The 67,558-nt window shown below is 30.1% G+C and overlaps 3 protein-coding genes and 1 pseudogene across 4 annotated transcripts in view; 3 read left to right on the forward strand and 1 right to left on the reverse strand.

The window, feature by feature from the left end:
* LOC129981551 (BTB/POZ domain-containing protein 2-like) overlaps window positions 1-22,040 on the forward strand; it is a 22,957-nt gene extending 917 nt beyond the window's left edge. The window contains exons 1-6 of one of the 2 annotated variants that reach the window (XM_056092425.1): window positions 10,778-10,920; window positions 12,343-13,184; window positions 14,914-15,231; window positions 17,901-17,988; window positions 18,123-18,269; window positions 19,941-22,040. In XM_056092425.1, coding sequence (XP_055948400.1) covers window positions 12,400-13,184; window positions 14,914-15,231; window positions 17,901-17,988; window positions 18,123-18,269; window positions 19,941-20,099 — 1,497 coding nt within the window. In that variant the 5' untranslated portion in view covers window positions 10,778-10,920; window positions 12,343-12,399 and the 3' untranslated portion in view covers window positions 20,100-22,040. Of the gene's footprint in view, window positions 1-10,777; window positions 10,921-12,342; window positions 13,185-14,913; window positions 15,232-17,900; window positions 17,989-18,122; window positions 18,270-19,940 lie in introns of those variants that run through there. The other variant, XM_056092426.1, reaches the window with a different exon arrangement.
* Window positions 6,193-6,309, forward strand: LOC129982002 (U2 spliceosomal RNA; annotated as a pseudogene).
* Window positions 22,041-26,965: 4,925 nt separating the features above from the next.
* LOC129981006 (cytosolic Fe-S cluster assembly factor NUBP2 homolog) lies at window positions 26,966-47,045 on the reverse strand. Its single transcript, XM_056091595.1, has 8 exons — window positions 46,716-47,045; window positions 33,713-33,813; window positions 31,940-32,028; window positions 31,113-31,222; window positions 29,433-29,587; window positions 29,193-29,303; window positions 27,558-27,627; window positions 26,966-27,122 (listed from the first exon to the last, which is right to left on the reverse strand). The coding sequence occupies exons 1-8, from the start codon at window positions 46,726-46,728 to the stop codon at window positions 26,986-26,988; spliced, it is 786 nt and encodes a 261-aa protein (XP_055947570.1). The 5' UTR covers window positions 46,729-47,045; the 3' UTR covers window positions 26,966-26,985.
* A 165-nt stretch (window positions 47,046-47,210) lies between these two features.
* LOC129981007 (methylmalonyl-CoA epimerase, mitochondrial-like) lies at window positions 47,211-52,400 on the forward strand. The gene is made up of 3 exons (XM_056091596.1): window positions 47,211-47,568; window positions 49,884-50,083; window positions 50,653-52,400. The coding sequence occupies exons 2-3, from the start codon at window positions 49,895-49,897 to the stop codon at window positions 50,965-50,967; spliced, it is 504 nt and encodes a 167-aa protein (XP_055947571.1). The 5' UTR covers window positions 47,211-47,568; window positions 49,884-49,894; the 3' UTR covers window positions 50,968-52,400.
* Window positions 52,401-67,558: the final 15,158 nt, after the last annotated feature.

Raw genomic sequence — 67,558 nt, forward strand, 5'->3', positions numbered from 1 at the left:
GCAAAGAATGTGGATGCAAGTGAAAACGAAATACCAGAGGAAAATAAGCAACCCTTTGGTCCACTGGGAATATTGGAAACATTTGAAAATATTATCAGTAAATATAGGATTGAAGGTAACGCGGCTGAAGAATTGAGAGACTTATTTTTGAAAGTTTTGTCAAATTCTTCAGCAACCAAAATGAATTCAACAGATGATAATCATGGACCAACAATCGCAAATGTGGTGAAAAATCTTAACAGTGATGGTATAGCGGGGGAAAAAATTCCATTAAAACCAGGTTTAACGTTTATTAGAAGGATCCAAGCGTCTAAAAAGCTGTTGGGGGAAGAAAGGAATCAAATTCAACAAAAAATAATTAACGCGAATGAAAACGATAATAAAACAACACCATTGCTAAGACCTAAAGCAAACCTGCCTACACTGGTGGTTAGACCAATTACAGAATCAATAGACTCATCGATTAAAATGAGAAAGACATTAGAAGCGAATATCAGCCCAAAGGGGATGGAAATTAAAATTATGGGTTTGAAGCCAGCAATGGGAAATGGAGTTCTGATTCAAGTTGAAACACCGGAAATGGTAACAAAGTTAAAAGATGCTATTAACAGTCATACAAATTTGCAAAATGTATGCAAGGCTACTACTCCACAGATAAGAATGCCTCAAATCATTATTTATGATGTGGAAAAGAGTGAGAGACCCAGGGAGGAGGAGGAATTGGATTTTCTCAATCAAATCAAGCTAAGCAATGACATAGTAGGGAATATGCGGGTTCTATTTAGGAAAAAAGGAAGAGGCAGCTCGTCTCACTGGGTTATAAGTTTGGACCCCAAAGCCTTCCGAATAATTAAAGATAAAGCAAGATTACAGTGTGGTTTCGGATCGTATAGATTTAGAGAATTTGTGGAACCCCTTAGATGTTTCAAATGTCTCAAATTTGGGCATGTTCGATCTAAATGTATGCAAAAAGAAGATAGCTGCTCCAAGTGCTTGGAAATGCATAACTATAAAAATTGCACAAAGCAAAATCCAGAATGCAGAAACTGTAAAGAATATCGCAAAAGAACAAAAATTATGATTCGAACGGATCATATTGCAACATCGGAGCATTGCCCTGTATTTATCAGGGAGAGAGCTCAGTTGATTAAACAGACGAACTATGTATAATAAGCCTTTCAATGATTACTCTTGGCGTGTTATTCAACATAATATAGGTCGGGGTAAATATGCAACAAAGGAACTCCCAAATTTGTTTGGGGACAATATTCCAGATGTTTACTTGTTACAAGAACCATATACAATGAAAGGAAAAATAATAGGACTTCCCCTAGGATGGAGAATAATTTCTCACCCTTACGGGAAGGCGATTATAGCAGTAAGAAACCAAGATATTTCTGTTTTGACAAGATTTACTAGCGAAAACATAGTAGCAGCCAATTTATCAGTGGGAAATAGTGAAATTACTATGGTATCGGCATACTTCCCACCGACTCACAATAAAGAAGAAATCTGCAGAGAACTTGGAAATCTGTTTGAACAGTTGGGGACATCATCCATACTTATTGGAGGAGATTTCAATCTCCATAGTCGACTGTGGGGAAATGAAATTCCCGATCATAGACCACAAGATGAAGCCGGCTCGTTTATAGAATTCATTTTTAAGAAGAACCTTGTTATTTGGAATGATCCAAACTCATTACCAACGTTTCAATCTGCACGTGGAAGAAGCTGGATTGATGTCACCTTATCAACTAAAGACCTGCATGACAAAGTAATGGGCTGGAAGGTAATCCAAAGTACTTTGAGTGACCATGGCTTTTTGGATTTTCAAATTAATATGGGTGGCAAAGTTGTTTCAGCAGAAAGATTTAAATTAAGCAAGTGGAAAATTCGAAAAATTAGTTTTCAAGTGGATGAAAAATATGCTGATATAAGAGAAACAATGCAAAGGATAAAGACTAAAAAAGATTTAGAAGTATGGGTAGAAGAATTTACAGAATTCATTCAAGGAATTAGCCAAAGATCGAACAGTAAAGAGACAAATCATCTCAGGGTCCCCTGGTGGGACACTGAACTGGAGAAACAAAGAAAACTGACAAGAGCCTTGCGGCATAGATACCAACGATGTAAAAACACTGAAGAGAGAATGAAGAGAAGACAAATTTATAAAAAGAACGAATCAATTTACAGAGGGATGTTAAGAAAGAAAAGTATTGATTGCTTTGAAAAAGTTATGTAGCGAAATAACGAGAATGAACCCTTTTGAGCTACCTTATAAATTAGCGGCAGATAAAATGAAAAGGAAAACAGTTTTGCACGGTGTCAAAAAACAGGATGGTACAAAAACCAAAAATACAAAAGAAACTATAGAAACTATTGTGAGATGCCTTTTCAAAGAGGAACAATCCCAACAAGAAAGTAAAAAGCAGAAGAAAATGAGGAAAAGTATTGAGTTATATAAAACAAAAGAAAAAGATAAAATATTTACAATAAATGAAATAAGAACAACGATTAATAAAATGGCCAAAAAGAAAGCACCTGGATTAGACAACATCCCAATGGAGATGCTTGCTGAAATTAACAGAAAGAATCCATTCATACTTTTAGAGTTATACAACAAGTGCCTAGAATTAGGTGCGTTCCCTAATCAGTGGAAGGTTGCAAAACTGATTTTAATTCCTAAAACTAATAGAAACTTAGAGGATCCTAAATCCTATAGACCAATTTGTTTGCTAACGACAGCAAGTAAAATCTTGGATAAACTGATAACTCAAAGAGTACAGCACTTATTAACGGCACAAAATAGACTGCATCATGATCAACATGGTTTTAGATATAACCACTCTTGTGAAACAGCCCAAAATGCACTATGGAGTAAAATAAAAGGTGCGATGAATCAAAAACTAAAAACAACAGTTATATCTTTGGATGTAGCTGGAGCATTTGATTCCATATGGAGGAAAAGCATTTTATATGCCCTTATAAAAATTAATTGCCCGAGCAATCTTTTTGAATTGATTAAAGATTACTTAAATGAAAGGAAATGTATTTACCAAGATGGAGAGTATAATTGGGAATTTATAATTGATAGAGGAGTGCCACAGGGCTCGTGCAGCGGACCGTTATTCTGGAACTTGGTTATGAATTCTGCATTTAAAATCAATCTTCCAGTGAACTGCTTTATGCAGGCGTATGCCGATGATGTGCTACTAATAATCTCGGGAAGAACAAAAGATGAACTGGAAATTAAAGGAAAACAAATAATTCATAGGCTAGTAAAATGGGGCAAAATTCATAAACTTGAGTTTAATGAAAGGAAAACAATTCAAATGCCTATTACATTTGGAGAACGTTTAAAATTAACAGATCCGCCTAACATAAAAATAGGCAATAACAATATAAATGTGTCAAATCAAATTAAGTACTTGGGAGTTACATGGGACAGTAAATTAACATTTACGTCACATTTTAATAAGGTCAAGAAAAAAGTGGATGTATTAACATATAAACTAGTGACAATTGCGGATAAATTTTATGGAAAAAGGAAATACCATCTAAGAAGAATCTACACTGGGGCCATTGAGCCATTTGTTCTTTTCGGGCACGGAGCATGGGGACATAGGCTAAATCTAAAGAAAATCAGAGAAACATTAAATTCAATCCAACGGCGCCCTCTCATCATTATGTCTGGGGCTTATAGAACCATTTCTACAGAAGCCCTTCAAGTGATAACGGGAATTTTGCCAATGGACCTCAGAGCAACGGAAATTTTCACTAAATTTCAAATAAGAACTTCTAGTAATAAAGTTAAAATAGGAAACAAATGCTTCAGCAAAAAAGATTATGAGATGTATTTTGACAAATTCGAACAACATCCTGCAGAATGGTTTATTCACGGTTTTCAAATTAAAATCCCAGATATGGATGGAATAGAAATTTTTACAGATGGCTCAAAAGATGAAAATAAAGTAGGAGCTGCAATAGTAGTATACTACTATGGGAAAGAGATCGATAAAAGTCTTGTGAAATTATCGAACCATGCCACAAGTTTTCAGGCAGAAGTGCAAGCTTTAAAAATGGCCATTGAATATTGTGAAAGGGTGGAGGACGGACAGAAGTGCTCAATTTTTTCAGATTCTCTCTCAGTCCTACAAGCCATACAATCTTCTCACAATTTTAATAAAGAAATATGGACGATACAAGAAAAGATAAAAAGTGTAAAAACTAACCAGTGGATAGAGTTGAATTGGGTTAAGGCCCATATTGGGATATATGGTAATGAAAAGGCGGATCAATATGCAAAGTTGGCGGCACAGAAAGAAGGTGTTGATATGGCTGTCCCCAAATCAAATGGTGTCTTAAAATGGGAATTAAGAGAAGAAATAAAGCTGCAATGGTTTGACAGATGGTAAATGTCCAAAAACGGAAGAGTAACTTTCGATTTTATTCCTAATCCAGAAATAAAAATAAGAAGATACCATCCACTGATAATTCAAATTATATCAGGACATGGGAGATTTCCTGCATATTTCCAAAGATTTGGAAGAATGCAGGACAATAAATGCATTTGTGGAGGAATCGGTACTGTTTTCCACTATTTAAAGGAATGTATTGAAATCTCGGAGTTAAGAAAAAATCTGAAAATTATAAATAATGACTTAAGTACAGTACTGATGGTACCAGGTAATCTTAAAACTCTGAAGGACATGATGTCAAAAATTGTCAGTTTTTTTACCAACTATTTGAGAGTTTGTAGATAAGGAAGAAGGACAATAATTGACCACTTTGTGGCCAATTACCTAGCGGAGAATGTCAGTTTGACAAATCGGTCAATGCAAGGATGGACAATACTCAAGATAGCAGTCGGCCACAACAAATCCTGTCGATACTGCTACGTTCAGTGGTGGCGGGGTGGTCGGCTGTACGCAACAAGAAGAAGTACACAGACTACAAATATTTACAGCAGAGACGAACACAGGACAGCACACAGTAGCACACTACAGCAGACAGTAGCCCGCAAGTAATAATCGACCACAGCACACGAAGCGGCCAGACAGAATTCAGCAGGAGAGGGAATCCTCGGTGTTTCGCTCTACGGTCTCTCCAACGGCTTAACTTCTTCACTGTCTGTTTAGCACACTCTCGCTTTAGCTGCCGACTCACTACTGCTACTACACAAAAGATACTGCTTCCACAGTAGACAACAGAATTCGGCACACAGCAGTTCAGCACTCGCTCCACGCAACGTCGGTACTCCGCTGTTTCTTCTCTATCCTCTCGAAAACTTGTTAATTGTCGGCGACTTCGACTAAAATTTACGACGACCATTCTCGACGACACACACGACAGCTAAAACTTGTACTTCTTGAGGAGAGCCCGCTTTAGCCAGAAGCTATCTCTTGTAGTGGCGGTAGTTAGATGTAAATTGAACTTGGCATTTTTGAATGACGGGACTTTTGGGTTTCTTGATAGTTGGCAGATGTTCTGGCCCTGCTCTGAGTAGAAGAGCAGTCCCCTGGTGGAGAGGGAGAGGAAGGTGGAACGCCGTCCAATAGGAACTCAGCTGCAGTGGGGAGGATGCGTTGGGTTGCAGTGCGGATCGGAGAGTGTAGGCGGCTAGGAATTAGTAGTACTGTTAAGGATAATTTATTGTTCGTTCAGAGCCAATCAGCATGCGTTTACAAGGGATGGAAGTGCGTTTGGTTGGTCATGACAGCTAGGAAGAGGGTAATGGTTTGATTTTAGAGTAACAACATGTTTCTTAGTCTATTGATATGGGGTTCAGGATTATATTTTTCAATTGTTTTTATAGCCTCGTTTGCATGGTTATACAGTTTATTGTAGAAGGTGGCTGTTATTTTCTTAATCGCTTGCTTAAAGGTGAGATACATTAGGGCTTTATATATTTCGGTACTGAGCATGGCCCATGTAGCACCATAAATTTTTCGAATTATCATGTTTTGCTGCCTCTCTAATATTTTAAGATTCGTTTGGGCTGTATGTCCCCAAACTTGGCATGCGTAAGTCAATATCGGACGCAAATAGGCTGTGTAAATAAGCATTTTAGTATCCCTGTCCATTTTAGAATTCCGAGAAATTAGGGGAAGTACTTGCGCGATTGAACTCGGAATTTGTCATTAACGTAGTGAAAGTGTGATCTCCAATTTAATTTTCTGTCCATTATTATTAATCGCTTCTCAGCCTTTTGGCTAATATCAAAGTGTAGCATCTGTTCTTATCAGCACACACGACAGCTTGAGAGGGAAGTCCTTTTATAGTTCCCGGGAGGCGGGGCTAGAACCTTTTAGATCAATCAGGCGTATCTCGGTTCCTAATGGACGAATCGACAAAATTCTCGAAGTTTCCATTTTGTCGCCAAATCCATCGGTAAGTCGCCAAATGGTCGTTAAGTTTGTTGCCATGCTCTGAAATCACTGGCTCGGCATCCGGCAGCATCCAATACGGATAACTGTAAATCAGTCTTTCTTATGATGACACTATTCTTGCTGAGAAGCAAAATTACACGTTTGTGACAATATTACTATTTTTGTCAACTATTGAAGAAATATCTTAGGATAGTTAAGTTACAGATGTTATCAACTCTTTAAACATTTAATTTGATCTATTTTACTTTTTTTTTTACTTTGAGGTACATTAATGTGCATAATAAATATAAAAAACTTTCCAAACAAAAATAATTTTAAAAATAAATTTTCTAGTTCGTGTTTTTATGAATTTAAAAGAAATTATTTTTATTAACTTCATTAAGGAAATTTCAAAAAATCGCCTCATTAAAAAGATGGAAACACATGTCCATATATTTGCACGTATGCTCAAAAATTAGAAAATTTCTTTTTATCTACGTAATATTAAACTAAATAACTATTATAAACTTTAAGAATGAATTTAAATCTGAAACCAGAAGAAATATAGCAATATATATATCTATATATTCCTTGAAATTTACACTGTTTTGATTTTTTTTAATTGCATCAACTCATTTTGTGCGAAAGAATTTGTTGGCGGAGATCAAAGTAAAAAATACGGATTAGTATCATAAAAATAGTTGATCTAAGAAACAAAAAGCGCCGATTAAAGAAATATGTTTAATTGCATATAAATAGTAGTTTGTCACCCTTCCGAGTTTCTAGTGCTTTAATGCGATTTTTAATCACAAGACAGCGTAAAATTCCATTTTGAATAAAAACTCAATGGAATTTAATAACAACATCTCAATTAAACCAGTTATTTCAAAAAAATACTACTCTTAGCAAAATACAATTTTATTCTAAGTCAATATAAAGCCATTACGTCCTACGTGGGTAAGAAAAACAACCTATACTCCCCTTTTCAAAGAAAGACCCCTCAACGTGAGTGTCATCACAATGCCCCATGCCTAAAGGAATCCGCGGGACGACGGATTCTATGACATCTATAAATGACCGTAAAACCGTTTTTTTTTTTTTTTTTTGAATTCATTGTATTGATTTATTGTATCAATCTATCAAAATATCAAACCTTGCATGGGGAAAGAAACACATTAAAATACATCTGAAGCCTTCTTCGAGATGTATACGACCTACGTAATAATTCGTGCAAACCCAACTTTCTTCGTCACTGATCACACTTTGAAATCCGTGCACAACGATCTTGAAGATAGCCAGACAATACGTCGAAATACGAGTACGCTTAGAGGTTTAAGAAATAGAAAAGGTCTATTATCCTCCATAACTGATACTGCAGCTCTCCTCGAAATTTTTGCTGCAATACTTCTGCAATTGCTATTCTAGGATTTATTCAGAAGAAAAAACAAATAAGAGAAAGAATGTAGAGTTAATAACGCGATATTATTCCTTCGATTTTTTTTTTTTCACTAGTTTTAAGCTTTATTGAAATAACTTCCTCTGAAGAGTTAACAAAATTCGTTTTCTTTATTGTGCTTAGATAATCTAATACTAAGAGTATCTAACCGGCAAAATATGGTCGAATTTTATCCCTATTATAAAATAGTTTTCTGAATATTTCATATTATATACTTTGGTTTGTATTTTAGTCTTTTCTTTATTATATCATCGATGATAAAGATAAACCGATAGTTTAATTGGATGGTTTAAAGATAGATTTTTAGTTTTGCACATTGTTGCGTCGATAACTTATAAATCTGTATCACAGCTAAGTCGTTACTCTTAATATTCAGAAAAATACCCAATTATGTCGACTGTAAATGTATTAACTCATGTTCTCTTTAACGGACATTCACTTTAGAGTCCCCAATACAGAATGGTCGTTCCAAAACAGATCATTTTTTAATACACAAGGAATAGGAACACCCATATAAACAGGGTCTTCTAAGAGTCCTTAGGCAATACAAGTTTTGGACATCCCATTTCTCCTCTTTAATTTCCTAAGTCAGTTATTTATTGCTCTTAACACATTAAGGACCGCAAAGGAATCTGTAAGACATACACCTGAAACCGCACGTTTCTGGGCAAACTTATACGTTCTAAAATCTTCATAACTTTGTTATTTATGAAGAATAACAGACGGATCACGAAAAAACTCATGAGCAGTCCGTAACAAATTGGGCCCTAAACACAAGAAAAATTGTGGGTGGTCCTGAATGTATTACTGGAGCTTTACAAATAGATTCCTGATAAACTGACAAAACATTTGATTACGTGTTTCTGTCAAGAGAGTTGATTTCAGTGTTTCGCACTTTTAATAAAAACTTAAGATTTCAATTTTAAAACCATCTTAAAAGAAGTAATAATAAAAATTTTGAAAGCAATGAAAATAATATTAATTATGGAATCATATTTTTTAATAATAAATTAATAATTTTTAATTTTTAAATATTAAAACTTGTAAAAGATAATTAAGAATATTAGAACTTAGAAGAACTTAAAGAATATTATATTAGAATATTTAAATGTTATTTGATTTCAATCTGAATCTCCTTCTTGAATTGCACGATCTTTGTAAACTAAATGAAAGCATAAAATTAATATGCTCAGAAAATAACAGATGAAAAATTATCAGACATATCCATTTAGGACTCCTTAATATTGCGGGACAGATAAGCAATTACCTAATTTGATATTTGATGATCCGGCTCTGTGCACAAACGAAAGATACAAAATTTTCAATAGTTTCTCCTTAGACCAATAGCAGGACCTGTAATCGCTAACCTATAATGTTGATAGACCAATAAGTAGCTACCTATTTTGCATATTTGTTAACCCGGCACTATAAACAAACGAAAAATACAAAATTTGCAATAGATTCTCTTTTGACCAATCACAGGAATCAAGTATTCTATTTCCGTTGTAATGAAGAGGAGATTGAATTTTCTGAAGTGGAGAATTACATACCTTTGGCCAGCATCATTAAACGTCCATGCATGCTGGAAATTGAAATTAGGAATGTCTGTCTCAAAATTGTATGTTAATCAAGAAATATTTATACATAAAATAAGCAATTGAAAGAGACAACACTTGTATTTCAATGAATTAAGAGCTATGCAGAATTAAAAGAAAATAGCCTTCTGCAAAATAAAATTTGTATGCTATATGAAAATAAAATCAAGCTTTTTTTTTAATGGATATTAATATTATTAAGTGTATTGAATAGTATATATTTGCTATATCCTTTTTAGAACTAAGACGAATGCACTTTGATAAAACCGCAAGCTGTTTCGAAGTGGAAAAATGTCAACAAAATAAAAATCGAACTCGAGATTTTGAAGAATATCTAAGTTTCAAACCTCCCCGAGTTTTGAAAAACGCATTTTTAGAATAATGTCTATCTGTTTATCTGCTAACAAAATAACTCAAAAATTATTTGAGTTGGATAGGTGAAATTTATTTTAAGGATTCTAGACCAAATTTTATCGAATTTTGAACGAAATCTTCATTTTCATTCATTGTAGACATAAGAATCAGGGATTTATATTAATCTGGAGAAATTTACCCATATTATAGAAATCTTATAACTTTTAAATCACATGAATTGGCCCCATTAAATTTAGGAATCATATTGGGAATTAATCTGTCTGAAACAGGCAACTTGTTTTGCATAATATTGGAAACTATATGTATAAAGTATTGGGACATATAATTAAAGCAATATAATAAAAGTTTTACAATTTATGTTGTCTATGCTGTAAAGCAATATTTCCCAAAAATGTCCTTCCCCTCCCCCAATTTTAAAATTTTTACAATTAGTATATGAAATTGTGTACTAATTTCATGCAATTAGTGTGTGAAATTAGTGTATCCTTTCATTCAATTAGTGTATGAAAGGATTGGAGGGTCTGTTCTTGGAAATTAAATCGGCAAAAACTCTATTTTTTTTTTTTTTGTATTGAAAAAGAATTTTTCATGAATATCAATCGATCGATCGAATTTGTATTCTTTGCCAAAAGGATTCTTGCTTCAAAATTTGTAATCAAGAAAAATGTGAAAGTCAGTAATGGAACTACAGTCCTCTTACAGTATAATTCATCTCACTATTTATTTTTTATATTATACACAAAATAAAAGTTCATAAAATATTCATCTTTAAATTTCTTTCCCTATGTTTTTAATATAAATCGTCAAACCTGTATCTGTAGATATTTCGAAAAAAAGATGAATTCTCTATTAATACAAAATATTGTTCTATATTCTGAATGCAGTATGATATCACAAACACATTATTATGATATTGTTGACCATTTTGGACTATTAGTGATGTAACAATATTTAATACATAATTCAAAATGAACTTCGAAGAGTAACGAAACTAAAACGTTCTTTCTCTGTAACTGTCGCATATTTGCTGTCGTCTGTATTGCATTTTGCATTTAAATTTCTTCTGTCAAAAACAATCTTAGACTGTCATATTTTTCTGTTTGCAAATTAGAATTGTATTAATAAGGTTTGCAGAAATATAATGTTTTATTATTATTTTTTTATTTTTCTAAAAAAATTTCACTTCTCGAAAATAATAGCGTGAGAGATATTTACATTGTATTCCCGTTAACATTATTTGCGTTGTTTTATATATGTTTCCATTTGAATTCTAAAATTTGCATGAGAGTTAGTTATTTTACAGTTTTCTTATGTTTTCAAGGAAATTTTATGCTATATTTTTTTCCTTGAATTAGATTTGAATCTTCCTTATGCAAACTGTTGCGTTTCCTATTTAGGAAGTTGTTTCATTTCTTATTAAATATGTTCACACTTGGCGAAACCTTAAACTTTTTTAATTTAGCATGCTGTATTTCAAAAAGTACCTCGCATTATTCATAAAGAAATATCTGTAAAAAAAAATCATAAATTTGCCGAAAGGAAACTAAGAAAAAATTGTCATTGTAATCAGTTTTATCTTTTTCTTGTAAAATTTCAAAATTATTTTTTTTACCCATTGGAATATCGATAATTATTTTCAAAGTAATAATCATGTAGTACACCAGCTGTTTTTAAAATTTCTTATATTAATCAGTTTGGCGAATTTTGATAGCCTTGGATAGAATTTTTTTTTTCGCTTTAGTATGAATTTGTTTCCCGATTGTTCTGCTTTACCTTTTATTCATATAAAAACGTAGAGTATTAATACTTTTTTTAAACTTTTAAATTAATAATAATGAAATTCGTTATAACTTTTAATAAAAGTTCTGTTATGCATTACATGAATTATTATTGCAAGTAAAAATGTTAATGCATTATTCATGTTTAAATTTTGTTCTATCTTGGAAGAGTATTTTGAATCGGGATTCATCAGTAACTTGAATATTTTTTCTAATATCTTGAATTTTTACTTCAAACTTTATTATTATTATTATTTCTAAATTGTTGTTTGTTAAATGTCGCACCCTATGACTACTGTATCTATTTTATTTTATTCTACACATAATCAGAAAAACTGATAAAATAATTTATTTTAAAAATTATTGAATGCACACACACAGAAATTATATAATGTGTGAATTGCACTGTTTATTTTATAATATTTACTATGCATTTACTGCATTTAAAGTGCTATGTATTGTTTATTTATAAACTATTACCTACTTATTTTATTAAATTAATTCCAGAATCATTACATTTTTAAAATTTTTAATTATCATTCAAATTATTGAAATTGCTTATTGAACTCTTAGATATTTAAAATGAATCTTAATTGACTTTCCATAACTTAAGAAATGTTTTCTCTTTCTGTGATAATTTAAAACCTTATTTTCCTTCTTTTTTTTCTATTGCTATCCCCTTAGCTTCAATGTAATCAAATTCTCTATTAAGCTTTAAAGAAATTTTTTAATACATTAGATTTTTCTGCATAAAATTCTGTTTATTTCAGATGTTTAAAGTTTAATTGTGCTGGATCTAGAACAACGTATAAGAGAAAGAACACAAAATGTCTTCTGGTATTCCTAAAGCTTTACCTAGTAATGGATCACACATGTGTTCAACAGAGATACAAGAATTACCAGTTAATATTCCTGGTAATCAACGTGATAGAGAAAGTGCTAATGGTCGGCGTCCAACAGAAGAAGCATCAGTAAGTTCTCAAAGTGCCACAGGAAATAATGCCACAGGTTACTCAGGTCAAGTCTTGTTTAATTGGCAAGCTTCCAAAGTTACTGTAAAAGACAGGCTTGCATTCATTTTTAACAGAGAAATTCTTAGTGATGTTCATTTCATAGTTGGAAAAGGAGCACAACAACAAAGAATTCCTGCCCATAAATTTGTTTTATCTGTTGGAAGTGCAGTCTTTGATGCTATGTTTAATGGGGCAATGGCAACAACTTCTGATGAAATTGAGCTTCCAGATGTGGAACCAGCTGCTTTTTTGGCCCTTCTAAGGTTTTTGTACTCAGATGAAGTGCAAATTGGGCCTGAAACTGTGATGATGACTTTGTATACAGCTAAGAAATATGCTGTTCCTGCACTAGAAAAAGCTTGCGTTGATTTTTTAAAGTCTAATTTGAGCAGTGATAATGCATTTATGCTTTTGACTCAAGCTCGTTTGTTCGATGAACCCCAATTAGCTGCTTTGTGTCTGGAAACAATCGATAAGTATACGTCAGAAGCTTTAGCAGCTGAAGGCTTTACAGATATTGATCATGAAACTTTATGTGCTGTTCTGGAAAGAGATACATTAAGGATTAGAGAAGCAAAATTATTCAATGCTGTTGTTAGGTATGTTATATTTCATTTATTTCTTTTAACTATTTTTTTATAATATTTGTTACATCATGCAATATATATATATATATATTATCAAATAGTGAATTATTTGATTGCTACTCTATAATTATATTAGAGAGATGGAGTAATTATGCATTATTTATTCACTAAATTATGATGCCCAGTTATCAAAAAATCATGAAGTAGTGAGAAGTAGTAGTGCTTAGTGAAGTAGTTTAACTTAGCTAATGTTTAAGGTAGGAGTTATTTTTCTAATTATTTGTGTAGACAATATGTGTGAAGCTTGATACTTATCTTTATACTCTATTAATAAGTTCTCAATGTAATCTAATTTCAACAGAAAAGAATTTATTTCAAGCATTCATAATTATTATTTTGTTTAATTAAACTTTGTTTAAAATAGGAATTGTTTCATCTCGTATAACTCTTTTTATAGCTTTTACAGACTCTGGTAGCTTTGTAAACATTGTCAAATTAAACTGTCAGTGTCTGTTGGAAGTATATCTGCTCTTAAATGAAAATAAATATATATCTTTAATTATTTATAATTTACCTTTTATAAAATACTTAGTGGCATAAAAGTTTTTAAAAATCTTGTATCTTTTCAATTTTTTGTAGGATTTTAAGAACCGACAGCTATTTAATATATTTTATATTGATTTTTTTTAATCTAAATTTTAAATTCTTCCATTAATTTAACTATGCTTAATCAAATTAAAATATGAAAAAAAATCTTAATTATGTTTAAAAAATTAAGTTTTTATATGAATTTTATAAAACCCTTCATTTTTAATATGCAATTTTTACTTTCTATTTCTATAAAGCTTAGTGACTTAAACAGTTTCAAGGAGAAAGCTTGCTATTATTGAATGACAGTTGTATCAAAAGATTATACCACAATGGTCTTTACTTCATAATCGTATGCTGAAGAACATAGCCTTTTGGAGCTTTTAATTTACAGTTGGATATATCTGGTTTATATTTTTGCAAGATTTTTATTAATGATAAGCTGATAGTTCATAGCTGATATTCATTTCTGAAGATTGTTTTGTGAATTTTTGATGGTTGTTTTATGGTTATGGCTAATGGCTGAAGTGGAAGATTCTAGTTTCTGTTTTCCATACCATGACTGCAATACATCTAATGGGAATTGATTACAACTGTTTGTTAATGTTGAAATTCAACAAATACTACATCAAACAGTGCTACTTATTTGAGTTCTAGTTATATTAAAATCCTCTTTTGCAGTTATATAATGGTAATTTTGTGATGAATTTCTTATTTTAAAATTGTGGTTTGACGGTATTGGCAACCCTGAATATTCAAACTTTGCACTGTACAATTTTGCATTTTTCTTGATTTTTTATCTTTTAAAAGGAAGTGTCCCTTTAAATTTCTGTATATTTTGCTCTCTTAAGTTTTGATTAAATACTAAATCGCTTTTATTAACCATATATGTCAATAGCTTATGAAATTAATTTGAAATATGTTTCTACGTTAATATTGAAAGTATTGCTTTATATAGCGTTATAATGTCCAGTGAATATATTGATTAAATGTTCTCCCATATTTTTAAAATAAATCAGATGAGAGGAAAAGTAGAGAGTATTGTTTGATTTATTTTTCATAATTTCTGAAATTTAATAATTTTTTTCTGAAATTCTTTATTGGATTAATTAGTAAATCCACACTTGATTATTTTTTGTTTGTTTCATTTCAGATGGGCTGAACAGGAGAGTATTCGTCAAAATTTGACTGTAAATGCAGAAAATCTTCGACTGTTATTAGGACGAGCACTTCATTTAATAAGATTTCCAATTATGACTGTAGAGGAATTTGCAGTGGGACCAGCTCAAGCAAATATTTTAACAGATAAAGAAATAGTTTCTTTATTCCTTTATTTCACTGTTAATCCTAAACCTCCTATTAATTTCCCAGATGTACCCCGATGCTGCATTACTGGTAAAGAGCAAACTGTTTGTCGATTCCAACAATCAGAAAGTAGATGGGGTTATAGTGGAACTAGTGACAGAATTAGGTAAATTGCTTTATTTTTCAGAAAAAATCTTTCATTAACTCATCTTGCATACTAGTATTATGTAATTATTGCAGATATTGTCCTTTGATTGACAATAGTGAATTATTATGGCTTTATTGCACTATTGCTATATTAGTTATATTTTCTTATCAATTTTTACAGCAAATGACAACTGAAGTTGGCTGTGTAGAAACCTTAAAGGGACATCATAAGTGATGGATTATATTATGCTTATATATTAAAATTTCCAAAAAGAAGTGAAATCATTTCTTTCACTTTAGAGTTAAATTAACATAACAAAAGACCATCATTAGTGTTTAAATTCTATGATGATGTATTGATTCTTTTAATTATATTAGAATGACTTTCAAGACTATTTACCTAAATATATGATACATTATAAAGTTTTCTCTATACTGCCAATTTGAGTTATATTATTTTCAGACTTATGTGACATGCATTTTGATATCAAAGCATTAAGGGCTATTATGTAAAAATACTTTTGAAGAGATTATAAAATACTTTAAAGTAATTTAATTTCTTTTTCCATTTAAATAAAATAGTATGGTGCTTATCCATCTCATTCTCCTTCCTGAGCTTTGTAACAGTTTTTTTTTTCTGGTGGGGACACAAAAATCTAGCACCTTCATGAACTGCTGTCAGATTTTTTCAAAAAAAAATTATGCTAATATTTATTTAATTTTCATTTTTTTTAAAGGAACATTGAAGTTAATTCATATTACTCTGAAATGAAATGTAAATTTATATGCCAGAATAAAAAAGGCATTATAAGATATGACATTTTTTTTTTTTTTTTTTTTTTTAGCTTTTTAAAATTACAGTTGAATCTTTCATTCATACTGACAATTTAGATTTGTTTATTCCTAAGAAATTGTAGACTTCATAATAATTTTTTTTAAAAATCCTCCTGGAAATTTGTCCATTTAAAAAAAGTTTTGCACCCCATGCATAACAATGCATGAATTAGCTAAACTTTTCATTTATATCATTAGAAATGAAATTTAAAAAAAATAAAGCATTTACTGGAATGGAAGCTCAGTTCTGCCAGGCATACATGCAGATATTGGTAACTTATTATATGAGGGAGAAGTTATAGCTCATGAATTGTAGCTGCTCAAGCATGCATGATATCAATCAAAATTTTTTATATTCTCGATTTAGTTTCTGTAACCTCTGTTGCTGTAAAAAGATTGAAAAGGAAACATCCACCTTCAGAATTTTTTTCTGATAATTTTACTGATAAATTAAATTTGTTGCTGATTCATTAAATACCTAAGTATACTTTTTTTTATAGAACAAGACCTACTTGGATGAATAGATTTTAAATTATATAGAAAATAAGAATTACAAGGTGTCTCCTATTCTACATTATTTTAATAAAGCTACTTAAGTTTAGCATACTATTTTGATAAGCAATTAATTTAGAATAATAGCACAAGTTACCTAATGTTGTAATATTACATATCATATTTTTATCAGAATATTTCCAATGAAAACTAATTATGAAGACAAAATGATTTTAAGTTAAAGATGAAAATCTATCTATTAAATCTCAATAACCATCTTCAATTACAGCTATCATAGGATTTTGAATGTATTATATTCTTTTTTGATTCTACAACATGATACATGTTTGATAATAAAGTCTACAAACAACTGAAACAATAAATCTGATTTATAGAAAGAAAAAAAAATAGAATTTACACATTTTGAGAATGATTTCAATAAAAAAAAAAAAAATGGAATATAATTGTTTGGCAGCAGCTTATTTTATCAGATGTAAAATATTGTCTACTACTTTTATATTTATTTTATCAAAATATCACATGCAAACAAGGTTGTCAATTAAAGGATATTTTTTGCATTTTCTGAAAAGAAATATTTTTATTTCAGAAGCATTATGAAATGTATAGTATTAAAATGTTTCAGTGCAAAATAAGTAACATTATTAATCAGAAACAGGAAAATCATCAATAATCACTTCTGCATAGAAAGAAGCATCTGAATAAATGCCCAAAAATTATATATATTTTTTCAAATATTTCTAAAATGAAATTCTTGTAAAAAATAATTGGTAAAGAAATCTGTCAATATATTTATCAGTTGCAAAGTCTTTAAATATATACATCTGTAACAAAAATAAATAAAACAATAAACTGATATTTACAACTTTAAAAAAACAAAAAAACAATGTTTAGCAACTTTTGCTGAGGCATATGGCTCAATGCTGAGCAATTTGCTGCTTTGTATGAAAACTAGTTAACAAGAAAGAGATAAATGGAAATGCATTGTGATGAAGCATGGATTTACCTAAATGACTATAACAAAGCTAGATCCATTGACTGTAAAAAACACAGAGAAAAAAATATACAAATCTGATTTTGTAAATGCAAAGAAAGTTTCAATAAGGGATTTATGCTATTTTGAAATCCTTTTTGTAATGAATAGACTTATTTCATCAAAACATTTCTGAATGTTTTTCCTTTAAGATTTAGTGCATTTTTGTAATAGATTTTACAATAACATTTAATAATATTCATTAAATAAGCTAATTCAAAATACTGATGAACTTTAAATACATATTATGCTATTAATAATAGTTACGAAGTGCAGTATGATGCAGTGAAATTATTAACATTTTCTTTTAGATTCATGGTTGACAGAAAAATTTATGTTGTTGGTTTTGGTCTTTATGGATCTATTCATGGCCCTTCTGATTATACAGTTAATATACAGGTAATCAACTGTTTTATTTGCTTTCAGTTTCATCAAATTTCTAGTAATTTTTGTAAAAGTTTATTTTGAAAAGAAGAAAAAAAAAACAGTGATTCTTCCCATATTTTTAAAATTCCTTCCTTCTTGTTGCTTAGATTATTCATACCGGAACCGGAAAACTCTTGGGTACAAATGATACAAGCTTTAGCTGTGATGGTTCATCCTCCACATTCCGAGTAATGTTCAAAACACCTGTAGAAATCATACCAGGAAATAATTATACTGCATGTGCAACATTAAAGGTAATATTTTATGTATTTTTCCGTGGTGAAAAGAATGTTGTTGATAAGAGAATTTGTTAATCTAAAATGTGCGTACAATTTTTCTGTTGAACCAGAGAATATTTATTTGTTGTAATTTGGAGTACAAGTACCATTAGCCATGCATGTTTCTTACTAAACTTTCTTAAATAATTATAATAATAAGCACAAAGTGCATCATTTTGTGTTTGTAAAAACGTATACAATATGTATTTTAAGTTTCTTTGTAATCACAAGTTGAATCCAATTTGATACGATGATTTTGGTGTGAACACCATATATTAAAATTTATCTGTCAAGTTTGATGGTTTTTTTTTTTTTTTTTTTTTGTTCTAGCCATGTTTCTTATATCATTCACATATACATTTATAAGTACTTTCATTCATTTTGTATAAAGTATCCTTTTATAAGACTTTGGAAAATAATTTAAGCTAATTTAACTTTTTATATATCTCGTAATATTCTTACATTAAATATATATATAATTTCAAAAACTCTAAACACATCATGGTAAAAATACTTTGAAATTGATTTATCTCTGCTTTTCTAAAAAGACTTTGTGCTTGTATTTTTGCTGTTAAACTGTCAATCACATTAAATTAAAACAACTGTTAGCACTTATTTTTAGAATAATTTATTATATCGCCTGAAAAACAGTAAATTTTAAACTTTCCAGCTTAATATAACTATGTTTTATCTTCATTCTTTAGATTGTATCATGTTGTGCTGCTTAATTTCAACTTAAGGCTGTACTAAAAATAAAGAAGTTGTCTCCTTTTGATAGTTTGATAATTTTTGATGGAGATGTAATGTTCTTAGAATGCTTTTGTTAAAATTTCTGTAACTTAATCATTTATCTTGTAGGTTTATAGTTCATTCATCTAATGCTATCTTAATTTTTTAAAATTTAATTGTTATTTTTTACAAATATGAAACTGGCTGTTAGCTAATTAATTGTATCATTAGCTAATTAATTTTAAGTATATCATCAAGTTAATTAATTAAATTGTTTCTAAAATTTGAGTCCTGTGTCATATAAATTTATCAGATGCATGAAAAATTCATAAATCTTTTGTATGTAATGGAAATATAAAATTTCAGGTAGACTTTTTCTAAATTTATTTGCATATTTTCTAAAATATGTATAAGGAATTTTCTAGTGAAATTTCATAGCAATTTCATTTAAAAGCTCATTTTTATTTATTGAAAACGTTAGTTCTGTCATTCTTGTTGAATAAAAATATTATTTAAAATAAAATCATTTCATATAGATCCAAGTTGCTGATTGCAATGTTTTGTAATTTTTAAAAAAATTGGAAAAATTAGCTGGAAAGCATTTTTGGAAAAATTAACTGTTGATTTTTTTAAAAATCATTTGTTACACATTGTAACTCTTTAAACTGAGTTTTTTTTAAAAAAAATTGCAATTGATATTTTTATTTTGATTACATATGACATTGTAGGTAACATTGATATTACATAATATTGTAGACAATAAGAGAATCTAGTTGCATTATAATGCATATTTTATATGAAAGCAATGCATTGAAAGTTATGTATTGATTTTTAAAAAATGGATAAGAAAATATTTTCATCTCTATAAAATTAGCTGTAGCACAGCAGCTAATTTTATATAATTTTTTAACTTTTCAGGGTCCAGATTCTCATTATGGTACTAAAGGACTAAGGAAAATAACACTGGATTGTCCTAGTGGTGGAAAGGTTACATTTTTATACACTTATGCTGCAGGAAATAATAATGGAACATCTGTTGAAGATGGTCAAATTCCAGAGATTATATTCTATACATAAAACATTACAATTAAAATATGAATGAAATTAGTATTAAAAGGTAAATTTGTTCTGTCTACTTAACATTGTAAGAAAAACAATCAAAAATAGTGTGCCAATGCAAATATGCAACACTGTTGAAATATTTGTATTTCAAAGTTACTCTGCTATTAATAGGAGAATAGATTGCACAATTTTTTTAATGTTGGTATGAGGCCATGTTTTATTATATGTAGTAAATATGAATTTATTTGTTGGCTGGAATAAATATATTATTTAGCATTTAGAATTTATATATTCATTTTATGTAAGTATTTAAAATACTAAAATTTATTATAATATTTCACTGCTTTCATTTCTTTACATTTTTATTGTACAGAATATATATATATGCAATTCAAATTATTGCACTTTTAGTTTATACATATCTCACTAAACAAAAAAGGCCAGTGTGGGGTGTGTGCACGGATGTACGAAAAAATCCTCTTATTTGTTTTATGTACCTATTTTATACGACATGAATAATCCATTGTATAAATTACTAACATTTCCTCATCATCATTATGCTCTAAAAGAATACTGATGTTGCATTTCTGGTGCTAGTGCGCAATAATGTGATGATTTTGATGTTTCATCTTAAAATATTTTGTTTTGGATCTGAAATAAAAAAAAAGTTATATATCAAATATTTTTATGTTCTTGTTGATAATTTCTATCAGAATTGTATAGCTATATTCATTGAATTGCATTATATTAAATGCCTTTGAGTATTCTTACATTATAGGTAATGTTATTAGATACATTGTTATTCACTGGATACAAAAGCTGATTTTGTTTTGAGAAATTAAAGAATAAAATAAATCAATTGCTCTTTCTGAAAATTTAATCTGTAATTTTGTATAGTTTTGTAAGTGTTATTATTTGTAATTATTAAAATCGGGTATTAAAAGGTTGCACTATCTAGAATTGTATCTGAGAAGAGAAATACAAATGTTAAAGCATTGAGATTGTATTGTACTTATTGATTTTTAATACTTCCTGGAGATATTTAAAAAATTTACTTCTCCTTAAGGAGATAGCAGCCATGTTTATATGGATGGTTTTGATTCTATAATAATAATAATAAAATGATATATTTCTATGATTTAGAATAATTTGTTATATTGTTTTAAAGTTTTCGTTATACTCCAGGATGCATAATGGCTTGTGGATATTTTGTCAGCATTTAAATATTTAAATCCTAAGTATGTGAATGTTTCTGTTTCAATGCTGATAGACTGTGACAAGTCATAATGCATCTAACTTCATTATTTATAATAAGGATTGTCTCAATTCAAATGGTGAATACCAGCCATTAAATTCACTCGTGATTTTAAAAAAGGCAATGGAATAATCCAATTTTAGAGATGAATATTTTTACTTTGAGCACTTTACAATCTTGAAATATTAACAATCTTCTAAATATGCATCAAATTTTTCATAATTTAAATAAAAAAATAAGATTCTAAAATATTTCACCACTTCTCAGATTGCATTAAAGAAAGTTGCAAATCTGTATATTTTCTATTTATTTAACAAGGATTTATGCAAGCATGTCACTGAATTTTTGGGGAGTTCATATTCTATTTTAGAGTAGAGTCAAGAAAATTCACTTATTTGCTTATGAAGTAATTACTTTGAAGTACCTTGTAAAAATCTACAAAAATTACATTTGAAATTCTATAATTTAAATTTCACACTTTTACAATGTTTTATGCAACATGTTTATCTCTACTACAAAGGACAATGCATGTGTGTGCACTGGCTTGTAAGATACACCATTTGATGTAGAATTACTCAATTTGACACAGATATATAATTTAGAAAATGCAAATGAGCAAATCAAAGTGGCTTTAATTAAAATTAAATATTAAATGAGATTTTTACTTTTGCTGCAATATTGAATAAAACTGATTTTTTTTCGGCATTTAAAAAGTTGTCTTTCTTGTGATTTAGTTACTATACAATTAATTTCTTAATTATATATATATTGCCTAATCAATGATAGATTTTATTACTATTGAAAAATGTAAACTGTTTTCATTGTTCAATAAAATATTTTACTGAATTTTCTTCCATTGTTCTAAACTAAAGAAAGTTTCTATCTATTATCTACTAGTCACCTCAGGTGACCAGCTAGTTTGTCAGGAATATTAATCTTATTTGATTTTAAATAACTCATGCCCATGATTCTGCTCAACTGCCTCATATTAAAGTTGCATTATTTTAATTGCCTTAGTTCTTGTGTACATGAACCTTTCCAATGGAAACACTACCGTAACATCATAACAAAAATATCTGGTTAATTTATCTTCAAAATTTCACAATATTATAATTTTTTTTTTTTTTTTTGTCTTTAAAACTACACTGAAATTAAACAGAATTCTTCTTTAGTTTTAAACATTTGGAAAAAAAAAATCATGCAGTTAAATATTTAATGAAACATTAATGTAATCTGTTCTTAGAAATCAAGCACAAAAAAATGCTACAATTGAGCAAAAATCTGCACAACTATTAAATTAGAATCATTAGATAAGCATTTTATTTATTTAATTAATTTTTCAACCATGTAAAATTCATTATCGTGCAATAATATTTTGTAATGTTATCCCAGAAAAACGTTAAAATTCAGCACGATTTTTCATTAATTGAAATGTTTTAAAAATCGCTCCATTTCCACCCTCCAAGGTATATATGTACTGAATTTCGTAGCTATAGGTCAAACAGTCTGGTCTTGGTGTCCTTATAGATACAGCACACAAAAATTCATATTTATTGTTAATTGTGATGCAGTTTACTTGAGGAATTAGTGATATTACATAACCACAAAATACATGTATCTGAATAATCTACTCCAAATTGCACCATAAATTTTTAACAACACTTTAATATGCACCTTCCCAATGGGATTTAATCCCATTAGGAAGGTCTTTGTACAAAAAAAGTAATCCATGTAAATATATATATATATATATATATATATATACAAAAGTATTAGAATCAAATTAATAGGAAAAACAAAAAATCAAATAAAAATTAAACCAAAAAAATTATAAAAAATATAAAGAATCCGGCCTGAAGACTTTTTCAAGGGTCACCCTCAGACAGGGATTCAAAGAAAGGGATTTTTTCTGTGAGGAAATACACATTGTCTAATAATGATTCCTCGTGACCCGAAACTCCCCTGAAATTATGCTCAAGAGATATACCATTTTAACAGAAAGGAAATATAAAACAACAAATTAGAAGAAATTAACCACAACAAAGTAAAAATACAATAACAATAAAAACAAAAAATAGCACTAAAATTAAAAATTAAAAACGAAAAGGCCAGTACATACCATCAACAGTCAAGGAAACTTTAAACTATCGATTGTGATTCCCTGTTTTTAAAAAAGTAACGGTAAATTATGTAAACAGATGTAGGCTCCCAGCGCCATCTATTGAGTGATCCAATATGCAAGGAAAGTTCTATTTTTATTAAAGCCAAAGGATTAATCCCAAACCATACCTTGTTTGATTAAAAAATTGACATTACAGTAATTTCTAGGAAAATCATTTTTAATTAAATTTTTAAGTAGGATATTTGATGCTTCAATATAAGAATTTTTATTATTGCAAACCCTTTTGATCCTGTTAACTTGTGAGAAAATTAGATTTTTGAAAATTTTAGAGTTTAGATTGGAATGGTAGTTACATAGTTTTGTTATTTTAAAGTTGAAATCATCCCTTTTATCGTATATACCAACTATTGTTTTATCATTAGCAATTTCGATTTTTAAATCCAGAAAGGTAGCCTCAAGTTGATTTTTATTTGTATCTTTTAGAATTAAATCTTTTGGATAGCAATTAGTAATAATATTAGTATTGTCGAAGTTAATCAAAAGTAGGTCATCAATATATCTCCACCCGTTTATTAAATTATATTTAATTCTTTTTTTCTCATAGTAATGCAGGAAAATATTAGCTAAAGCACTTGAGAAAGCTGTTCCCATTGGAATGCCCTTGACTTGTTTATAAAAATTAATACCATTAAACACGTAATTTTCAGTAATATTAAAATTACATAACTCAAGCCAGTTATTTTTAGGAATGATATTTTCATTTAAATATTCGTCATATATAAAAGTGCAGACCTTTATTAATTTTTCATGAGGTAGATTAGTGTATAAATTTTCGAAATCAAAAGTATTAAGTTTATTAATGTTGTTATCTTTAAGAAAATCCAATACTTCTTTGTTACTAGAAATAATAAAGTTGTCTTCATTTTTTATTTTGTCCAGGATAATTTTTAAGTATTTAAAGAAATGTTTACCCGTATAGTAATTATAACTGCCAGTGCTACAGGTTACGAATCTGAATTTTAATGGATTTTTATGAAATTTAACTGTTGGAAATAAATAAGGATAGTTAAGAGAGCAAGTCTTAGTTTTGGTTTTTTTTTTTTTTTTTTTCTGCGAAAGCTAGCATTCTTTTATCTAATTCCTTTTTCCCGGTGTTCTTTAACATATAAGTTGCATTAGAGTTATATTCATTAATTAAAAGTTCTTTATAATAATATTTACAAATTAAACAAATTATTTGCTGATTTATCTATTACTGTAATAACAAATTTGTCTTTTAAATTTTTTTATCTCGTTTTTTAATGTTTTACTAAAATAAATCCCACGTTCTTTAGATCTGTCAAAATCAGTATTCATTTTTAGTTTAATTTCCTTTAAAATTCTCACTTTCCATTCCCCGAAACCTTCCTCAGGCCAATGGTATTTTCTAGATAATTTGGCAATAAAAACATCCAAATCATTACCAATAGAAATCAAAATTTTGTTATGTTTTATTTTTTCTCTTAATCTAAATTTTGTTCCTCTTCCCATCAAATCTCTTAAAGAGTTGGATTCAATAATTTTTAAATTACCTGTAATAATATGACCTTTATCAATATCTATAAAATCTTTATATTTTTCTTTGTTACAGTAACAATCTGTTTTATTTATTTTATCTAAATTTTTGCTATAGTAATTATAATTACAAATTTTTTTCTTTAAAGTTGAAGTGTAACTAAACGCTATTGATACAGTTGTTTTATCTGCAAGAGGAAAAAATATATTATTATTATGTATAATTTTGGGTAATTTTAGATATTCGAAGTAAATATCCAAGAATTTAATCACACAGTATTCTTTGTAAACATTATTTTTATTATTAAAAAGTAAATCGTTTTTTCCAATGTTAAGTTTACATTTAATAAGATCTAGAATAATACATTTAGTGTACGAATTTTCAAACTCTAATTCCCCGAATTTATTATTTAAAAACCATTTCATTTTATTATTTCTAAGACCAAAAATGTATTTCCTAATTTTGTGAATGTTTTCACTATTGTGTTCCAGATTACAGTAATTTTGAAATTCCTCAAATATAATTTGAAAATTGCCTCCTTTCCCTTTACCTCTTTTAAATCTTTTAGAAAAGTTATCTTTATTTAGAAAATTTTTAAATATGTTAAATTTGTTATAAATGCAATTATTGTTTATATATATATATATATATTCAAGCATTAATTTCTGGAGCTTCTGCATTTTTTTAATCATACATTTAATTTTCTTATCTTTTGCTAAGCTGTTTTGCATTTGTTAGGCCCTTTTTACTGCTTTTCTAAAGTTTCATAATACCTTGTATACTGTAGCAAATTTCTAGAGATTGGGATATTTTCATAAAAGATTATGGCATCTAACACAGTTTTTAGTTCAAATAAAGAATTTTCTTTCAGAGTTTCAACAAGCATATTTAAATCCACTTTCCACAATAATTTTTATGACAATCCCAAAATTATTTTTATATCGTCCAAAAATAAGGAAATTCTTTGACCCTCAAACCAATAGAATCAAAACTGTCTAAACGAATCTCATTAAATGAATTAATCTGCTCTTTATGTTCACTTATTAGATTTTTCTTTACATGCAATAAAAATTTGTGCTTTGGAATAAAGCAATTGGCACAAATCAACTATCCACTTTTCACATAACACTTCACTACTTTTCAATAAATATAAATTTAAGCAAGATACAGCTTTTAAAATAGCAAAGTTTTTGGACATGCATTCAAATATATATATATATAGTATACTGTTCACACATATAAAACATTCTGCTAAAATGTATTTTTTCAGTTTTAACAGCTCCTCCAGTATAGTAGAAATAACAGTATCAGTATTCCAATGTGAGTATTTTTCCTGTCTTGGAAATTGGATTGATCCATGCAGAAGAAAGGGGAGTGAGTAGGAAAAGGGATGTGCTTCTGCAATATAATAGTCTCAAAAGTGTTTTTTAGAGCTGTGTGAATCATCTTTTTATTCCTGCAATGTTTAAAGATATTGACATTTTTTAAATAAAAAAAAAAAACACCAGACATTTAAAGTTCCTTACACTTGTCAATTTTTAAAGAAAATTTCAAAATTCTTTGCATTCTTCCTGTTTTATAGATCCTGCTTTTTAAATTCTCTTAGCTTTTCCAATATTTCTGGTGTCGTAACAACCCTGCTGAAAATACTTTGTTGAAAAAATTCATGAATATCAAGTTATGCATAAAAGATTTAAATAAATTGAATTAAGATTCTGAACCGGGTGGTCAGTATGAAATGAAATGGTAATTTTTGTTATAAAAATAGTATTTTGAAATGTATTAATGCATGATTTAATAATATTTTTAAGAGTATGCAAATAATAATAATAATTGCATGCTCGCTATGCAGTGTGCTTGTAGTCTTGTTTATTATTAGTGGATTTTCATTATACATGGTTTAAGTAAAGCAAATAAAATAAAAACTCAAGAGTTACCATAAGAATATATAAGTATGAATAAAGAATTTTTAATTTATTTTCATTTGAATTACAATTTTTTCTGCTATGGAATGAAATTTTTTCAGACTTTCAACTTCTCCAATTTCTTCATTCAGGCACCGTTTTTGTATACTAGCAGCAAAAAGTGGATCTATAGGAATTGTCCCTATAAAAATAAAGAAAATTTAAAAGGCTTTATTTATTTATAATCTTTTCCATAATTTTTTTAATTTAAATACACAAAATTAAAAGTTTCTTGAATGTTTTGACATATTTTATTTCAGAAACGTTTATTAATCATTGCAAAAATAGGAAAATAAACAAGATAAGTTAAACCTTAGTTCATAATAATTAAAAGAAAATTCATATAAATGATTTGATAAATCATTGAAACAGTCTTCAGATATTGAAAAATATAAAACAAGATAAAATTATAATTTTTGCACTTACCCTTGGAAACAAATCCCAAAATTTAAGATGCTTTGTGCTAAATCAAACATATATATCATTTCATTCTCTTAATTTTGTTTTAAATTTATTCAAATATATAATTTGTTAACAAATAACCTGGGAAAATGGAAATATTAAAATATCTATTTACCTAAAAAAGGTAAATTAGTATTTTTTGCTAGCATTTCTCCACCTCCTTGGGAAAACACTGCTGAACATTCCTAAAGGAAAAAATAATTATATTCTAAGCATGTCACTTCCTTTAATAAATTAATAAAAACATTTCAAATAAAATGTTTCAGTATTTTAGTTTCTTTCATTAATTTGGAAGAGTGGTATTAAATGGAACAAATACACTAGAAATACGACAATTTGTAATCATTTTATCATAATTTAATGTGTTTTTCGAATTTAACAGTAGTATTTATTTGTTTTAATATGACAATTTCAAAACAATCCTTACACTAAAAACTGTAACTATAAACAATATCATATTTAATTTCTTCTTTGGAAATTCCAAATTAAATACTAATTAATATATTTAATTTGGCAATAAATTATTAACATTTAATTATATGATCACTACTTCAAGTAAATCCCTTTTAAAGAACTTTGAAATGTTTTCATAAGCATGAAAAAACACTAAGCACAGTCTGTATAAAACTAAATTTGGTTTGAATCTAAAAATATAGAGGTTTTGCTATTATTGTTCTTGTATAAAAGACTGCCCATTCTTATAAGTATTTCTTTGTTCCTTTGTCTTCTGGATGTATTACAGTGACATAAAAAAACTATCTAAAACATTTATTGAAACACATATAGCACTCTTTCAACTATATGTTAATAACCACTAGAATTGAAACATATTTCATATAATGGCAACAATTTCTCTATATCCACCCATATTGAAAAAAATTTGCCAATAAAAGACTGAGCCAGCATGTTGTTATCACTAAGAAAATATTGTCCTTTCAGAAACCACCTTTACAAATAGATGATAATAGCAAGGAACAATATTGGTCTATAGGTGGAAGGGACTAGCACCTCCTAGTAGAATATTTACAACATCACATAAGAGCCAGTATTGTTATGGAGCAATATAATCTCTGCACAATGTATCTTTACTATCAGTTCCAATATCTGAAAGAATTCTTGTTTGGACAGCATTTCCCCAATGACAGCAACATATCAGCAATTTTCAAACATTTACTCTGTTCTCAGGTGACAGATTTCTTTGACAGCCGCATACAGAAATTAACTTCATGATAATAGGCATAATTCAGTTTTGGGGGCTCTTAAGTGAGAGGTAACAAAAAAAAAAAAAAAATATGAATAAATGTTTTCAGATAATTTTATTTTGTATCTCCTTAAAGCTTAAGGAAATTTAATTTATAGATGAACCAAATATATTAGTTTAAATCACAAATTTTGTCAATTTAATTACTTTAAATACACAAGAAATATTTCTTACAAATAATTAAACTTATAAAAGAAATTCCTAAAAAGTGTTTTGAAAAAGATTTATTATTTTATATATTAAAAATTTTATTCATAATTAATACTTCTTTTCACTCATAGAACCTTAAATAATAGAATAATAATAGGTAGTTTTTTACTAAAAAGATTATAAACTTCTCTATTTATCTCAACATTGGAATACAATGGCTTTCAAGATATAAATCACCTTCAAAATTATTTAAAAAAAAAAAAAAGATTAATTTCTAAAAACACACATTTATCTACACACAAGAAGAAATTATAAATATAACACATTTCCTTTAATTACCTTACAGTTTGGACAAACATAACCACTCATATTCTCTATAATTCCTATAACAGGTAAAGAGGCTTTTTTGCAGAAAGTAATTTCTCGTAATACATCACCAACTGCCACAAGCTGTATTTGGGAAGAAAAAAAAAAGATTTACTAAATTAGAGAAAACTTGAAATTTTAAAAACAACTTGAAAATATTGTACACAATCCAAACTAATTGATCAGATAAAGTATCTTAATATAATCATGCACCTGAGGAGTTGTGACTAGAACAGCACCAATACTAGTTTGATTTTTAATATTTTCAGCAAGTGTTATATGCTCATCAGTTGTACCAGGAGGCATATCTACAATCAAATAATCTAGAGACTGCCAATTGACATCTGTCAAGAATTGTTTTATCATAGCTGAAAAAGAATAAAAATCAGGATGTTATAACAATACCTTTTTTAATATGCTAATATTTTTTAAGAAATATTGTTATATAGAAATAAACTAATAACAGATTTTCATTATACGGTTATATTTAATAAAGTAACTAAAGTAATCAAAAGCAGTTGTGATAGAAGAAAAAAAGCATGAATCAATTAATTAGAATAATGAAGAATCTTATAACTAAAGGAATAATAAAAAAGAAAAAGAATTTGATATTTTAAAAACACATTTTTATTTGTGTTCTGAAGATTTTATATTTAATATACTTAAAAACATAATTTTATTAGTTTTCTGAAAATTCAATATTTTATATTATTTCTTCATTTTCACTAGAAATAATCAATATAGAAATATGTTGTTCTGGACTTTATAGAATTTTAGAATCAATTTTTTACCTCAAATTCATTACCAAGTTTTTGTCATTTACACAGAATATATTTTTAATTAAATTAATTCATTAACTGGTTAAATAAATTCTGAAAATATCAAAACAGTGTATTGTCATCAAAAATACATAAGTATATAAAATCTCAAAACTCTAGCCCATCAGGAAGCGAATGAAAAATCAATTATAAAAATTCCAACCTCCAAAGCAGAAGACAAGTTAAAAAGAAATATGCAATAAAACAATAATAAATTGAAAAGTCTAATGTGTGTGTGTGTGTGTGTGTGTGTGTGTGTGTGTGTGTGTGTGTGTGTGTGTGTGTGTGTGTGTGTGTAATGATATCTCTTATTCTAATTTAAATTCTAATTAATTTCCTAATTTTTCTCTTAAATTAAATCCATGTTAATTTCATTCTAAAATGTTCTCTTATTTCCTGATCCAATTTCTTCTATTTTATTTAATTAATTCTACATGCCTTCTAGAAAGCTGATGACTTTTGCATTTGCCATGCTCAGAGCAAAAGGATAAAAATTCCTAATGCTTACAACATTTTTTTAACCCTTTCTAGGGCCGTGGGAAGTATGCTTCCCACCAAATTTATCAATCTTTGTATGAAATTATGTAGGTTGGCATAAGTTCTGACAAATTTTTTTAGAAAGATAGAAACTTAGTTGCTTCAGTTCTTTATCTTACACAAAATGATGTGTCTTGATTTGTTACTTAATTATTAATTAACCAAATTAATTAATTAATCAAATTAAATTTATCTAATAAGCTAAATGAATTCCTTTTCTTATTCTAATTTCAAGCCTAAAAATATTTTAACATAATATGACTAGAAAAAATGGCTCTTTAAAGGGTGTAAGAAACATAAGATTACTTTGCCTAAATCGACATATGGCAAAGAAATCCCTATCAGAATCTCATAGTTAAATCACTGAAGGGACTCCTGAGTTGTCATGTAGACTGACGCATTGCTAATCAATTGTTTCTCTGTGCATAATACGACTCCGTCGTAAAATAAATCAAAGTTAAAATATTGAAAATTTCTTCTTTTCGACCAAGCATCTGCTAATATATATATATATACAAAAAAAATTAAACAATTGTACCATTTTTCTTTGGACCTCTCCATATTACAGCATCATTTCTATCACTAAGCAAAAATCCTATTGACATAACTGCAAAATTTTGATTACTGTCACTAAAAACTGGCATCCACCTGAAAAGAAAGATATCAATATTATTTTTTAGAATAAACAAAAATACCAAGAAACAAGTTTAATTTATAAAAAAGTCAAGGATGAACATAAATGAGAACTTAAAGCATTTACTTTATTTATTAGAAGTATAGTTTCAATTAACTGCATTGCAGATAAGTACTATCTATTCATTTTTAATTTTGTAACATTAAAAAATTATATATAAGGAAGAATAATGGCGTTTTCTTCTAAATTACAATTACTCATAAATTTTCATTTTTAAATGATGTAAAATTTCTCTTCATATACATCTAATTCTTATATCATTTTTAATAAGAAGAATCATAATCCATGTCGATAACAGACTGACAAAGCAAAAAAATATTTCTAATAGAAATCTGAGAAGTAATATTTATACTGCTCATTTTTATTTTAAAATTTGTGTCACAACTTTACATTTAACCACAAAGACAAAAAATACTTCTCAAATATAGTATAATGTTCTTGATAAATAATCAGTTTAGCAGCCAGATTCAGTATGATAACCTCACACCAGGTTGTAAGGTTGCAATAATCAGTATATTTCACTGTGTTTTCTAAGGTGTTAATTGAGTGTGTATCTTATTGCTATTACCTTAACAAAGTAAATCTCAATTCATACAAACATTCAGGTTAGCAATAACTTCAGTCAAATTAAAAAAAAGAATACAATCAATGCTTTTAATAAAAAAGCTTACCCTTCAGAGCATTGATGAATCTCTTTACCTTCCATATTTAACATGTATGGAATACTTGGGCCACATAAATCAACATCAAGTAACCCTACCTGAAAGAAAAAGAAATTTGTAATTTTTGCATTTTATTGAGCATAATTAATTCTTACTTTACTTAGTTTATTAGTCACTTCCAAATTCATTATAAAAACAGTAGGCGCCACTTAATGTAATCGCAACTGATATTATTATTCGCTTTATCAAAACCATGTGGTCTCAAATCAATGTATTTAAATGTACACAAAATATTTGTTAGTAAGATCGCTACTTCGTTTAATACTATCAGATTTGATATAGAAAATGAATCGAATCTTCATTTTCAATCAGTGTTCACGATTCACTTTCATGATATTTCTTGCTGAATTTGCTGGAAATATCTGGGAGTTATTTTTCCCATGGGATGGGGTTCATTCTTTTGTTTGGAATAGAAATGTTTGAATTAGTTTCAATGAATATCTAAACTGCCAGGTTAGGCTTGAAAGCTATTGAAAAAAGAAAAAAAAACTTAAACCACTGTTATTTACGATTCAGTTACAAAAGCAGAATGGATTTTTTAAAAATTCATTTGAATGTTAAAAACATAATCTATAACAGGTATAAAAATTTACCAAAAAATGAGTCATTCAGGGGTGTTTGTGGGACCCCAAAAAATCCCCTGAAACTTTTACGGATTTACTACCGACATTTTGGAGTTTCGAGAAGGGGGGGGGGGAGAAATGAAAAATTACAATTATGAAGTATTGAATGACCTAATTATAAAAGTTCAATGAATTACTTTTTTTGCAAAATTAAGACCTTTGAACCCAGGTCACGTGATCGCACATCTGGCCGAACGAAGTCTCTCCCTTTTTTTTCTGCCGCGCCTACTTGCCGAAAAGAATCCAGAAGAGAATGTCCGAGAACCGGGGGAATGAGTCATAACTCGCAATAAGGAAAGAACAAAAAAGAAGTTTTTTCCCCCTTTTCACGCATTATCACTGCCTTTGGAGAAAGAAAGGAAAAGTTTTCACCACACACACAGACCTTGCGTTTTCTGCTTTCAAAGCAAACAAAATTACCAAGATCAAAATAAATAATTCATTATTATTCCTACTTCCTTTTGAACGACGATCCCCGGAATTTCCGGGTATCGAAGTTCAAAATCCCCGGAATTCCGGGGTTTCCCCGGAGCACAAACACCCCTGGTCATTGTAATACTGCACCACAGATAAAAATTTGCAGCCTTTTCTTTGAAAAATTTTGGAAGATCGTGATCTTTTTGAGATAAAGATCAAGCAATGAACACTGATGATTCCGAAAAGGATGAATTTGGCGAAGAAATGAATGTCAATGAACCCTCCAATGAAGGTCAAAATGAGTTCAAGCTTTTAATATTTGAAACCTAGTGTGCAATATATAAGTCAAATAATAGCCAATAAGAAACAATTAAGGAATTTTAAAAAATTATTTTTGAAGTAAATTATAGATAGTCTCGAGATAAGTGGTTTCTTTCGCCTTTTTTTATTTTCTTTGATGTGATTAAAATATAATTGATTTCCACCAAATCGATTATTGCTACTAATTGGTTAATGTTATCAAAATTCTTAGATCTCAAAATAATTACATTAAGCGAGATCTACAGTATTAGTACTTTAAAATTAGAAGTATTTTATTTTAAAAGGTAAAATTTTATATTTTTTGCTCAATTTATTCATTCATTACAATCTAAACTATAATTTAAATTTAAAATTCACTTACTTTGAAATTTAAATCTCTCAGAGTTAATGCAAGGTGAGCAGCTACTGACGATTTACCTACACCTCCCTTGCCAGATAGTACAAGAATGATGTTTTTTACTCCTGTAATTATTTTAATAAACAAATGTAACTAACTTATTAACAGTATAAAGTAAAAAAAATCAGATTATGTGATTACAACTCAATAAACCATTTTTTATTTCTCTTTAATGCACAGTTTAAAAGGCTACCCACAAAGCAAATTTTCTGAAATTGAAAACTGAATGAAAATGTAGTCACACAAAATGACCCATTTGAACAAACACAACAATCAAAGAATTCTCTTTTTACCTATTCATGACTAGAACTAAAATACTAGTCATATTGTGGAGTCAATAATTAGAGTGAAATACAAAGAAGTTTGAGTGTTCAGTCTTTCAAAACCATACAATTTCCAGAACAGAAAATGTTTCATTACAATTTCAGATAAAGTACAGAATAACTATAGGAAATATTTGAAGAATCTTCAAATATCAAGCAAGAATTCTCAAAGCAATGCCTCATTGTTACATACTTTACATTAATATCAGATGATTGTTTACTACATTCCTCAACAAGGATGCTTTGATGACTGACCTAGGAAAATTAACCGTACCAGCATCGTCGCCCTAGAAAACATTTAAACAGATGATGATATATATTAATCAATACTAGGTTCTGTGCTTTCAAAACTTCATCACAGACTTATCTTCACAGTTCATAGCAGAAAGAAAATGACCCCATTTTCAAGTGCAAAAATGAAATAATTTGAATGATCAGAAAATATCAACTGATGAATACAACAGCAAAATACTAAAAATTTCAGGGATATTCACAAACCAATTATGAAGTGAGCGTAGCTAATTTTTGGCATTATCATGTTACAAACATTTTTTTTTCTATTGGAAGGGGAAAAGAACATATCATTATGTATTTAAAGGGATCATGATTTTATGATTTCTTTATTATTATTTTAAAATAATAATACAATAGTTTATACCAAACATAAATACTGGGGTGAAACCATCTAAAACAGAAATAAAAATAATTATAAAAGAATATTCAATCTAAAAAGATCTCTGGTATATATTGTTTCATAAAGTCAGAGTACCTAAACATACCTGCAGTATTCATGAATGAAAAAGTTACAGTTAAATGTACAACTAAACATAGGAAAAGTGTAGAGTAAAAGACAGACATGACTGAGTTCAACTTAATTCACATGCATGGAAAGATTAAGTCATTTATTTACCTGGCATAAGAAGCTTGTACACCAAAATACTGCTCAAGTACAATATATTTTAAAAAGCTAAAGAATCGAATATAAAGACACTGAAGAATTATTGAATGAAACATGTTTAGGGAAACAACGTATTTTATCATTTCTACAAAGTAAAAATGCTGGTAAATATTCTGGAAAAATCGTCCATGATGTTTGTGTTTCTATGTCAACTGGAGGAGTAAGGTACTTTCTCTTATGCAAAAATGATTATAATCATTACAAAGCGATTTTCTTTTTTAAAAACAAGTATGAAACGAAAATTAAGCTAAAAGAATTTCTGAAGTGGGAAATATTACTGGCAACAAAACAAAAAATTTTAAGAATTGATGAAGGTATGGAAGAAGTCAACAAAGGTGTAGGCCATTTAAAAGAAAGGGGAATGAGATATCAAAATTCATGCATATGTTTAACAAAATGAGAGAATGGAAAGAATAGAACAATAGCAGAATTATATATTTATTTGATAAAGCTTTGCAACTGAAAATACATGTCTAATCGCAACAGATAAAATTAAGCGTGCTAATGTCAAAAAATAAATTTAGTATATTTGCTGCAAATATATTACTCACCATTGGATGTTTGATATAGCTTTTTTTCTCATATACTTTATTCATTGTTAGGTAGATTTCTAATAGGGAGACTACCTATTGCAATGGTTCTCATGACACAATTTTTGGAAGAAAAAAAATTCTGTAGATCTCTTCGATCATGGTCCCAAGAGCCAAAACCACTCTTCGTTCAATATATATATAGAGAGAGAGAGAGAGAAAGAGAGAGAGATTGTTACAAACTTGTAATGTTGCTTCCCAGCACGGTTAAATCTATCACGGGAAAGACGATTTACAATCATCTGTATTAGATGCTGCTCGGATGCCGAGCCAGTGATTCCTTTCTTTCTTACTTTCGCCACAGAATATCCCCGAACTTGGAATCTCTAGGATTCCCTGTCGGTAGCCAGTGATAGTAGAGTTTCTACTCTGTATGATAATACAGAGTAGAGTTTCAGCCGTCTGGAGAGACCATAGAGCGAAGCTCCGAGGATCTCCTCTCCTGCTGGATTCTGTCTGGCCGCTTTGTGTGCTGGGGTCGATAACTACTTGTGGGCTGCTGTGTGCTGTCCCGTCCGTCTCGGCTGTATACAGTTGTCGTCTTTGAATTCGTCGTTGTTTTCTACTAAAGTCTTCTGATTGTGTTTTCATACCATACACCCACTACAGGCAAACCCGGTGAAATCCGTAATTATATATATATAGAAACTCAATTAATTTCCAAACTTTTATCATAATTCAGCCCATAAAATATTCTCTTATTTCCTGATTCCATTCCACATTTTCTATTTAATTAATTCAACATGAGTTCTAAAATTGCTGAATCGGTTAAAAGCCGACGAGTTCCCACACTCCGAGTGAAGGGATAAAATACTGCTAACTTACACAAATTCTTCTAAAGATCCCTATGATTCCCTTGCCTGTGATTGACATCTGATGGCAATCCCTATTAAAATCTCACAGTATATATTCAGAGGGATAAAATTTTCATCGGCCTTTCCTCATTTTCGTGTTGTGTCGTTCTGTGTTGTGCTCGTCGCTTCTGCTTGAGAAAAAAATCATGTCTCCCGGGACGGAAATAAAATGAAGTCAAAAAATCGATAGTCTCTTCACCGTCTTCGAAACTGCCTTCTGCTTCAAAAATTATATGCTTATATATATATATAAACGCTTTTCCAAAGTTATCTTCAGAACAAGATAACTAGAGTAATTTTGATTGGATTTTATCTGGCTTGAAATACGTTGTAAGAAATGTAAAAATCTCGGATGAGTTCATAGATGGGCCATCTAGTCCAAAGGGTGTAGAACTGGTGGGAAATTGAAATTTTCATTTCGTTATAACTTTTTTAGTATTGAAAAATAAAACGAATTAGTCGAATTCGCGCCTCATTATAACGAACAACTTCCATATTTAAAATTTTTCGATAGCTGCAACTGCTTCGAAGTTAGGGACTAAAAAGTGATTTTTCAGGCCCCTAATTTTGACTATTTCTAACATCAAAAATTTATATTAATAGTTTTGAAAAAAAATGAAATAAAATTTCTACTTTTCTTTTATTTCCATTCAAAATTCTACCTGTTTCAATGCATGTATAAACTGTTTCAAGGAAGAGGATTGTTCTATGGACAAAGAATTAAAAACTCGAATAAAATTAAGGAAGACAAAGATTTGATGGCAACTTAATGTAAAAATGACCAGCTTATTCAATTTCCAAAAGCTGCGTGTTTCTTAAGTTTCTCTTATAGATATATTTTTAAAATAAATGTCATTATTCTGGGAGCTTTTATTAACTTGATGGTCCTTTGGTTTGATGTCTACCGCATTACCGAAAGTATACTGTATTAACATATATTGTAATAAAAAAAGATAACCATCATGGCTTTAACCCAAATACTGATACTTTTATTAACTGACTAATAATGATTAATCCCTAAAAAAGATAGGCAAAGATATCATATAAATCTATTGACTATGTTCGCTAATGACGTGCAGTTAAAACGAAAATTTGCCAATAGCACACAATTAATACACGAGTGCCAAATTTTTTTTTTAAACTGATGGTGAATTTCCTTTTACTCTATTTAATAATTGAAATTGAAATATTCAATTGCGCAACAAAAAAATCTCAGCAACAATAGCAGATGATTTTTCCCCTCGAATATAAATGAAAAATCAAATGATGAATTCGTATTTTCTATTATCAAATGTTATTGCTTGTAATTAAATGAAACAAGAATATTTGCAATCGATAATTTCTTCAAATAGGTTTAAACTAGTACTAACAAATAAGTTGCCAACTAATACAAACTTTTGGCGCCTTCTTGAAACATTGAAGCTTTTATATAATATTGTAGCGTCCTCTATGTTTCTTATTCATCTTATTTTTAATATTTTTTTTAATGCTCAAAAAGCAAAATTTCTCTAAAAGATTTTTAAAAAAGTTTCTTAACTCTACGCGACGTACCAACTCCGATTTTTACGAAAGAAGAAGAGAGAGCAATTGAGCAATAAAGTCAGTACGAAGTAATCCTCAAACAATTTCCAGGTATCGTCTACCGTTCCTCACAACTGTGGCTATATGCTACATAGAAAGAAGATTTTTTTTAATCCATTGACTTATCGACAAATTCCAGAGCATGAAAATTATATCCCAAAAACGGAAATTATAACTCATTTTGGGTTGTTTGAATTCACATTCATGACATTTGGTTTACGCAACGCGGCACAGACATTTCAACGATTCATGTATACAGTACTATCAGCATTAGACTTTACATTCTGCTATGTAGATGACATACTAATTACTTAATCAGACGAAAAGTCACACCGTTGGCACTTATACACGATTTTTCAAACGTTAAACGACTAAGATTTATGCATCAATTTGCAAAATGTATTTTTGGCACTTCTAAACTTAATTATTTGGGGTATGAAATCACAACTGAAGGAATAAGACCTCTTTCGATTAAAGTTGATGCCATACAAAACGTATCCGAACCCACATCATCCACCAGCTTGCGCAGGTTCTTACGGATGATCAATTTTTATCACCGCTTCACCCAAAGTTCGCCAAGCTTCAACAACCTCTAACTTCACTACTCAGTGGAAGATGCAAAATAGTAAAATACGCTACCATGGACCGAAGATTCTCGCAATGCATTCAAAAACCAAAAAATACACTCTGTCAAGCTTTTGGCTCACCCCTCAACTGACGCTGCTATATTTCTCACATGCGATGTTTCAGATACAGCTATCGGGGCGGTCATTCATCAAACTGACATGGGAGAGACGTGTCCATTCATTTCTTCTCATATTCCATGATGCACAGAGCAAGTGAAGCACATATGATCGAAAGCTCTTGTCCATCTACACCGCAATAAAGCATTTTAGGTACATATTAGAGGGAATGTCTTTCAACATCTATATGGACCACAAACCTATCACCTTTGCTTTACAACGAAATTCAGACAAAGACTCTCCCAGACAAGCAAGACAATTATATTGCTCAATTTTCAACGAATATTCGTTTCGTCAAGGGAGAAGAAAAGGTTGTTGCAGATGCTCTTTCCAGAATTAATACCATCTCCGATTACGCAAATATTGCATAATTTCAAAATGATGATGAAACAATTTTAAAAAACAGCCCAAGGCTGAGAATGGTTCAGATTCCTATTCCAGACACCGACAAATCGATTTATTGTAAACCACCAACAGTAACCGCCCAAACATCCCCTCAAAACTTTCGCCGACAGATATTTTCTACTCATACCTACCTCACACAAGGATTAGAAGCGCAAGGAAATTAATGATGGAAAGATTCATATGGTCAAATATCAATAAAGATGGTCAGTTATGGTGTAGGGAATGCATGGAATGCCAATGATTTAAGGTTCAAAGACATACAAAGTCAGTTCTCATGGACTTCAAAATTCCATCTGAATGTTTTAAACACGTTCACATTGATATTGTTGGATCTCTGCCTTCATGCCAAGGTTTCAGATACTTACTAACGATGACGATCGTTTTTCAAGATGTGCTGAAGCTCTTCCAATGACGGATCAATCATTCGAAAGAGTAGCAAAGGGCATAATCTCAACCTGGATTTCTCTTTTTGGAATATTACAGCGTATTAGGTTTGATCAAGGAGGTCAGTTTGAAAGTCAACTCTTCTCATCTTTGAGCAAATACTTCGGTTTTTAAAAATCCAGAACAGCAGCATATCATCCAAAACCGAACGGATAGATTGAGCGACAACACAGGATTATAAAGGCAAGCTTGAAAAGTCATTTACAACAAAGCAAATCTTGGGTAGACGCTTTACCTTTGGTTCTTCTTGGATTACGCTCGGCACTGAAAAAAGATATAGGATACTCTTCAGCTGAGCTTCTTTACGGAAGTCCCCTCTGTTTACCCAGAGCATTCGTCACCACGATCCCTAATATCCCATACTCAGAATTTGTACAAAGGGTACAAAGTATTACCCGTAGCATGAAACCTTCTGCAACGACTACCCATGGAAGTACAACTGTATTGGCTTCAAAACACTTTTGAATTGCTCGCATGATTTCGACTACAATAATGCAACTACTACATCTTTGCAGCCAGTTTATCTTGGACCTTATGTTGTCAAACACCGAACGCCAAAGTATTTTGACATTGAAATTAATGGAACAGTTAAAAGAATTTCAATTGATAGACTGAAACCATTCTTGAAATCCATAGGCACATGGATTAACCAGATCCGCACACCCAGTGCGAACAGCGGGAGAAAATTTAAAAATGATAATAGTAAGTTAGAATCTATAACAGGAAAATGAAAATAGTAAATTAGATGAAAAGGAATCCATCTTTCCTTTCCAGTTCGCAGAGGGGAATTTTTTCCCCCATCCACTATATTGTTCTGGATAGCTTTCTGTTGCATTGCTGATTTATTTGGGCTGTTAATGTATCAATGGTAACTTGACGCTCCCTCTTAACCAGTTGCATGACGAATCGCTGGAGGATTTCGTATACGATATATTTAAAGCAATTTTATACTTAAAAGTGAAAAAATATATATATATATAGGTTATTAATTATTATATGGCGACTGCTTATACATCAAAACTAGAAACGTTCTTTTATGCATGCAATTTATAGTTTATAGAATTTGTCTTCAAATTTATTAGTTATGGCTCTAGGTAAGTATTTTTTTTTTTTTTATGTAACTAAAATCTTTTAAATATTGGATGCATTTACTGAAATGATCCAAAATTTAGTAGGAAAAAAATAAAATAACCAGAAATAAAAACAAGTTCCAAAAGAAAAATGCTAAAATTTTCCTTTAAAAGACATAATTATGCAAAATTTTAAAATATACAGTCGAGTCACAATATTACGACTATCACGCAGGTTGTGGCCAATCATAGGTAAACTGAGAAACCTGTTTACAAGAGGGCATTAAAAGGTGATTTCAGAGTACGTGTTTACGTAACAATAGTTGCTGTAATGGATAAATCACGCGATTTAACGGGCACTGAAAAGAGTATGATTATTGGGTACAGAACACGTGGCAGCAGCATTTCAGAAAAGCGGCTTTTGTGAAATGTCCACCTAGTACCGAAGTAAACGTGTATTATATATGGAAGAATCAAGAAGGTGTACAGTCCAAACATGCAAACTCTGGGATACCCAGGCAAAATGATACGGGTGAGTGTCACTTGCAACACCTTAAGAATCCAGGACAACTGTTCAACGTACAATTTGCATATTGACCTTCGCAGTAGACTTTTGATTTCAGCACCCATGTTGAGATGCGAGCACTGCAAGAAACATCGTGTATTACTGTACAAACATTGGACCCTAGAACAATGGGAAAAGTTTCTTTTTCAGATGAGTTTAATTTTCTACTGAATCAGATTGAGGAGCACTGACGTATTCCAAGAGAAGTCAGAAACAAATTTCCAGGAACTATTGTTTGGCGTCAACAAGGTGGAGGAGGCAATCTAATGGTTTGGGGCATTTTTTCTGATTTTACTTTAGGTCCATTAATTCCTGTGGAAGGTACCCCCAACAGCTGTGCCTATTTATCTATCATTGCCGGTCAGGTGCATCTTGCGAATGATGGCGTGTTTCAGTAAGATAATTCTAGAGTCCACATGTCCGAAATTGTCTGTGCATGGTTTGTGAAACATGAAGTAGAGTTCCAATTATTATTATGACTTCCGAATTTCCCAGACTTTAATCGCTGTAAAAATCTGTGGGAATATTTCAATCGAAACATCAGACAGAAAGATCCATCACCTCTACAGATGCAAAATCCACGATTTTTTGAATAACAAAAAATTTTGCTACTGTTATTTTTACATAATTGTTCCAAATATCTGTTATTTTAATCATATTATTAATTAAAAATTATTACTTATTATTAAATATAAAATTTATAAATTGTAATTAATACTTAATTTACTAATTTAAGTAACGTGTGATTGAATTAATTTATCAATTTCAGCTTACTTCTTAAATTTGATTTTTTTTTCAAAATTATTTATTTAATTTCTTTATTGTAGTAAACCATTTTCTGAAAAATTTGAATTAAATGTATATGTCATTTCTGTAAAATGTTTACTTTAGTTCTATATTCTACCAATAGATGGCACCAGCAGTAGACAGAATATATGCAATCAAAGTCATGTCACAAGCAATTAAAAATGATCTTTATGGAATAGTGCATTGTCAAACGCGAATATCGGAAAGTCAAGATCACTCCCATGAAGTGGAGCGGCGACTTCACACTTTCTAGTGAAGTCACCGCTCCAATAACTTTCAATGAACGATAATTAAAAGAATAACCGATCCGTTCACTTTTTAACCCATTCACAAGTTTCTCCTTTTCTGTTTTGTTGAGAGCTTTCATTGGACAGATCATATCGACTGTTACTTTCTATCGTGATCCAAGACATGCAATCGAAATATCATCAGTAAGATCCTATAAAGGATTTGAATCACACCCTTCTTTGAAAAGTATTGATCACTGGTATTTGCGAATTTTGATATTGGTTACGTAATAACCGCTCGTAAAATATTCGTCATCCTTAATCACATCGAATATTCACGAGTTACGCGATGCTCTGGCTACAGACCTGGTAACGTGATGCTCTGATTACAGAGTATCATATTCTTCACGTTACAGATGCCTGTCACCAACTTCCAAACACACTGAGTTCATGCCCGACCACTTAATTGCTGTTTTGGTTGCAAGAGAAGGCTATTCCGGTAATTAGATAAGTGGTCATGGTAATTGACTCGACTGTGTTGTAATATTTTCAACGGATATTTAAAGAAGAAAAAAATATCCTTTTTTTTTTTTTTTTTTTTTTTTTCTTTTTCTTAGTTCGGTGTCTAAGACAAAAAATCGAATTGCGATAAAACAAAATAAAACTGAAAATACGTAATTAAAAACCGGAACAATATATAAATGTCCGTTATCAGTATACAGGAAGAAAATTTTGAAATTAATGCGAGAAAATATTCCACAGTACACAGCTTATCAAAGAAAATAAAAATCTCTTTCTTTGACGCTTTGTGATAAAAAAAAAACCATTTTAAAAAGTTCATAAAATAAAACGGCGGGTAAGTTAAGATTTATTTCGAATCAATGCACATAAAAATATCAAAGAAAGAGCATATTTTACTAACCATACCAAGAGCATAGATAAGATAATGTGATTAAATAATATGATGAAATAATTAAATTAGTTTTGATGTCCATTACAACAACAAAAAGTATTATAGCTAATCATGAAAGAATTGTACAAAAATTAAATTAATATCATTAAAAAACTTTTTTTTTTTAAATTTTGAAATGGTGTAAAAATAATTTTTGCGAATCAATGTTCTTAAAAGATATCGTAGCAAGACATCGAAATCCTGAATAATTTTTAATTATCTGAAATTCTATTTAACCTTTGAACGTTCACTGTGATTTCCTTCTTTTTTTACAAGAGCACGCCAAATAAATTTCAATAAGATTAGATTTTTTTTAAAAAAACTAAGGAATAAAGAATTAACATTAAAAAAGTATAAATCCTTTTATATATGAGTTCTTCAACACAGACCATTGTGCCAATAGAAATAAATATGAAGAGTGAAAATTGAGCATGCACATTGGAGAATTTCTTTTTAATTTTAAATAATTTAAAAATCAGTCAGAATTAGCGATTATTTCTGAAAACAGAACATAAAAATAATTTTTGCATTTCCAGAAATTTTTTTAAAAAATTGTTCTTCAAATAATAACTGTTATGATTTGTTTTCCTTAAATATCGCAATTTTTTTTAAAAAAATATTTTATTATGATGAAAGTTATAAAATCTTTAAATTTGGTATTTCTCTTTTATTTAGGACCTTCCTATACGCATTTATTATGATTTTTATGATAAAAAAATCATTTTTATTGTTTTAAAATGTCGTCCATTTTCAGAGTTAAAACTTGAGTATTTTGCTTGTTTCATTTATTTCTCTTAAGGTTATATATATATATATTCCATTTCCGAACGCTCGGTCCCGTGCCAGCGCTTCGTTTCCCATGCTCTAGTCCTGAAGGGGTTAAGTGAAATGCAATCAAAGATATAATTTGTTAACTGAGCATTCTAGAGAAATTCCAATGAATCTCACCCAGGAGACAAGTACATTAATTAAACAAAAACTAAATGAATAAAAATTCGTATCAATTCATCAAAAAAATCATTTATACAAATAGACAGATAGATAAGAAGATAATTTGTTACTAGAGAAATCCAGAATTTTAACTTACTTTGACTAAATTTTTAAGTCTTTTAAATTAGAAATTTATTAAATTTTTATAGTACATGTTAAAATTATTTTCAAGATCTACCTGTGAATAATATGCAAAGAGAAAGAAAAAGAAATGTATCTAATCCACAATGAGAGTGAGAGAATTCCTGCAAACTATGGAGCTCTTTCTTAGCTTAGGTTAGACAGAATATCTAATTCACTGATTTAGCACAACACAAAAAGTGTTTACAATAACTTCCAAACTATGGAGGCACTTTCAGACAGTCAAAATAAGTTAAGAAATGAAAATTAATTTGATTGAAACATTGTGCAGAAAAAATATTCACATTAGAAATATATAAGAATATACTTAGTATGCAGCACAAGTCATAAATTTGCAGTTGATGTGATTAAAGACATAATTAAGAACAGGCCTGATTTTAGAAGTGAAGTTACTATTTGTCATTTAATTTTAACTGCTTCTTCATTCCATGATGCAAAGACCCTTTAACTATTAAAACTTTGAATCATATAAATGTTAATCAAAATACATATACTATCATAAAATCATCTTTGGATCAAAAATCAAACTATAAAACAGAATGTTCATAATCCAAGAGCAAGGCATTTTAAATTTATATTATTCAATTAAATTCAAAATAAAACTTCTGCATCATAACAAAATGCAGTAAATAACAGGAAAATACATAACAGAAAATATTACAATTCTGAAGAATAATGGGATGAATAAATCTGTTTTGTGGATATCAATTTCGATAAGGTAGGCTTTATTTCCATTTATTTTAAATGCAAATCAAACTCAAGTTGCAGCTGTGTTCTATACTTACTCTGATTTACAGCTTGGTTGAAAATCCAGTATTGCAAAAGATAGGATGTGTTGAAAAACATTATTTGTTTTCCCTGAAGTATGTTTAGATACGTCTTTTGTTTTCAATCAAAATTGTATATGCTACATTTTTTAAAATTTATTTATGAAATTTCTGTCACATAAAGTATCTAAAAGTTTATCTCTTTCTTGAACTAAAACCTTATCTTGAATGGTATCCAAAATAGAAAGTGGATCTCATATTCAATTTCTAAGCTTTCAAGAAAGTTATCATAAAGCTATTATAGCAAATAGGCACTGTTGACAATGCCATGAGCACCAATAATCATGGAGCATGGAAATACATACAAACATATATATGTATATATATATATATATATATATATATACATGCATAGTTAAAATTTAAACAAATGTTAAAAAAGGTACAGTTTTACATTCGGTTCAAGCATGTACTCTTACACATGTACTTTTGAGTAAAAATAATAATTTTATGAAAATATAATGTAGTGTACCATTAGAGATCACATTTACAAAACCAACTTCAATTTTGTTAATATTAAAAAAATCAAAGATTTCTCCATAGGTAGAAGAAAATAAATTATATATTTAATGAATTGACAACAATTTTAATTATCAATAAAATACTTCTAATAATAATATAATATACTGCTTTTACACTCTTTTTCTATAATAATATTTGTAAAAAAATGCTGAGTATCATAAAATTTATTGATGGATGTGCTTATACTTGAGTTGCTACAATTCACCGGCTATAGTTTTCATTTATTTATTTTTCTTCTTCTTTAAGACAGGCTATTTGATATATATGAAAAAAAGATCAGCCCTGCATGTCATCTGTTAAGAGCATGTTGTGTTAGCTCTCTATGGTATTGAAGAAATATGTCTTAAACAAAACATAATAAAATTTTTTAAAAATTAAAAAAATACCCACATTAGATCAATTTTCCTGCTAAGTAACATGCTTACATTTTCTAACGTAAAATAATTAATGATTGCAAATTTAACAAAAGTCAAGAAATATCTCTATTTTTCATCAAAAAACTTTTCTTCTATCCTAAAAAATACTCTTGAAACATTTTCGATAATAGTAGAAAACCTTAGTAAAATTTTAACAATGGGCATGTAAAAAAATTAATTTATCTGAAAAGGAAAACGGTTATTTTGAAAAAAGAAAAAAAAAAAAAAAAAAAAAGGATTGATTTTTTGTGTGAACATTTTTGTCTGGACATAACTAAACAGTTCCTTAAAGAAACTGTAATGTACTATCATTTATATTAAAATAATTTTTATAGAATTAAATAAATTTAATTTTAGTTCATCATGTTTTAATCAAAAAAGCAATCCATATATAAATAACATGTTATGTTATTTTGTTAATACTGGAACTCGATTTTAATGCAATATTTTACGGTTATGAAAAAAATCAGTTTAGAATGTAATTTTCAAGACATTAAAAAAATACAAATGAAAAAACATTCAAATACAGCAAATTTTTTTAAAAAAACATACCTTCAATTCCCATCTTAAAATCTCTTTTCAATAAATTACTCAAGAACAGATTATTCAGTTCAAAAATAATTACAAGATATCTAAAATAATTAACTTCTATTCTCACAAAGACAAATATTAATTAAGATTCACTTTATTTCTTTATCAAATGGACTGTCTCTCACTTTTCCCAACGGCTCCACACTTCTGCAACATTCTTCATATGTTTATTTACATTTACTATCGTGCCATTACGATATATTATCGGATTAAGTACTTTTTCAGTTGAGTTTTTTTTAGTTGATACTTATGAATTATATTAATAGTACCAATATTTTAAAGCAATTATTTATATATATATATATATATTTACATTCTCAAAAAATTAATAATTTTCCACGAATACAAGGAATACCTTTTTGACATTGTTTATTTTTGAAATAAGTATGATCAAATTTGGAAAAAGAAGGAAAACGTGCTTTTTTTTTTTTTTTGCGTTTGTACTTCTACTTGATATCAGAGTGATCTTGTTTATTTTTGAAATAAGTGCGATCAAATTTTGAAACCGAAGGAAAACGTGCCTTTTTTTTTTTTTTTTTTTGCGTGAGTACTTCTACTTGATATCAGAGTGATCTATCTTGGTCACTCAAGGAAGTAATTTTTTTAAGTAGTTCTTGCATTAATCGTAATAAACATTATGAAGAGAGTTGCTGATGTATTGCATAAAACTGCTGTCACTGGCTTAATTGGATTGACTGCGTTAGGAGCTCTTACTTTTGGTTTACAAGTATTTGAATATTTGACTGTGAAGCGCCCTGTAAGAAAGACGGCAAGTAATAAAAATTTAGAAACCGATCTGACGGATTCTTAATAGGTAATTATTAATACCGGTTTCCTGATATAATAAACTCTTTGTAACTTTCGAGACGTGTATATATATATATATATGTATTAATAAATTTTTTACAATAATCCACTTGTCTTTATAAGGTAAGAAATCTAGACATATATATATGTGTGTGTGTGTATGTATTAATAAATTTTTTTACAGCAATCCAATTGCCTTTATAAGGTAAGAAGTTTAAAAAGTGAATTGTATTTACAATTTTACTCAATGTTGTAAATCAATATTGCTGTTATTAAAGAGCTGTATTTGAATACTCCTTTATTTACATATATAGAGAGAGAGAGAGCAAAAGTATATATTTGTTTATATATATACTCAAACTATATCAAAATAAAAGCTTATCGAAATTAAAACTTCTAGTACATAAGCATGCCACTTTTGCATACATGCATAGCAGTGCCACTTTTTGTTCAGTTTTTTTTTTAAATTTAATTTTATTTATTCAAAGTTAATTCCCGTGCCCTGGCCTATGGAGTAGTGTGTCTTCGACATGATCTGGGTGTCCTGGTTTGAGCATGGTTGTTTTTTACCCTTTGTTCTATCTGTGAGGTATGTGAAAGAGCCCCCCTGTAAAAAGCAATTGTGCGAGCGAGCATATGAGTGACATCTTCATATAAGTTAGAAGTCAGATTTCTGTGCTCGGGGGTCTTTACCCTCAGAAGCTATTGCATCCCCTTTCTGTGGCATCGCAGACATGGCATCTTTAATATTCAAAGTTATTTTTATTTATTATGTTCAAAGTTAAATTTTAATCTATAATCTCTTTAGTATACTGAGATTCAAAGAATAGGATATTACTTCGAGACACATGTAACTTTCATGTCGTAATACGTATGTCAATTTTAAATAATGCTCAAAGTTCGTATCACTGTAACTAACAAACAAGAAAAGCAGGATTACTAGCCTTCATGTATCATAATTTCTACTCTTAGCTTTACAAAAAAAAATGACTATATGTGGAAAAATCCCATTTATCAAAATCTCTTGACAGTATTAGTACAAAGAAATTTTACTGATTTTTTTTTTTTTTCATTTTTTTTATATAACATCTTAAAATGAATAATTTGTTTCATCGAATTAGTGATAGACAACAGTAAAGGAATCAAAATTGCTGTCTAATAGATGGGAGGAGGGGGATGTTGGCTTTTATGACTATGACTTTTATGAAATATGTATTTTATAAAAATCATTTTTCATGGAAATTAAAATTAATTATGTTTGAAAAGTATTAAATATACTGATTTTTTTTCTTTCTTTTTTAATATGGGTATTTTTCAGATGATGTGAATGAAAAGATGGAAAAAGAAATACTGCCTGTTCTAATGATAATGAGATGAAACATTGTAGGATAGTCATATAAAACCTGCTGAATCACCTTGTGTTTTATTTCTGATATTCTTAACAAAGATATTAATATATAACTTAGATTGTACATTGTTAATGTAGCCAATTATTCATTGAAATAAAATCATTTTTAATGTTGTACTAGTTATTTATTTATCATACTTTTTGAATCTATTATCATCTTTATTTTTAAAAAGCTTTTCAAGCTAAACCTTCTATTTATTTCACATTTCAAACTGAGTTTAAATTGACTGAAATAAAATTTTTAAAGAACTGGTAAGAGATTTCTTTTTTAAAAAATCTCTTTATATGTGTTGATTTTATGTTGTGAACATCACTTAGCATGTAGGATTTCACTTTCTTCATGGCACTAATCTTTCAGTTCCCTATGATAACACTATGGGTAATATTTAATTCTTATTTATTTGGCACACCTGATAGATAGGTTGATTATTAATAAAATGAAGAATAAGTAATCTAAAAGGTTTATATTTCAATTCTAATATCTTAAAAAAAAAGGGGGGGTTTTTTGGAAGATATCATTATATATTTTGGAAGAAGATCTTTGGAAGATATCATGGATTCTGCTTGACCATTACCTACAGCAGGGCCTAAATGTTTTCACTTGCAACTTTAATAGTTCATTGTAGTGCAGAATAGGAAAATAAAAGTTTGGTTAATATTCAGAAGGAAATGTTGCTTTCTTGGAAATTTAATAAAATGCTTCAAATAAATATGAAATTTTAATTAATTGTGCTCATTATTTATAATTTTGTTGAGCAAAATTTCCTTTACAGAATGTCTCTTGAAATTTCAGTTTATTATTAAAGAATTCCAGTTTGAAACCTATCTTTTTTTTTTATTATTGTTCTTTAAAAATGCTGAATATTTTTTTAAATAATTGTTATTAAAATATTTAATATTTTCCTCCTTTTCAGCTTTAACAAATATGGCAAGCTTTGTACATGGGAAATTGCAAAATCTTTTGGAAATTTTTAGATTTAAAGCCATTTCTCAAAATTTTTCATCAGTGGCAAACAAAAGAACATGGAATGTCATAAGAGCAAATCATGTTGCAGTTGCTACTTCCGACATTACCCAAAGTGTTAAACTGTATGAAGATGTGCTAGGAATAAAGGTAATTTTTAGTATTTAAGATGAAAAACAATGTATGAACAGATGTACAGTTTCTAAGTTAAAAGTTTTTCAGGTATTGTTAGGTATTAGAGTACTAATATTCAGGTATTAGAGTACTAATGCATAGAAAATAATTTTCTTTTTTCAGAAATAAGACCTTAAATCAAAATCTTTTTTTCTTATCCCATTTGAATTCAAGTTAAGTTTTTTTAATTAAAAGGAGTATTAGACAGAAAAAATTAGTAATAAAATATCTTTTTTTAAAAATTAGCATTTGATTTTTTAAATAATTACCAAATCAATTTATTGATTTCTTTAATGGGTAAGTTGCTATTTTGTTTGCTGAGATAGATGTATATAAATCTGATGATAATTCTTATATTATTTTTTATGATTATTATTAACCTTCCTTTTTTGCTTTCAATTTATATAAAAACTGATTAAATTAATTCTTAAAAAATTTAACAATTTAGCTTTTTAAAAAATAAGTACAGATATATTCACTTAACAGCTGTCATTTTTTAGATTAAATTTAAATAAATATTTAACTTGGGATTTTAATTATTCTAGACTAGTCAGGCCGTCCCACAACCTGATCATGGTGTTACCACTGTTTTCATTGAACTGTCAAATATGAAATTAGAATTGCTTCACCCACTTGGGGATAAGAGTCCAATTGAAAAATTCCTACAAAAGAGTCCTAGTGGAGGTATGCATCACATATGTTTAGAAGTAGATAATATTGAGAATGCTGTAAAAGATTTGAAGGAAAAAAATATCCGCCTGCTGAGTGATGAACCTAAAATTGGGGCCCATGGAAAACCTGTTATATTTTTGCACCCCAAGGATTGCAGTGGTGTACTTATTGAACTAGAACAAGTCTAACTCTTATTGTTCATTTTTTTTTTTTTTCTGAATTTTGGGTTTTTTTTTACATATGCTTAGTGAATATAAATATGCTTTTTTTTATCTCATTTCCTTGATTATTTAAAATGTTTAAATCAGTGTATATATTTTATATGAGTTTTCAGATAGTGTTTCAAATTATTATTCTTGGTTGAGATGAATTAATTCTTTGTCTTGTTTTAAAAACTTTTTTGGTTTATTCAGAACATCAGGAACAACAAAATGTTTAAAAGTTTTTTAAATCGATGAGAGTAATCAGAAAACCAAATCATGTAATACAGAATTATATTTTATTAGTGCAAAATAAACAGATATGATACATTTCTGTGAATTCCAGCATTATTAAAAAAAAAATCTTATCAGTCTTAAAATTGATTAGATTTTTTTATGCAGTAATTTATTTTAAGCATTTTTCAATAAAGTTATTCAATTAATCATTCTTATTTTACTTCTTGGTGTTTAGATTTTGCATAATTCAAGTTTTTGTGAATTTCAGCTTTTGTTGTTCCAAACCTGTATCATATCTCATAAATAATTTTAATGCATTCATTTTTTTTTTTTTTTCCATAGTCTTATGATCTTTAATTTCATCTTGAATGTATTTGTTTCTATGTATCAAGATAAATTAATCATCTACTAATTCTATAACTATTATCAATGCTGATGAGAAAATGTTGAGAATTTCTTCCTGATATTTATCAACTATCTTTTCTGAAACTGTAAATGGATTAATATCTTGTTTTTAACATTGCTGTAATTAAATTATTATATTATTTTTAATATCAGTGCATCACTAAATAAACATTTAAATCTTTGTTCTTCACATACCTATATCATTTTATAAAATCCTATAATATACACCTAGATCATTTTATAAATACCTATATCATCATATAGAAGTTTTAAGATTTATTATATTTTATTTAATAAACATGGTTTTATATGGAAAGAAAAGCATTTTGTATGCAATATTAAATAGATATATATATATATAATTTGTTATTGGAATAAAATTTTTATAAGCTTAAAGTTTTAATAAACATTCTTCCCTTTAAATCTTAACAGTATTTTTAATTAATTTCAGAGGAATGGATTTATATATATAATGTATTTCCAAGTGAATAGTAAAATTATTTGCATATTAATTCTCAAAATGGATATAAAAGTATGTCATTTAAAGTTTAAACTACTTCACTTTAATACAGTAAAAATTTTGGAAATAGTTTTTTATTAGTATATTAACTGCATGCCATTGGTAAACTGCCACTAGTATGGAATCTGTTTCCCCTCCCCTTTCGTCTTTTCTTTTTGCAGTTAATACATGGGTACTTTTTTTTATCTTGTTTTGTTTTGCATATAATGAAGTGATTTGTTTCCCATGCATGTATGCCATTAAAGTTTTTTCTACGAAAGTTTTATTTAAATGCATCTTTTATAGCTTCTTTAACGTAAACATTATAATGTTCATGACTACATTTTTTTTTTAATTATTTTTTTAAATCTGGAATAATGAAAAGTTTTCATCATACATCATTTAATCAAAATATCAATAAATTACCCATTTTAAGATTTTTTCTTTCTGCTCATTCAGTCTAGACATTTCTCAATGATATCTTTGATGTATCCTTTAAGTTTTGTTGAATTAAAAGTATGTAAAAATGAAAATTAATTACTACAATATTTTAATAATATTTGCAGTACAATTTTTCTACCATCTATTTATGTAACATTTTTTATCTTTTAATTCAAATTTTTTAAAAACTTAATTTTTAAGTAAAAATTTAAAAATATGATAGTTTCATGTACTAATTATAATCAGACAAATCAGTTAAGTGAGTAAAGTATTTATATTTGGCAGCTTTATTGAGAATAAAACTTTTTGCTAATAAATAAGACATTAATATTTTATATGCAGCTTAAGTGCAATTTTTTTATTGTAAAGCATTGAAAGTTTGTAGGTTATTCAAATATATTTTCTATAGCTGGCAATCATAATAAGATTGTTGAAATTGTAGGAATGTGTGTGATTGTTTAAAATGAATGTTTTTATTATTATTAAAATAGATAAAGGGAATCCATTTTTTCCCAACATTTATTCAACAGTATCGCATTTAATACTGATAAAAATCAGTTTCTAAAAGTCATATTTTGTTTTAATTATCTGTTTGAAGTGGAGTGAAATCTTGGCTGGAATATAAAATTTATTTAGGTATATGTCATAAATGTTAAATATAACTGCTCATTGAATTGGTTAGTGAGTTCCAATGGTTGATATGACTGCGAAACAATAAACGATAATGTGATTTTCAAACCTTGGATATTTTTTCAAGATCAAAATTGCATTTTGAATGAACGATGTAGTACGGGATATTTTGATTTTGTAAAACACATTACGTGGTGTGGTGCTTCTATCTATAGCTCAAATCTATCTGGAATGCTTCTAAAGTTGGTAGAGGGAATTAATGACCAAACATGGAGTCATCTTGTTCCCAATAAATTTGCACCACAATAATATTCCTTCCTTTTAAAATTTGAAATGAATTTTTAAAAAATAGTCTTGAAAAAAGGAAACAAACATTAGCAAATTTTGTGTCTTATTTATTTTCATAATTTTTTTTAAAAAAATAAAGCCTATTTTTTAGCATACATTTTTTTTTTTTTTTTTTGAGGGGGATATTAAGGTGTGAGTATAAATTTGTTTTGGAAATAAAATTCTCTTTCCAGAACTCTTTAATCAGGCATTGAAAAACTGTATTTGCCAAATTTGATAGGAACAATTTCTGTTTATTCAAAGATTCTGAGCATAAGAGCTAAGAAAAAGAAATATACAAACAGATTTATTAAATCCTTAACTGCTTAGAGCAAATTATTTGCAAAGCTGCCTGGTTACGTGTCCTGCTTGCTGCGTCATTATAGTGAATCAAGAGTAGACTGACTCTTTTAGCAGAATTACCACGGAATCGGGAAAATACAGGAAATTTAAAAATCATCTAAACCGCAGGGAAATTTGAAAATTTCCGTAAAAAGCGTAAAAATACAAAAAATTTGAAATATTTTAGTTTTTTTTTTTTTTTTTATCTTGCAAATTCCACTTTCTGAACATTGCAAGAATAAAAGATCGTAGATATAATACCAATAATCAAATAACTGTTTAATCGCGGAAACTCATCCTCTCTCTATATATATCTATCTCTATCGATCGATCGCGTGAGAGACAATGAGCTGCTCAAACATAGGCAGGTTTCTCACGGTCCATATTTACTGTGAGCCCTTTTACATGTTAATCGATTTTGAAGGTTTTCTCGGTTCTATGAAGCACTCGAACTGAACCTCAAAAGGCGGTTAGAGACTTTTCCCTTGTGCATCTATCCCGAGGAACATATGGCTGCACGACCTGAGATCCTTGTTGACATTGTCTGCGGGCCATGGAGTCAGTAGTCGCTGCATTACCTCTCAATTTCCCCACAAAGGTAGGTGGATCGGAACTGTTGGGCTTAAAAATTCCCCTGGAAGTCGAATGAGAGCACCATACAAAATCTCTGCAGTTGTGGCTTCCAGACTCTCCTTCCATGTTGCTCTGAATCCCAAGAGGATTGTCGGCAGTGCCAACGCCATTGTACTTTTCCATGTTCCATGATGGCTGCTTTCAGTTGCTGATGGAATCTTTCAACTTGTCCATTCGCAGCTGTGTAGTATGGTGTTGTGTGTTGTCGAAATGCTAACCAGAAACTTGGTTACTTGAAAAAAGGCAGCCTCAAATTGCGTACCTTGGTCAGTCGTTAATCGTAAGCTGTTGCTATCCATAAAGTCCATATGGACTTTAGATATAAACTAAAAGTACATACCACTTAAGGCGTGATGAATGAACCTTTGGAACGTGGCAGCAGTGTTGGGAAGTCCAAAGATCGCAGCAACGGCTGTCTTCGGTACGTCTTCTTGCATTGGAATCTGATGATAGGCATTTGCAAGGTCCAGAGTTGAGAAAATCTTCCCTTCGAGAACTTGCAAGCAGTCTTGGATAGCGATCTGAAATTGTCACACTATTTAGCTTCCTGAAATCTCCACGCGGACGCCAATTTCCATTGCTTTTTGAAATCATGTGTAGAGGTGAAGCCCAGTAGCTTTTCGATGGCCTACAAACCCCTGTCACCACCAGAAGTTCAAATTCCTGCTTCGCAACCTTTAGCTTGTCAGGGGAAAGTTTTCGAGGTCTTGAGAATACTAGGGATCCTGTAGTTTGAATGCAATGCTTGACATCATGTTTCGCCTGGTGCATCGAACTAGCTTTAGTGAGAGACGGAAACTCAAATAGCAGTCGATGGAACTCTGTATCTCCCTTGATAGTTTTATCCGCACCCTGATCACTTTGCACTGTTCCTCGAGACTGAAGCTTTGTAAGAGGATTGATTAAGCTTCCTTGGCGAACGTCGGCCAAAAGTCCAAAGTGGCGAAGAAAATCTGCACCAATAATTGGTTGTAAGACTGCTGCAATTACAAAAGGATAATGGAAAGCTCTACGCAGGCCTAAATCTATCTTGAGGAGAAGCTGACCAAAAATAGGTATTTCAGTCAGTGCATGACAATTCCATAAATGACGAAGCAGGAGTTGAACTTTCATAGGTTTATTTTCACACATATATGGACGTGGACATTTCTAAGCTACCACACAAACACATCACAACACAAGAGACGGGAGAGAGAGTATGTACATGTCGTCGCGTCGGCGTCTCGAATACATCTGGTTAGGGGAACAAAATTTCCCCTTTTCTCCACCGGAGGGAGTCAAAACTCTAACAAGTGCCATTTTCTGCAAAAAGTTGAAGTTTCGCCTTTTCGTTTGGACGACGAGGATTAAATAACTGCAATATCTGCACTGTATCAATCAGGAATTTTGAAGCTGTTGATCTCCCTGATTGGTTCAAACTGGGATTTTCAGTTGCAGAACCGTCACTCGATGGCCCGAGTGACAGCCTTCTTAGTTTTCTGTCAGGAAAGTGCGTACTGATCTGCACTTTCTGTCTGCTTGCTTGAAACGTTGGTGATACCACCAGTGTGATTTCCCTCTCTTCTGCTAGCTGATCTCTGACAAAATCATCTTCTGGATCCCCGGGGACAGGACTGAGGACGTGCCTGTGCCTCTAGCCGAGATAGTCGTTATGAAATCTGCATTAGAGTGGCTTGTATGGATGCTTCCACCGATGACATAGCACGGATCGAAACAATATCTGTCGTGACTGCCATGACTCCGGTGGCCATCTCTGCCAACTGCTCCAACTTGTCGTTGGAAATGACCAAGATCTACTGCACGTGGGTCAGCAGCCATTGCAGGAACAAGGACTTCAATATCTCCTCGCTGATCTTATCGCTGGCTTTATTCCTCATTTCTAGCAACAGTCGGGACGGTTTCTATCCCCGAGCTGCATCATAGAAAAAAATATTATTTAACTTTTGATCTTCACTTTGCTCGTATTGAGAACACACTCTCCTCCCCAGCTCCTCGTAGGGCCCTTATGCCGGCTAATCCTGCATAATGTCGTCGACGACTCCGATTCTTCTGGTGGCATAACCCACACAATATGATGAAATTTTGTAACTTTAGTAGTCACACCAGCGAAAATGAATTGGCTCTCAATTTGTTTAAACCACAAGGCTGGATTAGCATACCAAAACGGAGGGGCTTTGATGGAGACACGTGCTATATTTCCTCTTGCTTCATTCCGCATAATTAGTTATAACCCGCAATAAAAGTAATGAGGGGATCGCGTTCTTGTTAAAATCGCTCCGATGGAGATGGAATGTTCACAAGAAGCGCGTGATTCGTTTAGGTCCAAAGGTCACCAATATCGGGATTTTATCCTATTAAATGAAGATTACAGTTTATCGAAAATAAGTATATACACTGTAAAGTTGACGTACCTTAAGTAATATCCAAGAAATTGATGAGAAGATTGGATGGCGATGAATAACACGTGTCTACTCCAGCTCGATCCGTCACGACAGTAACTGTGATGCTTTGTCGCGGTCTGTATGCCGCGACAAAGCATCATAGTTACTTCCGTGATCGTGAAGGAAATAGCTAAAGCGGCGTTCCTACGACCTGTCCATCCCCGGCAGACGAGGCACGCGTCCCCCCCTCGACCCCTCTTGTGGTTTTCTGGGGTGCTTTGATGTTTGTCCAGTTTACCGAGTAACTATGTACATAATCCATTGAGCACTTCAACATGAACATAAATCTATTGAATGGAAAGTAGATGTTGTTCTAAGAGCAATGCAAAGAATATTTAAAGATAGTACAGCTAGATGTGTCAATTTCCAAGAAGTTACTGATTCTTCTGAATTTTCATAGAAGCTTTATGCTTTCCACTGGATAGAAATTATCAGTGTTTGTGAAAGTACTCTAAAAGTTTTTAACAACATAAAGAAATACATATATTTCAATTTTTAAAAAAACTTTTTCTGGATCTGCCACGAGTAATAATATTATAAATTTTTGTCATAAGTTGATTCTGATTAATATTTTCTCTTATAATGCTAATATTCTTCAGCCGTTTCTTTAAAAAATTCAGATATCTGAGTGAAACACCAGTTTCTTATATGAAATTTTTTTCATTTTTGTTAAAAAAGTTAATGTAAAACATTGTCAAAAGAAGTATAATCGAAGCTAAAAAAAATTATGCATTTATTTTTGATAAAGCTTGATTATTCTTAAAATCTAAGAACGAGGAAAAAATACAGATACTGGAATAATGACTGCAAATTATTTGATTACTAGCCGCCTTTGGCGACCAGCCGGTTCGCCAATCTTAATGTTCGTTTAAATTTTAATAATTAACCAGGTTGAACCGGAGTTTAACCCCCTTCTTCGCCAAGTTGCGATAACGCGCCAAAGCTGGCAATCTTTATTATGCACTATAATTGAACATTTGCTCCTTTGCTTTCGAAGATTTCGCAAGGCCATTGTTGGCGATTTTTAAAAATTGTGCCAAGCTGGGGGTTAAACTCCGATCGTACCATTAAATATTTTACGCAATTCCAACTTTAATAGATTCTTCAGCAAAATATTTTAAAACTTCAAATTTTGATAGTCATATAATTATATAAAGGCCTAAAGGCACTTATAATATTATAAAGGCCTTCAGTCATAACGTGATATGCATCTCTAATTTTCTGTTACCCCTCGTAGAATAAATTAAAGTGTAAATGATTAATCTGCAATTAATATAATAATATTTTTTACTGAAACAAAGCATTTTTTTTAATAATATGATTACTGATAATAGAGTCACTGAGCGTTTAAACTTTATGGGCACTAAAGAATATCTTTCTTATGTAATATCTCAAGAATTTGTCAACAAAATTTTCTCAGATTCATCATGAACAGATCGATTCATTAACAATGTTTAATTTTAAATGCATCAAACACTAAGAAAATAAACAGAATCGTTTAAAATAATCGGTCGAAAACAGGTTTAAAGAAACTACTTAAGAAACGATGTACTTAAAACTATAAGCATATACAAAAAATATATATAACTAACATAAATACAATTTAATTACAAAACCATGCAACTAACCTAAAAATAATTTAAATCATTGAAAACAGGTTAAAAAAAACTACTTAAAAACGATGTACTTAAAACTATAAGCATACTAGCAGACCCGGCCACTCGTTGCTGTGGCTAAGGTTTTTGTTATATTACATAGTAGTAAACTATTCAAAGGAAACAGTAGGAGAACACGGGCATGGGGACCACCATGCTTTTTTACACAGATTCCATTTGTAAAAAAGCATGGGGACCTCCATGATTGATTTTCTACTACCGTTGATATTGAGCAAAAATCAATACAAAAAAAATTTTTAAATTTCTTTATTTTTTGTATTCAAGTTTGTAATAAATGAGTACATTACAAAGTTGTTAGTAAAAAACACGTAACACTTAAACTTATAAATGAGGTAGGTAGGGCAGATAGTTTTAAATCTTTGACAATAATGTTTATTATTTTGAATTATAAATACTTTTAATTTCAATTTAATTTAGCACTAATCGGTGCACAATAATTATAATTTTGGTTAACCTGTCTTTAGCTAACACAAATAGATTTGACGGTTTTCCTACACGTGAACATGCAACATATAGTTGCCCATGAGAAAAACATGGATTTTCCAAATCTAAATCACAAATGGACATTGTTTGGCCTTGAGACTTATTTATAGACATGGCAAAAGCTAAACGAATTGGAAAGTGTAACCTTTTGAAGGGTATCGTAGATTCTGATGGTATCATCGGAATACGTGGCAACAGGACCACTTCTCCTTTAAACTTTCCAGTTAAAATGATAGCTTCAAGTATATTTCCGGTGATCTTTTTGATGACCAAACGCGTACCGTTGCATAATCGTGGTGGATTCAAATTACGCAGGAGAATAATAGGTGAACCAATCTTTAATCGAAGGTTATGTGGTGGCATTCCAGGTATATCTAGTGAATTTAAAAATTCAATTGGAAAATTTACACTATCATTTTCATCAACAACAGTATCGATTGATTTAAAAGACATCAGATCGCCTGGTAACAACTGTTGTATTTGGAAGTTAATTTCGTCAACATTAACATTTTTGGCTGCCAAAATAGCCCGATCACTGAGCCAGTTATGATTCAAGTAATTACTCTGTATATCCGGAAAAATACTCTTAATCAATTCATTTTTTCCCTGAAGAACAGTGCAGAAATTGTCTGGCAGTTTATTGCATTGCGTATTTGGTTGCAGTTCTATTTTACCGTTCCCAATATCTAGTAATTGTTCAGAAAATATTTGTGCTGATGGATCATTTTGCAATTGTACGCGTATGTTTATGGCCAATCGAAGTGTTTCAACACTTCGCCATAAGAATGATTGTTTTAAACATGCATTTTAATTAAAGATTGTTGAACAATGAAGCACTAATAATTAAAAAGCAAGAAGAATTCCACTATATTACTTTTACTATAATACTTCAGTCTAAATAACACGTGGTCGGCTATGCTAATACCAAAAATTGAAAAAGTAAGAACAATTGAATTTCATTGTATTGCGTTTACAACGAAATAAATTTAACTTATACTTTAGCCTCAGCAACACGTGGTGGTTATGCCATTAAATTGTAGCTTATGTGAAACGTTGGTACTTTTAACACAGCGCCATCTGTTAGAATACTTACTCAATCCAGTCAACAGATATCGCCATCTGTTAGAATCGCTTGGAGCTAACAGATAATTATGACTGTGAAATAATGAACAAATAATTTGTTCCTTCTTAATACCTTCCTTCTTAGTATAAACCCTTTATGATGTATAATAAATCCTCTAACTTCAGTGATACAGATTCTGGCTTCCTCAGCTTAAAGGAAAGAATTTTTTTTAAAAAAAAGTTCTATATTCCACACATGAAGCTGCCATGAGATTTATTCCGTCATTGATACATTTGTCTGTTGCAATAATTCAAAATTCATTTACAAAATGAAATCAGTTTCAGAAACATTTATTAAATAATGATAAGCATTGTAGCTGAAGTGAATGATAGCTGAGTTGATGATAGCTGACATAACGTGATACGTACATGCAGTTTATTAGTAAAGAAATGAAAAACTGAAACGATTATTGTAACCATTTTTTATTATCATATCTTCAATAATTTATATAAAAAAAGATTACATTTCATTTAGCATACAAATGAGTTAATATTTTTTTATTATCCGATTAGAGGAACTTATTATTGGCTCGTTCACTTACCTTTTTTACGATATCCTTAACAAAAGAAATAAAATCATTTAATTGAAGATTCAATGAAGGTAACAAATGTTATTGCCGTGCAACATTTTTCTTAGTAAACAGTCAGATAAAGAATCGGAATTCATTCAAATCGAAAAGTAATAATTATCCGTGTGCACCTCCAAGTATTTTTCCAAACTTCTTTATAATTAAAAAAAAGCAGAATTTTAGTATGTTATATTAATCAGTGATCCGTTAAAACGTTTGTAATTAATCATTTTCAAATAAAATATCTTATTTCTGAGAATTGCCACCGTGCACAGTAATACAAAATTCAAACACAAGATCGTGATACTTTATCCTTTGCAACGTATCAAATTTATTGTATGCATTAAAAAATAATTGTGGAAAATGATATCTTATTCCTGAGAAACGTTTTTGGATAGGATCATAAATAATTAGAACATTCGGATTCGAAACGTAACGCAAATGCGTCAGTTTTTCTACGCCAGTTGGGATAACGCTATGCAGATTAGAAATTTTTAATTTCCTTTATTCTGTGTTATTTTAATTCAAAAGTACTTCAGACTGAATCTGAAACATGGATTAATTAACAATGTTTAATTTTAAATGCATCAAACATTAAGAAAATAAATAGAATCGTTTCAAATAATCAGCCGAAAAATCTTAAGCCTAGCCTCATGACTGTTGGGGAAAAAAACTGAAGCCGTACTCATTTGGCGATGGGAAAAATGAAAAGATTTTTTTGGCGGGAAAGTTAGTTTTTAATTAATAATTAAAATTCCAATTAAAAATTCAAAAAAAGGGCTATCCTATCTTTTAAGTTAGATCAAACTGCACACGGTGTTCAAATTTGATGAAAATCGGTTAAGTAGTTTAGGAGTCCATCGCGGACAAACAACGTGACACGTAATTTATATATATTAAGATACAAAAAATACATAACTAACATAAATACAATTTACTTACAAAAGCATACAACTAACCTAAAAGTAATTTAAATCGTCCGTTAATAATGGTTTCCATGCAAACAATCAGAACACAATGCGCATGCGTGAATTTTCTTCGCCTTTTACGGTAACGCAAATGCGTGAATTTTCTACAGCCAGTTGGCGTCCAAATGTATAATCTGCATATCGTTAATATGCAGATTATACATTTTTAATTTCATTTATTCTGTGTTATTTTAATTCAAAAGTACTTCAGAATGAATCTGAAACATGGATTAATTAACAGTGTTTAATTTTAAATGCATAAAACATTAAGAAAATAAACAGAATCGTTTGAAATAAAAAAACTGAAGCCTTACTCATTTGGCGGTGGGGAAAATGGAAGATTTTTTTGGCGGGAAAGTTAATTTTTAATTAAAATTTCAAAAAAAGGGACCCCAGGTGCACATTCCCGACCTCTAAGGTATACATGTACCAAATTTGATAGCTGTATTTCAAATGACCTGGCCTGTAGAGCGCCAACACACACACACACATTGAGCTTTATTATAAGTATAGATATTAATGGATCTAATGAAATTGAAAACAAAAAGAAGTTACTTATTGAAGTGTTTTACATTTCTGAATAACTGTAAAAAAGTATTTGAACGCATATCCAAAAATTTTACTGTTTTGAAAACCGCATCTTCTTTAAATCCACATTTATTGAGGAAACTTCTTTTTCCACTCATTAAAACTATGGAGGAGTATTATTCCGTTACAACTAGGACATGCGTCCTATTCGCATATTTTTTTTTTATATTGCATACTAGCAGTACCCGCACAGCGTTGCCTGTGCATCCAAGAGGGAAAATTAGCTTTAAACTTAATGCTGGGTTTACACTCAGCCAGTTATAAAACGTCCAGCATGTCCGTTATAAAACGGCCAACATGCCACTGTACGCTATATTGTGTGGGGTTTTTTTTCCCTAATTGCACATGCATTTGTAATATTTGGCGTGTTTTTTTTTTTGTTTTTTTTTTCCCTTGAAAAATTTATCATAGATTAATTCCGCCATTCTTTGCTGTTTGTTCTTTCTAATGCGAGGTTGTGTTTGTGTGTTTCATTTTATTTGCCGTCTTTTTTTTTTTTTTTTTTCTACAGTTATCCAAATTCAACTATGTTGACTTTTTTTATTTTGCCATGTTTCTTTGTGTAATTATCCATCATTTTAATACAATGCGCAGTAAAAAAGAAAAATGGAAAGATTATACAGAGATGCCAAGCATGGAATGCCTGAATCTTAGGAAATTGTGGCAAATATAAATTAGTCCCTTTCTGGGCATGCGCTGCCTATTTTCCGAGTGTAAATCAGCTATAAGTCTAGCCTCCACCCAATATGACATGAGCATGTCAAGCAGTATAAAACAAACTTAAAAAATATATTTAGAAATCATCAAAAATATTTACAAAACAATTTTTATAGCCCACATTCGGAAATATTTAAACTGATAAAAAAAAAAACGGTAAAAAGAAGTTATGCTCATAGACAAAACAATTCACTAAAAATATACAATAGAAAAGCCGTTTTAAAATATACAAATAAGTCATTATACGCACTATTCCACACTTGTTTATCAACTCTGATGTGATATGAAAATAAAATTCAGCTTGCTTTATGATATTTCTTTGTAAGCTATATTGGTTGTTTTTCTCCTGGTGCCAAGACAAAAAGACTTTGTTTGGATGTAACTCTAGAAAATGCCCCATAAAGTTGTCCAGGCTAAACTTTGATATACGGTCATTTGGCGCCTTGCGAGGTTGGCCGTTTTTCGGTGGCGCATGTTTGTTTGAGTGTTTGGGCTTACATTGTGTGACGTCTCTTAAGAGCAATAATGGTGAACAACCTTTTAGTGCAATATTTTTAATAGGTAATCAATTGCACACATCACAAGTACACATATATAAAGATTTTGAATAAAGATAAAGTGGTTTCAGCATTTAAAGGGGCCGTTTGTTAACAGGAGACCGTATTCCTCAAAACACATTACACGCACCGTTTTACCACACAACATCATTTTCACCTCGCTTCATCATGGCATCTCTCGTTCTGCGCTTTCTTTTTGAGTTTGCACATAAAGTGCGTTAGTCAGTACAGATTCCTCCCCTCTTAAAGTCTTTTCTGCGAGAAAAATTCTTCTGTAAATACAGTCAATTTTTTAAAAGTTCAAATTTTGAAGTAAGGGAATGCACAAAATTGTTAAGTGGCGTGAGTACCAATTACAAAAAATAAACTGAGGCAAAAACAATATAAGAAAATACACAAAATCATATACAAAGATACTTACACACACATAATAAATAGTTTACCTACACAGTTGTTAAACGGCTTTAGCAATCTGAATTTTTAATGTCTTTGCCTGCTCTATGATTTATCTCAAAATTAAGTGATTGGAAATCTAATGCCCATCGCATTAGTCATTGGTTGGAACTACAGTTCTTCTGTAACCATATTAGAGGGTTATGATTTGTGTGAATTTTAATTTTTTTTTCCATCTAAATAATAATGCAACTTTTTAACAGCGAAAATGATACCAGCGCATTCTTTCTCAGTGGTTCCGTATCGTTTTTCACCATCGATGAATTTTTTTGCTAAGGTAAAGAAGGTCTTCTCCCTTATCTATCTGCGTCAGTACTGCTCCAACTCCGGTATGTGAAGCATCCGTTTGGAGAATAAATTCGCGGTTAAAATCTGGTGAATAAAGTACTGGTTTGTTTACGAGTTTCTCTTTTAACGATTTAAATGTAACGTGAATGGCAATAGCGTTTTTAATCGTAAAGCTCCGATAAACCAAAAAAAATTTTTAAAAAAATGGTGGCAATGTAACCTCAAACAAAACTCCACCAAAAAATTGCCAATCTCTCCAGGCGCCAAATGACTGTATATCAAAGTTTAGTCAATAGGAGCACCAACTTTTAATTTGTGTAGAGGAAGACTAGATGGATGAAGAGAATTTAAAAATTCAATTTGATAATGAACAGCTTCTTCACTATCCACAACCGTGTCCATTGAATAATAAACTAGGTCTAGGATATCGATTAAAGATGATGTTCATGAATAGGAAATGAATATAATGGTTCAGGTGGGGAGGATTTCTTCTAATTTAATTTTCCCTTGCAAACGACACATGCCTTTTGATTCATCTTTCCATTTTAAAACTGAACAATATGGTCAGACTATAGACATTATCCCTCTTGAAACCGAAGCATCATTTCTGTTATCCACACATGGATCGTAATTCAGGGAGGAATACTCCATTTCGGACTAAATATCAGGAATGTTTGTACTTTCACTTCTTCTCTGTCTATTTTTTGTTTGTTTGTTTGAATGAGGGGGATTTAGGGATTTTTAGCTACAAAGGCTGTCATCCCAGCGTTCAACAATATCTTCAATCAATAAATGTCAAAAAATTTCACGTGTTGAAGGAAAATATGGAGAGAGAGTTTATCTGCAAATGCTTTGCTCGTGAGTTGTTTGAAATTACAGCTTGAAAGAGAGTTGAGGCCCAACTTCGACCACAGGCAACGTCTTACGCTTGAGTATTTTCGGCAGTGCAGTAAGATATGATCCAAATTATTCAAAGAGTGGCATGTTTCGCAATTTGGTTGATTCGACAGGTTAAAACGATGTAGAAGGCCAGGTGTAATGAGTGTTTTGGTAGATATTCTAGCGCAAATGATGTCTTCTCTTCTATTTCTTGTCCATTTAGCAATATTTTTTATGTCTGGAATTTCACCAAGAATTTCATAATATTTGCTCTGTCTATAGCTGTCTGTTGTTTTTCTTTTTGAGATTTGTTTGATGCGTGAGATGATGTCTTCCGATGCGATCCATTCAATGCATGGGCTGATTTCTGTAACTGATTTTGCGATCAAGTCCGCTTTTTCATTCCATAAAATTGTCGAATGCCCTGGGATCCATAGAAAAGTAATATGTTGGTTAATCTGAGATTTTTCCACAATTTTATGAATAATGGATGGGGATTTATATGAAATTTTTTGAAGTGCTGTAAGAACTGAAAGACTATCTGTAAGAAGAAGTAAATGTTTCTCAGGAACGGAAAGATAATCCAGAGCCTGGTAAATTGCAAGAGCTTCAGCTGTAAAAATTGAATTGATGTTGTGGGTTCGAAAAGCAAATTGAGACAGATCCGAAATGCCGGCGATTGAAGTTAAGTTTTGCGATTTCGATGCATCAGTTGCGATAATGAAACATTGTTTGAAGTCCTTTTGAAGCGTTTCTTGAAAACTGCCATTAATAGCTGAGTGTGGGAGAGATTTGTTTTGAAAAGGGTATTTTGAAATAATAATACTGCAATTTTCTCTTGGAAGTTGCAAAAAATGTTGATCAGAAATAATGCGATTCCAATTAATGTTTAGATCAGAAAAAATTTTATCCAGAAAAATTTTGTCCTGTTCAATAAGAACAAGATTGAAATGTTCTAAATCTAATTTGTAGATGGCGGAGAAGGAACTGATAGAAATCTGCTTAATGAGAAATTGTAAGGATAAACGTTTGATTTTTTCACTGAGAATTTCCTGATTGGAGATGTAAAGGAGAGCTTTATTTGGTGTCCACTGTGGAACACCAAGTGCAATGCGAAGTGCTTTGGTCTGAATAATATTACATGCTTTCATGCGAGTTTCTGGAAATTTGTTGATAATGGGACTGGCGTAAAAGAATAAGCTGCAAATGCTATTGTCTGTGATTGTGATTAAATCTTTTGTTCTTGGGCCATAATGTTTATATGCAAAACCCTTTAATGCGTTGATTTTTTTTAAAGCTTTATTTTTAATTTTATTTAAGATCGATCCGTTTTGATTTCTTTTTGAAAAAGGAATTCCGAGGAATGTAATTGAGTTTTTCCATTGGATGTTCGTTCCTGCTAGTGAGATATTTGGGTGGGTAAAATTAATTTTGTTTGAAAGATCGGCTATGTAACTTTTCTCTGCATTAACTGAAAGCTTCCAATACGTACACCATTGATGTACGTTTTCCATTGTTTTTTGCAATTTCTTAGCAATAAGTTCAATAGACTGGTGGGAGCAAAATATAAATATGTCGTCCGCAAAGATCAAACAATCAACTTCATTTTCAAGAGTTTCAAAAAAATCCGATATAAAAATTGCCCATAAGATTGGCGAAAGGACACTACCTTGTGCTAATCCTTTGTTTGTAATTCTTATGTCGGAGAGTGTTTGTCTCCATCGCACTTGAAACGAACGGTGACTAAGGAATTGATGCAACCAAGCGCATATCTTCCCGCAGATGCCCAATTCCAAGCATTTATATATCAATCCGTCAATATAAACCGAATCATAAGCTTTTGCGATGTCGAGACTAATACCAATGAAATGTTTTTTTTTCCCTCTTTGCTTTTGAAATGCTGTAATATAATGAGTAAGTGGCTGCCCTATTGTCCTTGTATGGTAAAAAACCAAATTGTTTTGGATGAAGTTTTTTGTTCTTTGTAAGAAAATCAGTAGTTCTTTTACATAAGATACGTTCAAAGATTTTGGAAAAAACAGATGTTAGAGCTATTGGCCTATATGATGTTATCTGAAGCTTGTCTTTATTTGGTTTTGGAATGGGAATAATAAGTGCATGTTTCCATGTTTTGGGAACATATGCTGTGTTAAAAATCTGTTGAAATAATTGAAGGATGTAATAATTTGCATTTTTGTTAAGTTTTTTGAAAAAGGATGCGGGAATATTGTCCGGACCTGGGGTTGTTGTTTTTGATTTTTTAATTGCGAATTGTAATTCTTCCATTTGAAGTGCTCCGTTTAATTCGCTTTCTTGATTGTCCG

Source organism: Argiope bruennichi, chromosome 8 (assembly GCF_947563725.1).
Source record: "Argiope bruennichi chromosome 8, qqArgBrue1.1, whole genome shotgun sequence".
In the NCBI taxonomy this organism is placed as follows: domain Eukaryota; kingdom Metazoa; phylum Arthropoda; class Arachnida; order Araneae; family Araneidae; genus Argiope; species Argiope bruennichi.

Bases quoted from the DNA above. Each gene is read 5' to 3' on its own strand.
- LOC129981007 (XM_056091596.1), top strand. From the start codon at position 49,895: ATGGCAAGCTTTGTACATGGGAAATTGCAAAATCTTTTGGAAATTTTT. The intron at 50,084-50,652 runs GTAATTTTTAGT...TAATTATTCTAG, and splicing joins AAGATGTGCTAGGAATAAAG to ACTAGTCAGGCCGTCCCACA.
- LOC129981006 (XM_056091595.1), bottom strand. The intron at 29,304-29,432 runs GTGCATGATTAT...TCCCAAATACAG, and splicing joins TTCTAGTCACAACTCCTCAG to CTTGTGGCAGTTGGTGATGT. The intron at 27,628-29,192 runs GTAATTAAAGGA...TTTTTCCTTTAG, and splicing joins ATGTTTGTCCAAACTGTAAG to GAATGTTCAGCAGTGTTTTC.